Source organism: Hyla sarda, chromosome 7 (genome assembly GCF_029499605.1).
Source record: "Hyla sarda isolate aHylSar1 chromosome 7, aHylSar1.hap1, whole genome shotgun sequence".
Taxonomy (NCBI): domain Eukaryota; kingdom Metazoa; phylum Chordata; class Amphibia; order Anura; family Hylidae; genus Hyla; species Hyla sarda.
In genome coordinates this window covers 110,235,370-110,307,458 of record NC_079195.1, presented here as the reverse complement: position 1 = coordinate 110,307,458, position 72,089 = coordinate 110,235,370, and the positions used below count along the sequence as shown (strand labels likewise).

General features: G+C 43.5%; 2 protein-coding genes across 2 annotated transcripts in view; both read right to left on the bottom strand.

The window, feature by feature from the left end:
* LOC130283162 (beta-microseminoprotein-like) overlaps positions 1-13,866 on the bottom strand; it is a 16,998-nt gene extending 3,132 nt beyond the window's left edge. The window contains exons 1-3 of the mRNA XM_056532355.1: positions 13,813-13,866; positions 13,218-13,279; positions 8,881-8,963 (exon numbers count right to left, since the gene is read on the bottom strand). Of these exons, the coding sequence (XP_056388330.1) occupies positions 8,881-8,963; positions 13,218-13,279; positions 13,813-13,866 (199 nt within the window). The remainder of the gene's footprint in view (positions 1-8,880; positions 8,964-13,217; positions 13,280-13,812) is intronic.
* Positions 13,867-50,064: 36,198 nt separating this feature from the next.
* LOC130283161 (beta-microseminoprotein-like) lies at positions 50,065-56,358 on the bottom strand. The gene is made up of 5 exons (XM_056532354.1): positions 56,239-56,358; positions 54,375-54,480; positions 53,969-54,068; positions 52,934-53,051; positions 50,065-50,181 (listed from the first exon to the last, which is right to left on the bottom strand). The coding sequence occupies exons 1-5, from the start codon at positions 56,239-56,241 to the stop codon at positions 50,065-50,067; spliced, it is 444 nt and encodes a 147-aa protein (XP_056388329.1). The 5' UTR covers positions 56,242-56,358.
* Positions 56,359-72,089: the final 15,731 nt, after the last annotated feature.

Genomic DNA, 72,089 nt, shown 5'->3' with positions numbered 1-72,089 from the left:
CCCCCCCCCACAATCTCCAGTCTGGCAGTCTGAACATTTATTTTCAGAACACTGGCTTTAGGCTTCCATGTTTGACGTCATGCGTCTCCCCCCCCCCCCCCCCCCCAATTCATATCTATTCATTGTACATGAATGAAGGGGACATGGCGTGACGTCAAACATGAAAGTCTGATTCTTGTGTTCTGAACAAATAAGAATGACTGGGTGGTGGCCTAGAGATGGCAGGGGGGGGGGGGGGGGTCCCGGCAGCAGACATCTTTTCCTCTATCCTTTGGATAGGGAATAAAATGTCTCGGGCAGAGTACCCCCTCTAAAGCCTCTGTGTCACAGCCAATGAATATAGTATTGTATGGCTGTATTACGGATTATGGTTGTTGACTTCAGTGACAGAATCCCACCCACCATGTGACCCATGGTAGTGGCCAAACTTCTTGTGTAACCCTAGCCTCAGATGTGCTGTATATGGAAGAGATTCTTAGGCCAAGTTCACATTGTGTAAACTTTTCCCCAATGTATTTTATGCAAGAAAAACAAAACAAAACACCCCCATCTGAAAATTCCACTTGCAGTAGTGGTTCATGGATTTCAGTAGGATTATGCTGCTTCGTGAACACATCTTAGGTTCCATACTGGAACATCCAACAGGGAATTGGATTCCAGCAGAAGATTGAACAGGTTGAATTTTTGGGTAAAATCTTAAAGTGCTGCAGACATCAGGGCTGATCCCAGCTCATTTGGAACAATGCAGATCCATTGTGGAAATTCCTTAGTGAATTTAAGTAGTGTCAGAGTCTTAGCCCATGTTCACACATCAGAATTTGTGCCAGATTCTGCATTGGAATCCGGCACGGAGATTCCACTGCAGCAGAGTCCTGTTGAAGTCAACAGGATTATGCTGCGCTGTGCACATGGTGGAGTTTTTGTGTCAGATGTTTCCGGTACAGATATTCCATTTTCAGTGCTTGCACAGAGAATAAACACGTTCATTCTTTGTCCACACGGAATGCATAGCGGTCTATAAGGCGGCATATTCCTGTTCGGTCCTAGCGCCAGCATATTATGCCGGCACATGCACTCTATTCCATGTGGACATTCCAGAGTGTAAACGTAGCTTTAGAGTGCTTTCTCACCACATGTGAAGCGATCCATGGCACAGCTACATCAGCAAATAGCCAAAATAAGGTGCAGAGAGGCACAGGCGCCATTGATTAAGTGCCCAAACAGTCAGCTAGTGACCAAGGGTTGATCACTTTCCGAATGTATCGGGCATTAGTCTCTGACTCAAAACCATGGTCTCCAAGACATCTTGACTACATTAGATCATTTTTCCAATTGTATACACTAGCTGGCTTTGTCAAAGCCAATGAGATACATGGCATTGACACCGCTCCATAAGGCAGTGTTTTTCAAATAGTGTGCCTTCAGCTGTTGCAAGTCTACAACTCCCAGCATGCACAGACAGCCAAAGGCTTTCCAGGCATGCTGGGAGTAGTTTTGCTACAGCTGGTGGCACACTATTTGAAAAACTGCCATGAAGGAATACATTGGCATCCCATTTTGAGATATATATATATATATATATATATTTTTTTTTTTTATGTATCCATTTTTATTTTATATATATTTGTAATTTTTTTTCTAGTGCACAAATCTTGTCTACCATTGGGTTTTGTGTCCTGTTTTATTGTCTAGTGTGTTGTCCTTTTATGAAAGTGTATGCAACTTTTATATTCTTGTCAATGTAAACTGTATTGGGCACACTACTGCATGCATTTATTCTGTTTTTTTTAAAGTATGTGTCTTAAAAAAAAAAAAAAAAAAAGACAATGATTTGACAAAGTTGTGATGTGAATGCACCCTTGGTGTATGATATATATATATATATATATATATATATATATATATATATATATATCATACACCAAGGGTGCATTCACATCACAACTTTGTCAAATCATTGTCTTTTTTTTTTTTTTTTTAAGACACATACTTTAAAAAAAACAGAATAAATGCATGCAGTAGTGTGCCCAATACAGTTTACATTGACAAGAATATAAAAGTTGCATACACTTTCATAAAAGGACAACACACTAGACAATAAAACAGGACACAAAACCCAATGGTAGACAAGATTTGTGCACTAGAAAAAAAAATTACAAATATATATAAAATAAAAATGGATACATAAAAAAAAAAATAAAAAAAAAAAAAAAAAAAAAAATATATATATATATATATATATATATATATACATATACACACACTCCAAGTAGAGCAGCACTCCAAAAATCAGAAAATAGAGATAAGGTGCAAGCTGTATGGGAGCCCGGGTTAGAGGATCCACTTCACATAAATTTCCAAGAAGCAGCAGCACACAAGCGAAAATAGTGTCAAAAGGTGAAGGTTTATTCCATCAAACCAGTGAACAGAGTTGCGAGCAACGTTTCTGTGACCTCACGTCACCGTTATCAAGCTCAAATGCAGAATCACATGTGGTGGTTTAAATACACTCCAGTGTTACATCATTAGCCAATTAAATACAAGGTAAACAAAGACAAGGTAAACAAAGACATGTGCTGGTGATATATAAAAGTGTTTGTACGGCATTATATCTAGATGCAATATACATTCACAATACTCGTGTAAGTGTTATACAAAGTGCCCGTGTGGACAGTGCGGCAATATGCCCGAAAACAATAATTATGTACAAATATCAAGGCGCTTACCCGGCAGAGCTTCCTGGGATAGCACATGTGTATAGTGAAGCATGGAGACCCGGAACTGCGCGACCGACCAATCGGAAGCGCCGTACAACGGGGAATCCAGCCAATCAGGCATACGATGCTATGTGTACTGTGCGCAAGCGCACTAGTGTTTGTTAATGAACAGGGCCATCTTAAGGAAGGGCAAAGCTGCCAAACTTATACTAAGTGAAGGTAACGTAAAGCTGGCGAGTGTTTTTTGTGTTCTTAAGCATGGGTATGTGCAGTGTGAGCTGGCATGGCTCCCCTAATATTATTAAGCGGTATGTGGGTCACGGGTGACACCGGCCAACTGTCCATGAATGAACATGGAGAGTGTCCGGTGCGGCAAATGTCCGGTGCACGGATCCCAACCTCGGGTCGGTTTCCTCACCAGGTACCTACCACCTCTCACAGCAGCTGTATAGGGTATACTGCAACCCGGAGAACATTATAATACACTATCGCCGCTACCAAAAGTAAAAGACCAAATAAAACAAAATAAATGAAATAAAATTAAATGAAGGCCCATATAAGATATGATGCTTGTGAGGATGCTTCAAAAGACGTGCTAAATCTTCCAGTAGCTCTGCTGGAGGCCATACAAATCTTTCAGTCCATCTGAAACAGAGGGAAAGAAAAAATTTTTTAAAATCTTTTCCACATAGGATTCATCAGTTTGAATATACATACTCATGAGGTTAAGACAAATCGAGTGGCTACATCGGGGGAGGCTATCTGATCATTTTAGACGTAGTTTTGAATTCTATGTTGAGGCCATCGGGTTTCATTGTATTCAGATTGAATATCTATCTGAGTTCAAACCTTTTTAGGGATGTGATCCTATCGCCCCCTCTCTTGGGTGGCGGAATGTGATCTAGAATCATGAACTTTAGATCTTTTTCTTTGTGTTTGGCCTCAGTAAAATGTCTAGAAACTGGTAAATCTATCCTTTGTTTCCGAATCGAATAACGATGTTGGTTGAGACGAGTCTTCACATCCAGACTCGTCTCCCCAACATACAATTTGTTGCATGGACACCATAAGATGTAAATTACGTGATCTGAATTGCAATTTAAATAGTACCTAATTTCATATTCTCGTTTCGTGTCCGGGTGGATGAACTTTGAACCTTTTTTCATATAGCTACAATTGACACAGTTAAGGCAAGGAAAACAACCTATACTTTTTACCCCTATATATTTCTGTGATTTTATAGATGTGGTCACATCAGTCTTTTTCAATCTATCCCTGAGGTTTGGTGCCCGACGAAATGACATTAATGGGAACTCAACAAACTCAGGGATCTGAGGAAAACTCCCTTGCACCAAATGCCAGTGTTTCCTCACTATGGATGAAATGTTATGTGAATGTTCGCTGTATGTGGTAATGAAAGATATACGGTTGTGGGTATCCTTTTTAGGAGTAACTGTCTGACTATTGGAGTGTTTTTGTTGTCTAAATTCCCTAACTCGTGCGGTCTGTTGGTCTACAAGTTTCCTAGGATATCGTCTCTCTAGAAAGTCAGATCTCATCTTTGATAATGCTCTTTCCAATTTAGTATCATCATCTACAATGCGCTCAGCTCTCAGCATTTGGCTGTAAGGCAGTGATCGAACCATAGCTCTCGGATTTGCACTGTCAAATCTCAATAGTGTATTTATATCTGTCGGTTTGTAGTAAAGGTGTGTGGTGATATTGCCTCCGCTGATGCCTACCCTTACATCTAAGGAACTCACTGATGTGGTGGAATGAGTGAGTGTGAATTTAATGTCAACCTCAATGTCATTGAGAAATTCATGAAAACTTAGTAATTCATGTTCAGTCCCCGTTCACAGAAGGAAGATATCATCTATGAACCGTACCCACAATCGCACATTGCGAAAGTGGGGCGATCCATAGATGTACTCCTCCTCCATGTGGGCCACAAAAATGTTGGCGTATGTTGGCGCCACGTTGCTACCCATAGCGGTCCCCTTCATTTGCATAAAGAACGTATCATTAAATGCAAAGTAGTTACATTCTAAGACTATCCTTAACAGAGAAACCACAAAGTCAATTTTTTCTGTATCATAATCAGACAGTATTAAGGCAGTCTCTACTGCATGTATGCCTTTCTCATGGTTAACTGAAGTGTAAAGGCTTGTGACATCAAGTGTCACAAGGATTGTATGGTCTGGTACAGTAATGTTACTGATTTTTTGCAAAAAGTCTGATGTGTCTTTGATATACGATCTGGTGTTGATGGCATGGCTGCGTAATAATTTGTCTAAAAAGATGGAAATATGGGACGTGATTGTCTCTCTGCCTGAGACAATCGGTCTCCCTGGTGGATTTAGACAATTCTTATGTATTTTGGGCAGAAGATATAACATAGGTGTTACTGGAAAATCAACAATCAAGTACTTCACAAGGTTGTCATCAATCAATCCATCATCAAACACTCTTGTGACAATTCGATGTATATGAGTAGCAATCTCTTTCCTAGGATCCCTGTTGAGTCGTTTGTATACATTATTATCACTGAGTTGCTTATCAGCTTCCTGGAGGTATTTGAGCCTGTCCATGACAACCAGGGCACCACCTTTGTCCGCTGGTCTAATCACCAGACGGTGGTCATGGACAAGCTCATTAATAGCCTCCATTTCTTGGTGTGTCATGTTTGGATGACTCAACCGATTGTCTTTTGCCATCAGTGCCCTGAGGTCACGTATCACGCAATCCCCAAAGGCACTGATGGCATGTGGCTCAATAGGCGGCTGAAACTCACTGGTTAGTCTCAATTCAAAGTCCTTCAGTGTCATTGCTGGTGCGGTCCCACTCGAGGATGCACCAGGAATGTCACTTGTTGTCTTATTTGCCTGTGTAGAAAACCAAACTTTTAACTTAAGTTTCCGTAAGAACTGTAATACATCAACCTCCAAATCAAACCAGTTTGTGTAGGCACCAGGACAAAAACTAAGACCTTTAGATAAGACCTGTAATTGGGCATCAGTAAGGGTAACAGAGGAGACCAAATTATGTGTAGTCTTGATTATTTCCTCTGATTGCGACTGGTCGGCTGTGTCTTGGGGATGGATTTCATTTTGTTTTGATATCTTGTTTTTACGCCCTCTGTGGCGATTCCTGCCTCCCCGCCGGGATCGCTTGTAGACAGTCCTGGGACCCCTAAAAAAGGTCCCTGAGTATTATTCTCTGAGTTCTGTTTGGAAGAAAAGTCATTATTATTAGGTGAGTCCTTTTGTTTCCTATTTGTATTGTGCCGCCTGGAGGAGGAAAAATTGTTGTTAGTCCATTGATAAACTCTCATGGTAGCATAGTCTTGGGTGTCCCTAAACCACTTGTGTCGCTTAGTTTCTTCTAATGTGGATCTGATTTTGTCAAGAAAAACCTGCTATTTTTCCAGAAAAGAGTTACACTCATCATTGGTTAGGTTCTGTTTAACCGCTGCTTCCAATTCAGCAACCTTTATCCGGGTGCTATCGAGATCCTTCTGTAAAAATTCTAATTGCAACAAAATTAATTCAAGTGAATATTGGTTAGTTATCTTATATATATATATATATATATATACATACACAACCCAGCCATATAGATCTTTTTGTATACATTTTTATATGGGTGGTCAATGTATACAGCAAGCAATACTGTTGTGTACAATTTCCAAATACAAAACCAAATAGCAAAAAAAAAAAAAAAAAAAAAACATGATCTAAATGCACCCATGCTGTTCAATACTAATGCTATGTGAAAGCCCCCAGACAGCCAACTTACCATTGTAGCTGAGTAGCTGCTGCAGGTATGAATCCCAGGGCTCAGAGTAACATATTTATACCATGTGACTAATGGTAATTAATTACCGTATATACTCGAGTATAAGCCGACCCGAGTATAAGCCGAGACCCCTAATTTCAACCCAAAATCCCAGGAAAAGTTATTGACTCGAGTATAAGCCTAGGGTGGGAAATACCTCATCCCCCCCCTGTCATCATCCAGACCCGTCATTAACATCCTCATCATCATCCCCTTGTCATCATCCCACACATCCCCCCTTCATCATCCCCTTATCATCCCACACATCCCCCCTTCATCATCCCCTTGTCATCATCCCACACATCCCCCCTTCATCATCCCCTTATCATCCCGCACATCCCCCCTTCATCATCCCCTTATCATCCCACACATCCCCCCTTCATCATCCCCTTGTAATCATCCCACACCCCCCCCCTTCATCATCCCCACCCCCCTTCATCATCCCCACACCCCCCCTTCATCATCCTCTTCTCATCATTCGCCCTCAGTGCTCTTCAACCTGCGGACCTCCAGAGGTTTAAAAACTACAACTCCCAGCAAGCCCGGGCAGCCATCGGCTGTCCGGGCTTGCTGGGAGTTGTAGTTTTGAAACCTCCGGAGGTCCGCAGGTTGAAGACCACTGCGGCCTTCAACATCATCCAGCCCCCTCTCACCCCCTTTAGTTCTGTACAGTACTCACCTCCGCTCGGCGCTGGTCCGGTCCTGCAGGGCTGTCCGGTGAGGAGGTGGTCCGGGCTGCTATCTTCACCGGGGGCGCCTCTTCTCCACGCTTCCGGCCCGGAATAGAGGCGTTGCCTTGACAATGACGCAGAAGTACGTTGGCAATGAACGCACCTCTGCGTCGTTGTCACGGCAACGTGACTATTCTGAGGCCGGGCCCGAAGCGCTTAGAAGAGGCCTCCCCGGTGAAGATAGCAGCCCGGAACCAGTATCCCACCGGACCACCTCCTCTCCGGAAAGTCCTGCAGCACCGGACCAGCGCCGAGCGGAGGTGAGTACTCAGAACTAAAGGGGGTGAGAGGGGGCTGGATGATGTTGAAGGCCGCAGTGGTCTTCAACCTGCGGACCTCCGGAGGTTTCAAAACTACAACTCCCAGCAAGCCCGGACAGCCGATGGCTGCCCGGGCTTGCTGGGAGATGTAGTTTTGAAACCTCTGGAAGTCCGCAGGTTGAAGACCACTGCGGGTGGGGGAGTTCACTCGAGTATAAGCCGAGGGGGGTGTTTTCAGCACGAAAAATCGTGCTGAAAAACTCGGCTTATACTCGAGTATATACGGTAGATTAAGAAATTTGGAAAAGTGATATTTCCTTTAGCAATTCATACAGGTGTGTACGCAGTAGACGTGTACCTGCAGATCATCATATATCGTATGTCTGGAAAATTTTGCTGAAGATGGGAAATGTCATGAAACTATGTTGAAGCTGAGAAATGGTAAATAAAAAGGCTTCACTATCTCAAATAGGTGTGTCTCTTGCTCCCACCACTACCACTGTTCAATTCAGAACTTAATTCCAGTTTCTTGTCTCACTGACCAGCAAGGTTGCCAATGTTTTTTTTTTTCATACTGACTCATAATCCACACTGACCCACAATCTCTAAATATTTGGATGAAACATTGCTTTGATTCTCTTAATCCATAAAAGGACTTTTTTTTTGTTGTCAGAGATGCTGTGTAGAGATGAGCGAACTTACAGTAAATTCGATTCATCACGAACTTCTCGGCCCGGCAGTTGATGACTTTTCCTGCATAAATTAGTTCAGCTTTCAGGTGCTCCGTTGGGCTGGAAAAGGTCGATACAGTCCTAGGAGACTCTTTCCTAGGAATGTATCCACCTTTTCCAGCCCACCGGAGCACCTGAAGGCTGAACTAATTTACGCAGGATAAGTCATCAACTGCCGAGCCGAGAAGTTCGTGACGAATCAAATTTACTGTAAGTTCGCTCACCTCTAATGCTGTGAGTAATTTGTTATTGTATTAGAGTTGATACATTTTGAAGAACATTTTTTTAATCTCTGAAGGACAATAGTTGTTAATGTACTTTGTGCCGCACGTTTATGACGCAGGATTCTGGGATCACAGGGTCACCTGACATGATGATCATCAGAAGATCGCTGCTGTTATCTAATGACACCTATGGGGGTCCTAAACCCCCTTGCTGGCGGCGATCACGGCACTTCTGGGTCAGTCTTGCCTCTGGCAACTTGGTGGCTTTGAGGATAAGGGTGATTGGTGCGGTCCAATTACTCTGGATCTTTAGCAGTGTTGCCACCTTACGATCGCTGTGATTATTTGAGAAATGTCATTCCCCCGCTCTGCCCACTCACTCCAGTTAGGGTTGGTGATCAGAGCAGAGCTTCTGCCTGGGACCTGTAGTGCATCGGTATTGTTGGTGAGTGGTGAGGGACAGCTTACAGTTGGCAAGGAGATGTTAGTAGTAAAAAAAAAAAAAAAAAAAAAAACTACAACAATAACTGTACTTTTTTATCTAACAAAATGTATCTCTTTTATAACAAAATTTGTATACATTTTTAAAACAGGGATCAATTTATGTGTGCAGGAAGGGCACTAAAAATGTAGCTGACATTAATAAAAATGTGTGTGTGTGTGTTTTTCACTTTTTTTTATTTATTCTTTTAGGTAGTACTACTACTCCCAGCATGGAACACACTGTACCTGTACACTGTACCTGTACTAATTGACAGATCACCCAGGTCTGTTGCAATCCTTCTGTATAATTTATAGTGTTGGGCGCAAATATTGCAAATTTGCGAATATTGCGAATATATTCACTATATATTCGAAATTATGAATATTCACTTTTTTCCACATATGCTCATATTCGCATATGTGAATATTCGCATATTCCTTCTTTTCACTTGTGGGCCAATTAGAATGATGCAAATACACTTGTCAGAGGTTATCAACAACATCCCTAGCAACCAATAGTAAAGTTGCCCACCCCCTTACTGTTTGCTTCCTTGAATACGCAAATATGCGAATATAACGTATATGCGAAATTCGCAAATATAAGACGAACATTCATCTATTTATCCGTGAAATATCGCGAATTGGAATATGGGCAATGCCGCTTATCACTAATAATTTATAGATGCGTCAGCCCCGCTCTTCTATGGTCCCCTGCACTGAATAAAAGAATAAAAACCGCCTGCAAAAACAAGTGCCTGCACGTCACTGATGTCCTTCTCAGGTTCCTCAACAGTGTCTGCTTCAGGACCCTGGACCCTGGCAACACAGCCTCCCACATCACTCTCCTCATCACTACTTGTCTGCCTAGCGGAGGAAGCGGCGGATGTCTCCTCCACTTCTTGGCTGGGCAGTAGCTGTTGAACCCTGCTGCACCCTGTCCTTTCACAGTATGTAGGCCCCTAACAGATTAACAGGAATAAAATAGTACACTACTTATATGTGGTATGCACTGATGAGGCCAGAAAAATGCTCTACAGTACACTTTAAAAAGTATCTGAGTACAACACCAGCCGATGAGTACTTTTTCCTGGACTTTCACAGTATGTGGGCCCTTGACAGATTAACAGGTACAAAATAGTACACTACTTAGATGTACGTATGCGGTATGCCCTTCTGAGGGTAGAAAAATGCGCTGCAGTACCCTTAAAAATATATATATTTTTGTAAAACACCAGCAGTACACAACAGTGCTGCAGCCCAAAAAAAAAGCTAACACAAAATTGCACTCTTTCACAGACTATTAGTAATGGACTGCTGGTTGTTATACCATCTACAGACTAGTATAACCAGTAGATGATTTTTTGTTGAACAAAGACACTGAATTGCACTGAAAAATTATTCCTGCCTCATCTGCTAAGGTTTATGAAGTTGAGGCAGCTTGTTGAAATGTATGAGGCAACACACATCTATCTGCCCCTCTCTGTAATACAAAGCTGAAGAAAGTGACTGGGAGGTTAATGGCTGCAGCAAAAATCCTTTTCAGTGAAAAAAACAATACTCTCCATCCACGAGAACGCTGATGTGACTAGGAGGATGTTAAACGTTGCTGTAATGCGCTTTTCTCTGCTGACACACACACACAACAAACACACACACAACACACACACAAACCCCCCCCCCCTATCTCTCTGCAGTGTAATGAATGAAGTGGCTGGCCGCAATATGGCTGACGATTATATAGGGCTGTGACATCACAGGGGTGACTGGCTGCTAATAGGCTGCATCCTGCATGTGATTCAGGGTCATCCCACCTACTTCCCTTCCCGCCTTCCCAGCGTTCCTTACCCCATGTACTGACATGTGAATCCGTCATTTTAGATGCCCTGTAGCCTGGAACGCTGTAAAATGGAGTTTAATAAAGCGATTCGCACGGTAGAATCGTGGCGATATTCGCATTCATTGCGAATGGAATATTTCATGAAATTCGTAGTTTTGCAACAGCTGGAGGCACATGGGTTGGGAAATAACGAGTTAGGAAACAGACAATGTTCCCCAACCAGTGTACCTCCAGTTGTTGCAAAACAACAGCTCCCACCATGCCCAGACAGCCGAAGGGCATGTTGGGAGTTGTAGATATGCAGCAACTGGAGGAGAACAGTTTGGAGACCACTGTATAGTGGTTTCCAAACTTTAGCACTCCAGATGTTGCAAAACTACAACTCCAAGCATGCTCAGACTGCCCAGGTATGATGGAAGTTGTAGTTCAGAAACATCTGAAGAGCCACATGTTGCCGAACTACAACTCCCAACATGCCTGGACAGTCTGAGCATGCTTGGAGTTGTAGTTTTGCAAAATCTTGAGGGCTACAGCTTGGGCACCACTGTTTAGTGGTCTCCAAACTGTGGCCCTCCAGATGTTGCAAAACTACAACTCCCAGCATGCCCAGACAGCCTTTGGCTGCCTGGGCATGCTGGGAGTTGTAGCTTGGGAACTCTTAGAAGGCAGCAGTAAAGGTCACTTACCATACCACGGATCTTTATTGCTGCCTTCACCGCTGCTCCGCCTCCTCACTGCCCCAGATCCCACCGCTGCCTGCTGCGATCGCCGGTCCCGCCTCCTCCATGATGACTCCGGAACCCGCCGCCATCTTCCCCCCGCGCTCTGCCCGATGTCCAGGGGCGGGCAGAGTGGGGATTTCAATTGTAACCCCCCCCCCCACCCCCAACTGCCATTGGTTGGTTAGTCCTAACCAATCAATGGCAGGGGATAGGAGGAGGCGGCATCACTGCCACCTTGCTCCTATCCTTCAGGATGATCGGGGATGTCTCTGACATCTACGATCATCCCTATTTTCCGGGCGATGGGGTCATCAGAGACCTGATCAGCCCGGAATTGCCGCAAATTGCCAATATGGGGGCGATATGCCGGGATGCCTGCTGAACGATATCAGCAGACATCCCGGTCCATACCTGTACGCCCTCAAGGACTCGGAAACGGGGGCGTATGGGTACGCCCTGCATCCTTAAGGGGTTAAGGACACAGAGAGTATAGGTACGCCCTGACATCTTGGTACTTAAAGGGGTACTACCGTGGAAAACTTTTTTTTTTAAATCAACTGGTGCCAGAAAGTTTAAGATTTTTTAATGTAAGTGATTTACAAATCTGTTTATCTTCCAATACTTTTTAGGGGCTGTGATAGGTCCGAGCCAGAGGAGAATAAATTTTTATTCTTTATAGACTTCATCTCCATTCTATATAAGACTTTAATTTTGACTTGTGTCCTTCTTCTGAACTTTGACTAAAGAGACACTCAGTGATTTATATATTCAAGATCCTGGAGAGAATGCTGAGCAAGAGACTTCTTATCTTTTCCTTCACATCTGTAGCAGAAGACAATTTAGGGGAACCTTCAACCAACAAACGTATTTTGTTTTTTTACTAAGTCTAATGATTAGTCTAATGTAGAGATTTATTGCTTCCTTCTTCCTTTCATTGTTAAAATCTACTACGCAAGTCCAATTGAATATCATGTATATAAGCAATACACTGAGAAAGAGAAGTCAGTCCAGCTTCTGCTTTCATTTCAGTTACAACCTGTGTGTGTTGTATCTTTATTGGGAAGCACTATTGGGTATTCACCGGCAGAAGACGACTCAACCATTGGGGTTGAACCTAACATTATTTGGCGCCCGAACAGGGACCCACTGCCGAATCACAAGGAGCATCTTAGATATAGTGCGGGACCACTATGGCTCGGGCCTCCGGAGACCACAGACTACACAAAACCTGGCCAGGTAAGAAAAATATTTATTTTTCTTATATCTGTGCCCTCCTGAGATCTGTGGCTGTGGGTCCTGCACTTAGACTGGGTTTTAGAATAGCTAAACTCCTGTGATAGTGGGTCTATTTGAATAGACAATGAACCCATATACCTTCTGTCGGTTGGATAAGTACAGTGTTACTCCGCAGGGAGACATGGAATGAATGTATGAGCCAAGAGAGGATGGTATGTGATTTTATGAGGGTATTGCCGAACTGATCTGTGAAAGCGCCTAACGGGGTCACAGATTATGCTTAAATCCCGTATTATCACATAAACCATTATCTGGTTGCTAGCATGAGCCTGGAATACATCATAAGTCCAGGACAGGTGTTGTGTGATAGGCCCGTGTATTCTGGGGGAATAAGGTGCGGAAAAAAAACAAAAAAAAACACACCTAGACGGACACTGACCCTATAAGAGTGATGTGGATGATGGTGAAAAGGCCAGGTGAGCCTTTTAGCATATTAGTCGCCTAGGAGGACAGCAACGAGGGAAAGACACCTTACGAGGGTTTCCCCAATAAGCTACCTAGGAACGGACGGCTAGTATGAGTTAGCTAATATCTAATACAGACTTGTCATGCATCACAGGTAAAGGCCAGGAGAGCCTTTTAATCAGGTAAAAAGGCCAAAAGAGCCTTTTTAACCTACTAGCCGCCTAAGGAGAAGGCAATAAGGGGGACATACTTTCCGAAGTTCCCCCCAATAAGCTACTTAGGACCGGTCGGCTAGAGATGGGTCAGCAAAAGTCCAAGAATGCAGACGGAGAACCCCAGATACAAGCTCTTAAAACAATCCTTGAAGAATTACACGGCAAGGACAGGTTGTCAACCTAGCCCCTGTACACCTACTGAGGGATGAGGTTAGAGAGATGATAGGAGATAACCAGTATCAGACAGTACCTTTAAATAGGCACCTGTATAAACCATGGAGCCCTGCGGAATGTATGGCTCTTGTGCAAAATGCCCCTGACCCACTTACTAAGCCTTTGGGTTTTTGTAGGTACCTGACTCAGGTCATGGAATCTCATAATGCCATATGGCAGGATGGGGAAGACCATTGCAGGTTAAAAATGCCACCCACCATGTTCTCTCAATTTATAACTGTCACTCATGCAGCTAGACCCAATGAACCCAGGGGAGAGGCCTCCAGACAGACGTTTACTAACTCTCTTAGAACCTTTTGCACGCAAAGACAGAGAGAGAGAGGGGGACGGTAGCAGTGGGCACTCAAACCCCGACCCAGACTGTATCTGACTATTACCTTGGTCTAGAGCAACATTACTTAGACGAAGGATTAGACATGGACAGTGACGTAATACAGAGACTGTTTGTACGTGCTTTTGTGGAAGGTTTAAGACCCCAGAGAAGGGAACAACTGAAAGCCCAGGGGATAGGACCTGACCTACGGGGAGCCCCTAAAAAGACTACAATAGCATATGTCTCTGAAAAATCCCAAGGTGGGGGTCAGAATAACAAAGGAGACAGACCCCGGAAACCCCCAATTTGTTATTATTGTGACAAGTCAGGACACATAAAAAAAACTGCAGAAAACGTATTGCTGACGAGGGGAGTGACAAGCAGGACTAAAGGGATGTACAGAGTTAAGAATGAAATCAGAATGTGACAGTGATGGAATACTGAGTAATCAGCGTTTGGAAAGGTAGCAGGTTATGGGAATGTTAACAAGTTGAGTTGACTAAAGCTAAGTGAAGGAAATAGAAGCTTTCTGTGAAATCTATGTGTATGTTTGTTATTGCCATACAAATTGTTTTGTCAAGTTGTGTTGTCCATGTGTATGCAGGACATGGTGTGTTTAACATGCTACATTTTTACGTGAGTCTTGTGATGGTAGAGAACGTGAAATTAAACTCTTTTTTTCTCTTATGTGAGGTATGATACCTTTATGGTCTAAATATGGCGTCTAGGGACTAGCCAGCGCCAAAAATTCCAAGAGGAGGAGCTTGTACATCACATACTGTAGACAAAGAAATAAGTGTTTACCTTATGGGATAGTTTGTGAATACTTTTTAGTAAATGTGGAAGTTGCCAGATTAGTGGAAATTCTGGAGTATGCAATGTTTTAGTTGAATGAAGTGGAAATAATCTCTCAGTGAGACTGTTTTAGAAGGCTACTGATAAGCTTTTTGCGTATATATATATATATATATATATATATATATATATATATATTTCTTTGTGTCACTATTAGGTTTGTTTGGTTGTGATTTCTGATCTCCAAAGATAATATTCAATGTTTGTGTTTGAACACTGGGTCTTTGTGACTTTTTTGTTTACTAATCCTGATCCTGTGTCACAATATCAGTTTAATATTTTAGTGTTCCCTATCTGTATCTAATTGTAATTGTATGTCACAGATCATTCTTGGATTAGTTCTTTAACCCTTGCCTCTTCTTGCTTATGCTGTTCTGTTTATCACCCTTGTATTGTAGTTCAGGAATAGGCTGGTGGCTAGTTGTCATGCAATCTGTGATTTATTGCTATGTGAATTCCTTTTTGTGTTTGTATTTTTTTGAGTCTTTATGGTCCGTCCGTGTAAAAGCTGACACAGCATTCTAACCTGTGTGTGAACAGCTCCACGCTGCAGAGGGGGGCAGCCCACCTTCCTGTCTTTATCTCTCAAGACTTTCTGTGTGAGAGCGGCATTCCTAGTTTGTTTTCATTTGTTTTTCTTGTGATTATTTAAATGTAGTTTATCTCTTATGATAAAAATATTAAGTCACCTTTTATTTTGCGTAATTTTGCCATAGTGCTGAAACCTTGTTGTCTTATTGGGTTAAAATTCTGTTCTTGTGAAAGATTGAGATAATTTCAGAATTACATTTTGGTTTGGGAGAGGGAGTCAACCTGTTGATTCCATTCACTGACTTGTAGCAGCTTTGTAGTCTGGTCTTCTTTCCAATCCATTACACTCCTCTCTACGCTAGATAACTGTGCCCTTGAATCCAGCTTCATTGCTCTCTGGTGGAGAATGACTGGATTCAGAGGGGGGAAGAGATGATGGGAGAGGGGCATCATTTATTACAAACTCTGTGTATAATAATGATGAATGCCTGTATAGAGGTAATATTACAGGAGACAGCAGGGTTCTCACATGATGGGGTATGTATTCTGCATGACACCAAGTAGTCAAAAGAACAAACTCTCTACCTGCTTGCCCAGGGCAATAAGGTAATGAGTTGGCTGCACTAACTGGAATTTACAGACTTGTCTGGGGTAAAACCGCTAACAGACTTATCTGGAAGACTTTTCTCACCTCTTCAGGCAGACCAATAAAAGATGCAGAGAATTGGAGCACTCATGGAGGGGCTGCTAATGTCAGAGGAGGTGGGAATTGTCAGAATTAGGGTCCATACTAAGACTGGTACCTTAGAAGCCAAAAATAATTAGTTGGCTGACACCACTACAGAGGCAGTCGCCGCACTGCCAGTAATATCTGTCAGAGACGTGAAGGTGAGCGTGGGAAAAAAAAAACCTCACACCAGGCAGATGTTGCTGTAAAAAGAATCTTGGAGGATGTTAAGGGACAGAGGAGGAAAGACGGCATATGGGGGACTTCTGCAAAAGTCTGCCTGCCTAGAACTCTGCTTCCCAATGATAGTCCAAGTTACACATGGTAAAACACATTTGTCTAAAGTTGCCATGCTGCAAGTCATGGACAAATCCTGGATAGCCCCTGGTATGTCCACTACCGTAGTAGCTTTTCTTCAAGCCTGTATGACCTGTGCTTCATAAAATCCAGGGAGGGCTATACCAGCCCCCTGAAAGTATACCCAAAGCCACTCAGTCTGCTCTAGAGAGTCCAGGTAGATTACATAAGCTTGACCCCTTGTTCAGGTTATGTGTTTGTCTTGGTGTATGTTGATCCCTTTAGGCTGACCTGAGGCCTACCCCATGGGAGGATGTATGACATTAGTATGAGAATCTGTCCTCATATGTGCAGTTCTTGTGAAAGTATCTGAAACTAACATGTGGGCAAGTGTTGTCTTTCCTTCCCAGATCCGGACAGCATTGAAGGAACCCACACACTACTGCCTGGAGACTACGTGTATGTAAAGAAATATACCAGGAAGTCCCTCGAGCCCCGATTTGAAGGACCATATCAAGTTCTCTTGACTACAGCAACATCAGTCAAGCTGCAAGGAAAAGCCAGCTGGATTCATGCATCACACTGCAAAAGGACAGTATCTGACCATGACAACATGACAACTGTCTAATATGTTACATCACAACCTTACATGATGAGCTAGAAAAGCATCTAGATAACAAATTCTTGAAACACCACTTAATGTTGGCAAAAAATCTCACAGTGAAAGATTGCTGGATATGCACACATGCTCCTACATCTGCCCAGAGTATGCCTTATTTGGCTATCCCTGTGCCACCACATGAGATGTTCCAGGGGAATTGCTTCGACACATTAGCAAGCAACAAGCCATGGTACACAAAAAATTGGAACACTTCAGTGGGGATTCCAATAGTGGGGTGGATTGGGCAACCCTGGTGGCAGGGAAACCTGAGCAGTTATGGACAAGGACCACAGCAGATACTGACCTTTAAGGGGGGCTCCTGGGTAGCACGTGAAGTCACACAAATACTAGACCTAGGACGAATACCCACACAGGGGATAAAGGTCAGTTTTAGCAGAACATCTGTAAGTACTGATACATTTAAGCCTAGTCAAATAGAGAGGTGCTTACATGACAAAAACTGGCTGAATAATACACTTTTTCCTCAAGGTACCGGAGAAGAGTGTCATAACATGATAGGACATCAAAGATGTAATGAATCCTCATATTACCAGCCCTATGACCCGACATGTAATAACCCAGATATTGGTTACTGTGGTACATTGGGACAGAAACCTGGATGGTGCTACATGACTAACGCCTCAATACTGGTTGACATAGTTAACAAACTGATAAATCAACATTCCTCATATTGGGAACTCCCAAGAGACACATATTGGGTATGCGGAAGAGGGGCCTACAAGTGGTTGCCAGTAGGGGTAAATGGCACATGTACCCTAGCAAGACTCACTCCCTCGACTTTTGTGATACCCAACAAAGATGTTGACATGAGAGCAGTCCCAAGACACATGCTATACCAGAGAGCAGCTGACAACAAGGAAAGAGAAAATGGAAGACCACACATAGTTCAGATGGGAACAGCCAATAAACTCTTCAGCACTCTCTTTGTATACCCCATGATGATGCAAATGTGGGACAAATTAGTTGAGGCCACTGACTACCTTGACGACCAAATATATGACATTCTGGAAATCACTAACACCATGTGTCTGTACAACTAACCAGCACACAATAGTTCTTGATTACCTTACAGCTGCTATAGGGGGAATGTGCCAGATTATAGGCCCCACTTGCTGTCATTACATAGACACCACAAGTACCATCCAGATGCACCACCAACTTGAGAACGTACAAAAACTAAGGGAACAGTACGCTAAAGACAATGACCAAAATAAAGATAAATGGTGGGGGGATACTTTCTCCATAATGAACCCAGCTACCTGGTTGAAAGGTATTGGGGGATGGGTAGGAGGTGCCATACATTTTATATTACAAGTTGCAGTAGTTATTCTTTTATCTTATTTAGTTATTAAGCTTTTGATGATATGCATAAGTCGCTGCAAATATAGAATCGGTAAATACTGAGTATTGTTTACTTCAAATGAATGGGTTAACATAAACATTTTATGTTGTTTTCCCAGGATGTAGAAGGAATAATGATCGGCATTTGTTTCCAGGTTCTCATGTCTCCTCTCTTTTTCGTTTGTTTTTAGATTGACATCACACCTGAAACACTCTTCCTGGTGAGGATGCCGGTCCATTACTCAGGGGACGGAGCCAATTTAAGAAGACTTGGTTCCCTCAGACAACTCGCGGTCTGGGATAGTACCTGAGGAAAGACCTGCTATACACCTGACCTGGAGGATCCAGTTCTTTCAGATGATGATGTCAAAGGGGGAAATGATAGGTCCGAGCCAGAGGAGAATAAATTTTTATTCTTTATAGACTTCATCTCCATTCTATATAAGACTTTAATTTTGACTTGTGTCCTTCTTCTGAACTTTGACTAAAGAGACACTCAGTGATTTATATATTCAAGATCCTGGAGAGAATGCTGAGCAAGAGACTTCTTATCTTTTCCTTCACATCTGTAGCAGAAGACAATTTAGGGGAACCTTCAACCAACAAACGTATTTTGTTTTTTTACTAAGTCTAATGATTAGTCTAATGTAGAGATTTATTGCTTCCTTCTTCCTTTCATTGTTAAAATCTACTACGCAAGTCCAATTGAATATCATGTATATAAGCAATACACTGAGAAAGAGAAGTCAGTCCAGCTTCTGCTTTCATTTCAGTTACAACCTGTGTGTGTTGTATCTTTATTGGGAAGCACTATTGGGTATTCACCGGCAGAAGACGACTCAACCATTGGGGTTGAACCTAACAGGCTGTATACTAAAGAGAAATCCAAAAAAGAAATGCATTTCCTGTGATGTCCTGACCACAGTGCTCTCTGCTGACCTCTGCTGTCCATTTTAGGAACTGGAGAAAATCCCCATAGCAAACATATGCTTCTCTGAACAGTTCCTAAAATCGACAGCAGAGGTCAGCAGAGAACACTGTGGTCAGGACATCACAGGAAATGCATTTCTTTTTGGATTTCTCTTTAGTATACAGCCCCTAAAAAGTACTGGAAGGATTAAGATTTTTTTAATAGAAGTAATTTACACATCTGGCACCAGTTGATTTAAAAAAAAAAAGTGGAGGGGACCGGACCGAGATGCCTGCTGAAATCATTCAGCAGGCACCCCATGCAAACCCCATGTTGGCGATCGCCACAAATCACCGATCAATTCAGATCGATGATTTGCGGCAATTCTGGGTCAAAAAAGGGTTAAAGGTGCCGTTCGAGATGGCACCTATCACCCTTAAGCAGCAGGAGTGAGGTGACACTAATGCCACCTCACGATCGTCCCGACTCCTGCTGTGGGGGTGTCCCTAACAGCACCCGCTCCGCCCCTATTCCAGAGGGCGAGAGCGGGTGCCGGGAGTCTTTACCTGGCGTGGGGGCCCCCGATCCCTGCCATCGGCGGTGGGATTGGGGCCCTAGGAGCGAGGTGGCAGCAGCAGGCAGGCAGGCGGACAGAGTGCAGCAGCAGGAGGTAAGGCTGGCCTCCTGCTGTTTCTTAGTATGCACAAAAGGACATATTGGGGGCTGTTATGCAACAGCAGAAGACGCAACTATAAATTTAGTAGTTTGTGCATGCTGAGGGTTGCATAACTACAACTCCCAGCATGCCCGAACAGCCAAAGGGCATGCTTGGAGTTGTAGCAGTGTGCCTTAAGCTTATGCATAACTACAGCTCCCAGCATGCCCTTTGGCTGTCAATGCATGCTGAGAATTGTAGTTTTCCAACCGCTGACGGCACACTGGTTGCAAAACACAGAGTTTGTTACCTAACTCATTGTTTCGCAACTAGTGTGCCTCCATCTGTTGCAAACTACAACTTCCAGCATGCACTGACCGTACATGCTGGGAGTTGTAGTATTGAAACAGCTGGAGGCACACTGGTTGCGAAACACTGGGTTAAGTAACAAACCCTGTGTTTTTCAACCACTGTGCCTCCAGCTGTTGCATAACTACAACCCTCAGCATGCCCAGACAGCCAAAGGGCATGCTGAGAGTTGTAGCTTTTGCAAGAGCTGAAGGTTTGCCCCCCATGTGAATGTACAGGGTACATTCACTCGGCGGGGTTTACAGTGAGTTTCTCGCTGCAAGTTTGAGATGCAGCAAATTTTCCGCTGCAGCTCAAACTCCCAGCGGAAACTCGCTGTAAACCCCCGTCCTTTGAATGCACCCTAAAAACACTACACTACACAAAATAAAAGGGTAAAACATTACATATTCACATTCCACCCCCCCCAAATAAAAAATGAAAAATGTCTGGTACAGCGCTGTTTCCAAAACAGAGCCTCCAGCTGTTGCAAAACAACAACTCCCAGTATTGCCGGACAGCCATTGACGGTCCAGGGGCATGCTGGGAGTTTTGCAAAAGCTGGAGACACCCTGCTTGGGAAACACTGCCATAGGGTAATTTTGGTATAGCAGGAAAGTGTAATTCTTGCATCCGGGTCCATCCCTATGCAAATCCCTAATTTAGGCCTCAAATGCGCATGTCGCTCTCTCCCTTCGGAGCCATGTCGTATTTTAAGGCAACAGTTTAGGGCCACATTTGGGGTATTTCCGTGGTCAGGAAAAAATGCCTAACACATTTTGGGGGGCTTTTTCTCCTTTTAACCCTTATGAAAAAGGTAAAGTTGGGGTCTACACCAGCATGTTATTGTAAAAAAATATGACCCCATTTTGGAAACTACACCCCTCACGGAAAGTAGCAAGGGGTATAGTGAGCCTTAAGACCCCACAGGTGTTTAACGAATGTTCGTTAAAGTTGGATGTGAAAATGAAAAGAAAAAAGAAAAAACAGTTTTTTTCACTAAAATGCTGGTGTTACCCTACATTTTTCATTTCCAAAAGGGAAATAAAAAAAAAACAAAAAAAAAATAAAACTTTGTAACCCCGTTTCTTCTTTGTATGGAAATACCCCATATGTGGATGTAAAGTGCTCTGCGGGCACACTACAATGCTCAGAAGAGAAGGAGCGCCATTGGGCTTTTGGAGAGAGAATGTGTCCGGAATTGAAGGCCATGTGTGTTTACAAAGCCCTCATGGTGCCAGAACAGTGGACCCCTCCACATGTGACCCTATTTTGGAAACTACAACCCTCACGGTATGTAATAAGGGGTGCAGTGAGCATTCACACCCCACAGGGGTCTGACAAATTTTTTGGAACGGTGGTCCGTGAAAATGAAAAATTTGATATTTCATTTGCACAGCCCACTGTTCCAAAGACCTGTCAAACGCCAGTGGGGTTTAAGTGCTCGATGCACTCCTTATTAAATTCTGTGAGGGGTTTAATTTCCAAAATGGGGTCATATGTGGGAGGGGTCCCCTGTTCTGGCACCATGGGGGCTTTGTAAACGCACATGGCCCCCGACTTCCATTCTAAACAAATTCTCTCTCCAAAAGCTCAATGGCGCTCCTTCTCTTCTGAGCATTGTAGCAAGCCTGCAGAGCACTTAACATCCACATATGGGGTATCTCCATACTCAGAAGAAAAGGCCTCACAAAATTTGTAATACCATTTCTTCTATTACCCCTTGTGAAAATGAAAAATTTGTGGTAACACCAGCATTTTGAAATTTGTCAAACACCTGTGGGGTGTAAAGGCTCACTGTACCACTTGTTGCATTCCTTGAGGGGTGTAGTTTCCAAAATAGTATGTTTCTAGCATATAGGGAGTGAGTGAATAGCATGGGGAATGTGCCTTGTCCTCGTGGCCCTAGACTTCCTGAACTGTTTCGCGGGCTCTCTTTGTTCATGGTGGGGGCAAGATAAGAGAGCAGATGGGGGAGGGGGGATCCTAAATGAACATTTTTACATGGAAGAAAAACATAGATACATCTATTACAACAGAGTGGTGTGGTGGGTGGTAACCCCAGTACCCGGTGACAAAGGTAGGTGAAAAAAGGTCAGATGCAGAGGAATGTTTTTAACTGGGGAGCTAGCAGCAAACTCTGCTAGTTGCGGCCACAAATCAAGTTTGGCTGCCCAGAAGTCCAGCGGATCTTAAAGGTGTGTTGGCATGGGCATGTCAAGGTATGCCACCACCTGCTGGTTCAGGTCCTGCTCCAGGTGTACCTGCTGCTGATGAGTTGCTCCACTATGCGGCTGAAGAAAGCTACTCATCAGTGACTGTAGACTCAGGCTGCTGCTGATGGAGCTGGTACTGCTCCTTCCACCCCACCCCTGACCAGCAGCCATGGCAGTGGCCCCCCGATTCAGACCTGCGAGAGGATGAACGATGGCACCGATAGGCATCGGCAACTGACTACATAGGATGCCTCTGTGGTAGGTCACTTTGTCCTTCCTCTCAGTGGGTGTAAAAAAGGCCCCCCATTTTGTGGCGGTAGCGAGGGTCCAATAAGGTGGAGATCAAGAAGTAATCCCGCTGCCGAATGTTGGCAATTCGTCTGTCACTACGCAAGCAAGCGAGCACGCATCGTGCCATGTGTGCAAGTGAATCGGAGGGACTCCCTGTTTCCATCTCCACTGCATACTGCCACTGTGTGTCTGGGTCCTCTGTCTCGCCTTCCTCATAACCCTCTAGCTCCTCTGACTGCTCCTCCTCTCCTGTCAGATTACTAGAAAAACCACCCATTTTGCAAAACTCAAACTGTGCTCCACTGTGCTCCTCCCCCTCCTCCTCCAGTTCAGCCCCCACAGGGCTCATGTGGTCTGGAGAGGCGCCATGTCTCCAGTGCCCTGCCCAACACATGTTGTAAGAAATGAAGCAGTGGAATGACGTCGTTCATCCCATAATCCTGGCAACTTACTAATAATGTGGCTTCCTCAAAGGGCCTGAGCAAACGGCAGGTGTCACGTATGAGCTTCCACTGGTTCACATTGAAGTTACACAGGGGAGTACCCCCTATCCACTTGGATCATCAAGAAATCGGTGATGGCTTTTCTCTGTTGGTACAGTCAGTCCAACACATGAAGGGTGGGATTCCAACGTGTAGCAATGTCACATATCAGACTGTGTTGGAGGATACCATTCTGACGCTGCAGCTCAAGGAGGGTGTGCGTTGTGGTGTACGAGTGGCTGAAGTGCATGCAAACTTTCCTTACCATTTTTAGGATGTCTTGCAAATGGGGGGGGGGGGGGGGACTTCAGTAACTGCTTCACAACCATATTGAACACATGTGCCATGAAGGGCGCATGGCTAAGCTTTGCAAGATTTTCTTCCCGTTGTCAATCACCATGATTCCCATTTCCAGTTTTCGTGGAGTAAGCCATGCTCCAATTTCTTTACAAATGACTTAGCAGTTCCTCCCCTGTGTGACTCCGTTAGGCAAACCATGTGAAGAACAGCATTACAGCGCAGTGCCCTGCACACATGGTATGCTGAAGGACCACTGAGACTTGTCTGGAGGCTGAGGACACGGTTGAGGATGAGGAGGCGTAGTCACACACTGTCACAGGACCAATGGCCTGAGAGTGTAGAGGAGAAAACAACGAGAACTGTCCAAGTTGGTGTTGTGGCTGTGCAGGAACCACATTCACCCAGTGAGCCGTAAAGGACATGTATTGTCCCTGACCATAGTTACAGCTCCAGATGTCGGCGCTGCCATGCACTTCGGTACACACCGATAGGCTCAAGGACTGGACCACCTTCTCTTCCACAAAAATGTGCAGGGCTGGTACTGCCTTCTTCGCAAAGAAGTGACGGCTTGGCACTCTCCACCTCTGCTCGGCACAAGCCATCAGTTGTCTGAAAGGTGCAGATTCCACTTGAAAAAGGAGGGACTGCAGCACCAGCAACATGGACAGGAGCACATTCAGCTTCTGCGCCATTGGAGGAGTGGGCTCATACTGTTGTCTCTTGGACATTTTTTCAGCCTGCTAGCCCCTGCATTCACTTCCAGGCTGTGAAGAGAGAGGTCTTGTTTGGTAACTATAAAACCAAGTATATCTAGCGATTGTCTGAGCTAGTAATTGTGTGTTTGTATGCTAGAGTGTGAAGTATACAAGTGAGTAAGTTTAAAATGAAAGGGACTTAAAATGAAAGGGAGGAGTGTAGGGCAGGCCAGACAGGTACTGGTAGTGGGGGGACTTTTATTAGGGGGACAGACAGGGCGATCTGTCACAATGACCGGGATCGCCGAACAGTGTGCTGTCTTCCTGGCACTCGAGTTCAGCACATCGCGGATCGGGTTGACAGGTTGCTGGATGGGGCTGGAGAGGACATATTGGCACCAATGACAGCCTGGAATTGAATGCAGGGGCTAGCAGGCTGAAAAAAATTTAAGAGGTAGGTGGAGTGTCCTTAAAAATGATTTCAGGGACTTAGGCTGCAAGCTTAAAGCAAGGACCTGTACCATGAGCCACACAAGAGAGGCATCAGGAGATCAGAGAGGTAAACAAATGGCTCAGAAGCTTGTGTAGGAAGGAGGGGTTTGGGTTCATGTAGAACTAGGCCGACTTCTCTGTCGGATACTGGCTCTACCGTAGGGACAGGCTGCACCTCAATGGGGAGGGTGCAGCTGTGCTTGGGGAGAAGATGGCTAGAAGGGTGGAGGAGTGTTTAAACTACAGACTGGGGGGGGGAACCTACAACATAGAGGGGGAATATAGTGTAGATAGAGAGGGGGTGGGGGGGACTTAGTAGTATAGAGTAGGAAAGAAAAGAAAAAGAAAGACAGACGTGTATATGATGAACAAGCTAGTTAGATATGTGAGGTATCCCGATACCGTATCCTATCTGGTACCTTTTTATTGTGGGTCCCCATAGCCAGAGTCCCTAGGACGTCGGGGTCCCAATTGCCTAGTTCACCCCTAGTCACCTCTCATCCAGTTGGTAATTGTCCAGTAACCACTTAGGATTTGGATGTATAAGATTGTATAAATGTAAATAAATAGTTAATTACCTGCCCATAGTGTAGCAGGACCTGCGGGTCACGTGGTCAGGTGAACTCTATGGTATTTCTGCTTGAGGACCTTTGGAGGTCCCTGTGACGTAGTCAATCCCATCACACTGTGTAACAGTGAGTGGCAGATGTTCGGACCAATCAGATTAGCCCCTGCCCATATAAGGGAGCGGCGGCCATGTTCTCACTCTCTTGTTCCTGTGCAAGCAAGCAAGAAGCATCTGCGCTGCTGAGATCAGTGAGTCTAGGCCTGAACCTTGCGGCGACGGCCGATAACTTCTAATTTCTGAGTATCAATCCCCACGCACTCTGCAGGAGCACCGAACCTTATCTATCCCCTAAATCCGGACGGATCTGCAATAACTACCCTAAATTCAGAGACTTAACCCGTACAGGACCTAGGGCGTTTGGATACACCTTCTGTACCTGGGTATTAACCCCTTAAGGACGCAGGACGTACTCAAACGGACCCTTTTCCGAGTCCTTAAGGACTCAGGAAGTTTGAGTACGTCCTGTCAAATCCCGGCCCCCCGCCGCTAGCTGGAGGGGAGCCGGTGCCCGATGCCTGCTGAAATCGTTCAGCAGGCATCGGGGCATATCGCCCAGGGGAGTCATTATGCCCCCCAATGTCGGCGATGGCCGCAGATCGCTGGACAATTCAGTCCAGCGATCTGCGGCAGATTCCGGGTCAATCGGGTCTCCAGTGACCCGGTGACCCGGAATTACAGACTGTTCAGCCAGAGCCTGCAGGGGTGAGGTGGCACTGGTGCCACCTCACGATCGCCCTGATTCGTCGGCCGGATTCCCGGCCGACCAATCAGGGCGCCTGCTGCGGGTGTCACTCCCGCAACCCGCTCCGCCCCTCTTTCAGAGGACGTGAGCGGGACGTGCACCCCAGGTGCTGGGGACCCCGATCCCCGGTGTCAATGTTGGGATCGGGGCCCCAGGAGCGACGGCGACGACGACGAGGGACTGACCTGTGCGGCGAGGATCGTTGGAGGTGAGTGACAGCCTCCTGCTGTTGCTTAGCAACAGCTCCCAGCATGCAAAAAGGGCATGCTGGGAGCTGTAGTTATGCAACAGCAGGAGGCAGACCACCACAACTCCCAGCATGCAACACCTGGAGGCGCATTTTTTCTATGGAAAAGTGTACCTTCAGCTGTTGTGTAAATACAACTCCCAGCTTGCACCAACAGCTAAAGTGCATGCTGGGAGTTGTAGTAGTGCATCTGCTGGTTGCATAACTACAACTCCCAGCATGCCCATTGGCTGTCGGTGACTGCTGGGAGTTGTAGTTTTGCAACAGCTTAAGGCACACTGAGTTATGTAGCAAACCAGTGTGTCTCCAGCTGTTGCATAACTACAGTCCCCAGCATCCCCAGCCAAAGTAGTATGCCTCCAGCTGTTGCATAACTACAAGACCCAGCATGCCCTTCCGCTGTCCGTACATGCTGGGGGTTGTAGCTTTTGCAACAGCTGAAGGCACACTAGTTGCAAAACACTGAAATTGTTACCAAACTCTGTGTTTCACAACCAGTGTGCCTCCAGCTGTTGCAAAACTACAACTCCCAGCATGCACTGATAGACCGTACATGCTGGGAGTTGTAGTTTTGCAACAGCTAGATGTCCCCCCCCCCCCAATGTGAATGTACAGGGTACACTCACATGGGCGGAGGATTACAGTAAGTATCCGGCTGCAATGTTGAGCTGCGGCTCAAACTGCCAGCGTGAAACTACTGTGAACCCCCGCCCGTGTGACTGTACCCTAAAAACACTACACTACACTAACACACAATAAAATAAAAAGTTAAAATCACTACATATACACATACCCCTACACAGCCCCCCTCCCCAATAAAAATGAAAAACGTCTGGTACGCCACTGTTTCCAAAACGAAGCCTCCAGCTGTTGCAAAACAACTACTCCCAGTATTGCCAGATAGCCACTGACTGTCCAGGCATGCTGGGAGTTTTACAACAGCTGGAGGCACCCTGTTTGGGAATCACTGGCGTAGAATACCCCTATATCCACCCCTATGCAAGTCCCTAATTTAGGCCTCAAATGCGCATGGCGCTCTCACTTTGGAGCCCTGTCGTATTTCAAGGCAACAGTTTAGGGCCACATATGGGGTATCGCCGTACTCGGGAGAAATTGTGTTACAAATTTTGGGGGGTATTTTCTGCTTTTACCCTTTTTAAAAATGTAAAATATTTGGGAAAAGAGGCATTTTAGGTAAAAAAATAATAATTTTTTTTACATATGCAAAAGTCGTGAAACACCTGTGGGGTATTAAGGTTCACTTAACCCCTTGTTACATTCCCCGAGGGGTCTAGTTTCCAAAATGGTATGCCATGTGTTTTTTTTTGCTGTTCTGGCACCATAGGGGCTTCCTAAATGCGGCATGCCCCCAGAGCAAAATTTGCTTTCAAAAAGCCAAATGTGACTCCTTCTCTTCTGAGACCTGTAGTGCGCCAGCAGAGCACTTTTCATCCCCATATGGGGCGTTTTCTGAATCGGGAGAAATTGGGCTTCAAATTTTGGGGGGGTATTTTCTGCTATTACCCTTTTTAAAAATGTAAATTTTTTGGGAAACCAAGCATTTTAGGTAATTTTTTTTTTTTTACATATGCAAAAGTTGTGAAACCCCTATAGGGTATTAAGGTTCACTTTACCCCTTGTTACGTTCCCCAAGGGGTCTAGTTTCCAAAATGGTATGCCATGTGTTTTTTTTTGCTGTCCTGGCACCATAGGGGCTTCCTAAATGCGGCATGCCCCCAGAGCAAAATTTCCTTCAAAAAAGCCAAATGTGACTCCTTCTCTTCTGAGACCTGTAGTGCGCCAGCAGAGCAATTTTCACCCCCATATGGGGTGTTTTCTGAATCGGGAGAAATTGGGCTTCAAATTTTGGGGGGTATTTTCTGCTATTACCCTTTTTAAAAATGTAAAACTTTTGGGAAACCAAGCATTTTAGGGAATTTTTTTTTTTTTTTTTTTTTTTTACGTATGCAAAAGTCGTGAATCACCTGTGGGGTATTAAGGTTTACTTTACCCCTTGTTATGTTCCCCGAGGGGTCTAGTTTCCAAAATGGTATGCCATGTGTTTTTTTTGCTGTTCTGGCACCATAGGGGCTTCCTAAATGTGACATGCCCCCCAAAAACCATTTGTCGCTCCTTCCCTTCTGAGCCCTCTACTGCGCCCGCCGAACAATTAACATAGACATATGAGGTATGTGCTTACTCGAGAGAAATTGGGTTTCAAATACAAGTAAAAATTTTCTCCTTTTTACCCCTTGCAAAAATTCAAAAATTGGGTCTACAAAAACATGCGAGTGTAAAAAATGAAGATTGTGAATTTTCTCCTTCACTTTGCTGCTATTCCTGTGAAACACCTAAAAGGTTAAAACGCTGACTGAATGTCATTTTGAATACTTTGGGGGGTGCAGTTTTTATAATGGGGTCTTTTATGGGGTATTTCTAATATGAAGACCCTTCAAATCCACTTCAAACCTGAACTGGTCCCTGAAAAAAAGCGAGTTTCAAAATTTTGTGAAAAATTGGAAAATTGCTGCTGAACTTTGAAGCCCTCTGGTGTCTTCCAAAAGTAAAAACACGTCAATTTTATGATGCAAACATAAAGTAGACATATTGTATATGTGAATAAAAAAAAATGTTTATTTGGAATATCCATTTTCCTTACAAGCAGAGAGCTTCAAAGTTAGAAAAATGCAAAATTTTCAAATTTTTCATCAAATTTTCAAATTTTTCACCAAGAAAGGATGCAAGTTACTACAAATTGTTACCACTATGTTAAAGTAGAATATGTCACGAAAAAACAATCTCAGAATCAGAATGATAACTAAAAGCATTCCAGAGTTATTAATGTTTAAAGTGACAGTGGTCAGATGTGCAAAAAATGGTTGAGTCCTTAAGGTGAAAAAGGGCTCAGTCCTTAAGGGGTTAAGGACCCAGGGCGTACCTGTACGGCCGTGGGAATTTTGGTCCCCGCCGGGTGGGGACCGGACGGGGGTGACTGCTGATAACGATCACCAGGCACCCCCGTGCAAATGCCCCCCCCCCTAAAAACTTTACACTACCACATAATAAAGGGTAAAACCAGGGGCGGACACAGACAGCAGAGGGCCCCTGTGCAAAGAATGTGCCTGGCCCCCCCCAGCACTGTGCCCCCTCATGTACCTAGACCCCACCGGAGTGCCTCCACTTACCCCGCCCGTGTAGTGTCGCCACTTGCCTTGTCCACCACATGTGGATGGAACAGCTCCTGAGGTGGGCTCCGGGTGGCCCCTGTCCCTCTCAGTGTGCGGACCAGGCCCCATGAGTACTCCCCTGGGTCAGCCTGACCCGTATCTAGCTGGGAGGCAGAGGGCAGTGCTCCCCTTTACACTCGCCCCCCTTGACTTAGCACGACACCCCTTGGCACCCCCTGGTTCCTTGGCTCCTTAGTAATAGAAGTGACTTACAGGCAGGGCCAGACTGGGACGAAAAATAGGCCCAGGCATTTTAAAATAAACAGCCCATTTTTATAGTGGGGGTCTGACTCATGGGACCCCCACCAATCACCTTGGTTCAAGTGGCTCCCCAGATGTTGGAAAGCTGCAACTCCCATCATGTCTGAAGTGACTACAGCTGATGGGACAGTCAGGAGACTACACAATGATATCAGTGACTACAGCTCTGATGGGACAGTTAGGAGAATACACAATGATATCACTGACCTGAGTGACGTCTTCTCTGTTGTCTTTACTTTTCTTCTTCATCTGGTCCAGACACCAGGATTTCTTCCATCTTCTCTGCAGAGTCTGACACCTGGACATCATTGGTTCCTTAATTTGTCAGTAGATCCTCATCCTCTGTATGATGACAATAATCATTATAACCTTGCCAAATACTGTACCCCTGAATATAATACTGCCAACCACTGTACCCCCTGAATACTGCCAACCACTGTACCCCTGAATATAATACTGCCAACCACTGTACTCCATTAATATAATACTGCCAACCACTGTACTCCATTAATATTGCCAACCACTGTACCAACCACTGAATCATCCCATACACCCCATGCACTCCATCCTCATCACCTCATATACCCCATCCTCAGTCTCCTCATTACCCCATGCACTCCATCCTCAGTCTCCTCATCACCCCATGCACTCCATCCTCAGTCTCCTCAACACCCCCATACACCCCACGCACTCCATCTTCAGTCTCCTCATCACCCCATATACCTTAAGCACCTCATCATTATTACACAGCTGACACCCCCCCTGGTCCTTCTCATTAGGGTTGCCGTCAGAAATTTTGGGGCCCCTTACACAGGTCAAGGCCCCCTTCAACCCCTCCCCGCCCCCAGGTAATTTTTAGATTGCATATACTTACCAATGCTGTGCCATAGCACAGAATTGATCAGTGTTATTGGCGCTACCTTACTACAGGCTGTTGAAGCTTTCTGCACTAATGGAGCACAGATCAGACGAGCCGGAGGCAGATAGGTACCCTCCGCTGAGTTGATCGGGACACCACAATTTTGCTGTGGTCCTGATCAGCTTCTCTGGGCTATCTGGCAACCTATTTTCATACTTTTAGATGCTGCAATGAACTTTGATTGTGGCATCTAATGTGGTTAATGCTGGACATCACCCTGATTGGTGAACTCTGGCATTAGCCACATGTCCCAGCTCTAACCAACCGATTATGAAGCATAGAACTGGAAGGGGGCAGGACGTACATTTACACCCTGCAACCTTAAGGAAATACACATATACAGCCTCATATGCGTACACAGCCTTTATATACTCATACACAGCGCCAATACACATATAGTCATGGCCGTAAATGTTGGCACCCCTGAAATTTTTCTATAAAATTCTCACAGAAAAGGATTGCAGTAACACATGTTTTACTATACACGTTTATTCCCTTTGTGTGTATTGGAACTAACCCCCCAAAAAGGGAGGAAAAAAGCAAATTGGACATAATGTCACACCAAACTCCAAAAATGGTCTGGACAAAATTATTGGCACCCTTTCAAAATTGTGGATAAATAAGATTGTTTCAAGCATGTGATGTTCCTTTAAACTCACCTGGGGCAAGTAACAGGTGTGGGCAATATCAAAATCACACCTGAAAGCAGATAAAGGAGAGAAGTTCACTCAGTCTTGGCATTGTGTGTCTGTGTGTGCCACACTAAGCATGGACAACAGAAACAGGAGAAGAGAACTGTCTGAGGACTTGAGAACCAAAATTGTGGAAAAATATCAACAATTTCAAGGTTACAAGTCCATATCCAGAGTTCTAGATTTGCCTTTGTCCACAGTGCGCAACATTATCAAGAAGTTTACAACCCATGGCACTGGAGATAATCTCCCTGGGCATGGATGGAAGAGAAAAATTTATTAAAGGTGTAAACGCAGGATAGTCCTGATGGTGGATAAGCAGCCCCAAACAAGTTCCAAAGATATTCAAGCTGTCCTGCAGGCTCAGGGAGCATCAGAGTCAGCACGAACTATCAGTCGACATTTAAATGAAATGAAACGCTATGGAGGAGACCCAGGAGGACCCCACTATGGAGGAGACCCAGGAGGACCCCACTATGGAGGAGACCCAGGAGGACCCCACTATGGAGGAGACCCAGGAGGACCCCACTATGGAGGAGACCCAGGAGGACCCCACTATGGAGGAGACCCAGGAGGACCCCACTATGGAGGAGACCCAGGAGGACCCCACTATGGAGGAGACCCAGGAGGACCACACTGCTGACACTGAGACATAAAAAAGCAAGACTACATTTTGCCAAAATGAACTTAAGTAACCAAAATCCTTCTGGGAAAACGTCTTGTGGACAGATGAGACCAAGATAGAGCTTTTTGGTAAAGCCCATCATTCTACTGTTTACCGAAAACGGAATGAGGCCTACAAAGAAAAGAACACAGTACCTACAGTGAAATATGGTGGAGGGTCAATGATGTTTTGGGGTTGTTTTGCTGCCTCTGGCACTGGGGGCCTTGAATGTGTACAAGACATCATGAAATCTGAGGATTACCAACGTATTTTGGGTCGCACTGTACAGCCCAGTGTCAGAAAGCTGGGTTTGCGTTCGAAATCTTGGGTCTTTCAGCAGGACAATGACCCCAAACATACGTCAAAAAGCCCCCAGAAATGGATGGCAACAAAGCGCTGGAGAGTTCTGAAGTGGCAGCAATGAGTCCAGATCTAAATCCCATTGATCACCTGTGGAGAGATCCTTAAATTACTGTTGGGAAAAGGCGCCTTCCAATAAGAGACCTGGAGCAGTTTGTAAAGGAAGAGTGGTCCAACACTCCGGCTGTGAGGTGTAAGAAGCTTATTGATGGTTATAGGAAGCGACTGATTTCAGTTATTTTTTCCAAAGGGAGAGCAACCAAATATTAAGTTAAGGGGGCCAATAATTTTGTCCAGACCATTTTTAGAGTTTGGTGACATTATGTCCAATTTGCTTTTTTCCTCCCTTTTTTGGTTTAGTTCTAATACACACAAAGGGAATAAACATGTGTATAGCAAAACCTGTGTTAATGCAATCCTTTCCTTTGAGAAATACCTCTTTTTCTTGAAAAATTTCAGGGGGGCAACATTTACCATTATGACTGTATATGGCACTGAATACATAATCTGAGACTTTAAAACCTCACTTTTAATACTTCTTCTAAAAACCATATATCAAAAAAGAAAGTGAATAGAACTGTATTTATACATATCTGCATCTATTTCCGGCCACCATCTTAGTAGCCATATTAATACTAGCCGCCTGTTCACACTGACCATATATGCACACTTGCTTGAGTGAACATCCAATTTTCAACATCAATGTGTTAGTCTTATATACATTCTTATACAATCATGTGTTCCATGTCCATCGCAAGAATCCTTGTCAGTTATTTTATATATTTGCATGTATTCAGAATTAGTAGTGCTAGTTTTGTAGTCACACTCATTATTAGTATATTATTGAGAGTTTTAGCGCACTCCAAAACATCAATGCATAAATCCTCTCTCTGGCAGACTACATTCTCAGTCACTTACTGCGTGCTATCAAATGAATGGCATTAATCCATACAGCGCATACAACATAGCTGTTCTTAGGACATCTTCATATCTGCAGGTACTATTAGTTACCCAATGCCCACATTCTAAGATTAGTCACATGAAGTAATCAAACAATCCTCCACATTAGTGTGAAACAAAACCTGTTATCCTGATTTTGCTTCCCAATTGGCTTTTCCTTTTTCTTTTAGACTCTATACGTTTCCGGCTGTCCTGTCATCAGGAATTGATGTGACAGTATTTACAGTCATAAATATGTGGCTTAGCGTGCATATGACACGATGATGATGGCGGCCAAAACACATACACACACTACCCCTATATACACACACACACACATGGCCATCATACACAGCTTCTATATGCACATACACTGCCTCTATATACACACATGCATCATAAATATATACACTGCCTCTATATACACACACAGCCATCATACACACATACACAGCTGCTATATGCTCACACTGCCCCTTTATACACACACTGTCATCATACACAGCTTCTATATGCATATACACTACCGCTATATACACACATCCATCATAAATATATACACTGCCTCTATATACACACACAGCCATCATACACACATACACAGCTGCTATATGCTCACACTGCCCCTTTATACACACACTGCCATCATACACAGCTTCTATATGCACATACACTGCCTCTATATACACACATGCATCATAAATATATACACTGCCTCTATATACACACACAGCCATCATACACACATACACAGCTGCTATATGCTCACACTGCCCCTTTATACACACACTGCCATCATACACAGCTTCTATATGCATATACACTGCCGCTATATACACACATCCATCATAAATATATACACTGCCTCTATATACACACACAGCCATCATACACACATACACAGCTGCTATATGCACACACTGCCCCTTTATACACACATTGCCATCATACACATACAGCTTCTATATGCATATACACTGCCACTATATAGACACACACTGCCATCATACACACATATACAGCCACTATACACAAACACTGCCACTATATAGACACACACTGCCATCATACACACATATCAGCCACTATACACAAACACTGCCACTATATAGACACACACTGCCATCATACACACATATCAGCCACTATCTACACATACACTGCCACTATATACACACACACTGCCATCATATACACATATACAGCCACTATACACAAACACTGCCACTATATACACACACACACTGCCATCATACACACATATACAGCCACTATACACAAACACTGACACTATATAGACACACACTGCCATCATACACACATATACAGCCACTATACACAAACACTGACACTATATAGACACACACTGCCATCATACACACATATATAGCCACTATATACACATACACTGCCACTATATAGACACACACTGCCATCATACACACATATCAGCCACTATACACAAACACTGCCACTATATAGACACACACTGCCAACATACACACATATATAGCCACTATATACACATACACTGCCACTATATAGACACACACTGCCATCATACACACATATACAGCCACTATATACACATACACTGCCACTATATAGACACACACTGCCATCATGCACACATATACAGCCACTATATACACATACACTGCCACTATATACACACACTGCCCCTGTATACACACATGGCCATCATACACAAACACAGCTTCTATATGCATATACACTGCCACTATATAGACACACACTGCCATCATACACACATATACAGCCACTATACACAAACACTGACACTATATAGACACACACTGCCATCATACACACATGGCCATAAATAAATACACTGCCTCTATATACACACATGGCCATCATACACATACACAGCTTCTATATACACATACACAGCTTCTATATACACATACACAGCTGCTTTATACACACACTGCCCCTTTATACACACACAGCCATCATACACACACACACTGCCCCCATACACACATGCACTGCCCCCATACACACACACACACACAGCCATCATACACACACACACACACACTCTGCCCCCATACACACACACACACAGCCATCATACACTGTCCCCATACACACACACACACACACACACACACACACACACACACACACACACACACACACAGCCATCATACACTGCCCCCATACAAGTAAGTACCTGTGTGCAGTGTAGTCTGCTGCTCCGCTCCTCTATTGCAGGCAGTGGGCAGGCAGAGGAGGGACACGTGAGCTGACGTCACTGGCCAGCTGCTACTATCAGGCCCTGCTGGTAACTGAGAGCCGCGCACAGGCATGTCTCATACCAACTGCAGCCCCTGACATTATAAAGTGACAGAGTGCTGCCCTCCGGACGGCGCTCCCTCTTGCTCCAGCCCCCGCTAGCCAGTCTGGGCAACAGACAGGGCAGGGCTGGAACATAAAAAAAAAAGAATGTCATGTAGTCAGTCAGTGTACAGTAAGGCCCCCCCCCCCCCCAGCCGTCAGTGAGTGACAGTCACTCACTGACTCGCAAGAAAGAGTGTTGGGGCCAGTCGGGCCTCCCTGAGGGTCCGGGCCCCTTACTGGGGTACCGTTTGTACCCCCCCGATGGCGGCCCTGCCTGTCCGTCTCGCCCGGCCGGTTTAAAGGTAAATGACTGCTGTCAGCGGCAGGTCCGGGACCTGTTGCTGCAGCATTTAGTATGAAGTACTGGCAGGGGGCCCTGCAGGGGCCCAGACTGTGAGGCCCAGGCTGTGACCTGGGCCACTAGGGTGGGCCCCCTAACACACTGGGCCCCTGTGCAGCCGAACCGGCTGAACAAGTGATATGTCCGCCCCTGGTAAAACACTACATAAATACCCCCTTACACTGTCTCCCCCAATAAAAATGTAAAACGTATTGTACAGCAGTGTTTGCACATTTCCTCTGTACTCGGGAGAAATTGCGTTAAATATTTTGGGGGGCTTTTTCACCTTTTACCCCTTATGAAAAGGAAAAGTTGGGGGCTACACCAGCCTGTCAGTGTAAAAAAAATTTAAATTTTACACTAACATGCTGGTGTTGTCCTTTACTTTTTATTTTCACAAGTGTTAAAAGGAAAAAAAGACCCCCAAAATTTGTAACGCAATTTCTCCTGAGTACGGAAATACCCCATATGTGGGCGTAAAATGCTCTGCGGGCACACAACAAGGCTCAGGAGTGAGAGCGCACCATGTACCTTTGAAGCCTAAATTGGTGATTTGCACAGGGGTGGCTGATTTTTACAGCGGTTCTGCCATAAATGCAAAACAAGAAATACCCACACGTGACTCCATTTTGGAAACTACACTCCTCACGGAAAGTAAAAAGGGGTATAGTGAGCCTTAACACCCCACAGGTGTTTGACGAATTTTCATTAAAGTTGGATGGAAAAATGAAAAAAAATTAAAATAATAATTCACTAAAATGCTGATGTTACCCCAAAGTTTTCATTTTCACAAGGAAAAATAGCCCCCCAAAATTTGTAACCCCATTTATATTGAGTAAGATCACACCCCATATGTGGATGTAAAGGGCTCTGCTGGCGCACTATAATGCTCAGAAGAGAAAGAGCACCATTGGGATTTTGAAGAGGAAATTTGTCCGGAATTGAAGGCTACGTGTGTTTACAAAGCCCCCATAGAGCCAGAACAATGGAACCCCACATATGACCCCATTTTGGAAACTACACCCCTCACGTAAAGTAATAAGGGGTACAGTGAGCATTTAGACCCCACAGGTGTCTGACAGATTTTTGGAACAGTGGTCCGTGAAAATGAAAAATGTAATTTTTCATTTGCACAGCCCACTGTTCCAAAGATCTGTCAAACGCCAGTGGGGTGTAAATGCTCACTGCACCCCTTATTAAATTCTGTGAGGGGTGTAGTTTCCAAAATGGGGTCACGTGGGGGGGGGGTCCACTGTTCTGGCACCACGGGGGGGGGGGGGGGGGGGGCTTTGTAAACGCACATGGCCCCCGACTTCTATTCCAACCAAATTCTGTCTTCAAAAGCTCAATGGTGCTCCTCCTCTTCTGAGCATTGTAGTGCGCCAGCAGAGCACTTGACATCCACACATTGGGTATTTCCATACTCAGAAGAAATGGGGTTAAAAATTTTGGGGCTCATTTTCTCCTATTACCCCTTGTAGAAATAGATAATGTGGGGGAAAACCAGCATTTTAGTGAAATTTTTTTTTCTCATTTACACATCCGAGTTTAGCAAAATCGTCAAACACCTGTGAGGTTTTAAGGCTCACTGTACCCCTTGTTGTGTTCCTTGAGGGGTGTAGTTTCTAAAATAGCATGCCATGTGTTCTTTTTTTTTTTGCTGTTCTGGCACCATAGGGGCTTCCTAAATGCGACATGCCCTCCAAAAACCATTTCAGCAAAATTTGCTTTTCAAAAGCCAAATGTGACTCCTTCTCTTCTGAGCATTGTAGTGTGCCAGCAGAGCACTTGCGGTCCACACTTGGGGTATTTCCATACTCAGAAGAGATGGGGTTACAAATTTTGTGGGGCATTTTGTCCTATTATCCCTTGTAAAAATAAAAAATTTTGGGGAAAACCAGCATTTTAGTGGAAAAAAATAAAAATAAATCATTAACACATCCAACTTTAACAAAAAGTCGTGAAGCACCTGTGGGGTGTTAAGGCTCACTGGACCCCTTGTTACGTGCCTTGAGGGGTGTAGTTTCCAAAATAGTATGCCATGTGTTTTTTTTTGCTGTTCTGGCACCATAGGGGCTTACTAATTGCGACATGCCCCCCAAAAACCATTTCAGAAAAACTCACTCTCCAAAATCCCATTGGCGCTCCTTCCCTTCTGAGCCATCTACTGCGCCCGTCGTACACTTGACATACACATAAGGTATTTCCTTACTCGAGAGAAATTGGGTTACACATTTTATGAAGATTTCTCTCCTTTTACCCCTTGTAAAAATTCAAAAACTGGGTCTACAAGAACATGCCAGTGTAAAAAATGAAGATTTAGAATTTTCTCCTTCAATTTGCTGCTATTCCTGTGAAACACCTAAAGGGTTAAACCTTTTGAATTTAATTTTGAATACTTTGAGGGGTGCAGTTTTTATAATGGGGTAATTTGTGGGGCATTTCTAATATGAAGGCCCTTCAAATCCACTTCAAAGCAGAACTGGTCCCTGAAAAATTTAGATTTTTAAAATTGTGAAAAATTGGAAAATTGCTGCTGAACTTTGAAGCCCTCTGATCTCTTCCAAAAGTAAAAACATGTCAACGTTATGATGCAATCATAAAGTAGACATGTTGTATATGTGAATCAATATATAATTTATTTGGAATATTAATTTTCCTTATAAGCAGAGCGCTTCAAAGTGAAAAAAAAAATGCTAAATTTTAAATTTTTTCATCAAATTTTGAATTTTTCACCAAGAAACGATGCAAGTATCGACAAAATTTTACCACTAACAAAAAGTAGAATATGTCACGAAAAAACAATCTCGGAATCAGAATGAAAGGTAAAAGCATCCGAGAGTTATTAATGCTTTAAGTGACAGTGGTCAGATGTGCAAAAAATGGCCTGGTCCTACAGTGAAAATTGGCTGGGTCCTTAAGGGGTTAATATCATTCAAGGTCCGCAACAATTGTCAGTCATTGAGATATATAGAAGGGTCCCGGCACTCGGAAGTTTTTGAAATCTCAAAGGTTTTTATTTATGCAACATGCATAGCATACAAGGTAGGTACGCGTTACGGCTCAATAGCCTTTGTCAACCAGTACAGGTAACTGTTAGAATGCACCTTATATAATTACATCCGGTTCACAGGTACCACGTCACTAATTACTATCATTCAAAGCACATGATGCACTATGACGATGTATACATATGAAAAACAATATAAAGTGAAAACAAATCATTGATAGGAAATTTTTCATAGCGGAGATTTCCGTAGAGTGCAGATTCATTTTCCGCTCTGTAAAAAAATTAGCAAATAAACACATTAACTAATGCCATTCAGGTCAGCATGTCTCTATAATAATCGTGAAAGTTCATAATCGCGGTTCATACCGCGCGGTTCCAGAGTCCCTAAACGGTGTATCCAGAATGCTTCCTTCTGGGTAAGTAATTTTTTAATGTCACCACCTCTCCGTGGTTGCACGACCTCATCAATCACCTGATACTGTAATTGTGATATAGAATGATTTTTATTGCTAAAATGTGCAGGGATGGGGAGAAGAAGATTTTGGCATCTGATGCTCGATTTATGGCGATTAATGCGGTCCCCCACCCGCTGGGTGGTCTCCCCCACGTATAGGAGACCGCACGGGCATTTTATTATGTATATGACATTACGAGATTGGCATGTGAAAAATTTGGTAATGGGGAATTTTTTTCCGGAATATGGATGTGTAATTTGATTGCCTTTGATCACATTGCTACATGATCAATGTGATCAAAGGCAATCAAATTACACATCCATATTCCGGAAAAAAATTCCCCATTACCAAATTTTTCACATGCCAATCTCGTAATGTCATATACATAATAAAATGCCCGTGCGGTCTCCTATACGTGGGGGAGACCACCCAGCGGGTGGGGGACCGCATTAATCGCCATAAATCGAGCATCAGATGCCAAAATCTTCTTCTCCCCATCCCTGCACATTTTAGCAATAAAAATCATTCTATATCACAATTACAGTATCAGGTGATTGATGAGGTCGTGCAACCACGGAGAGGTGGTGACATTAAAAAATTACTTACCCAGAAGGAAGCATTCTGGATACACCGTTTAGGGACTCTGGAACCGCGCGGTATGAACCGCGATTATGAACTTTCACGATTATTATAGAGACATGCTGACCTGAATGGCATTAGTTAATGTGTTTATTTGCTAATTTTTTTACAGAGCGGAAAATGAATCTGCACTCTACGGAAATCTCCGCTATGAAAAATTTCCTATCAATGATTTGTCTTCTTACTTTTTTCACTTTATATTGTTTTTCATATGTATACATCGTCATAGTGCATCATGTGCTTTGAATGATAGTAATTAGTGACGTGGTACCTGTGAACCGGATGTAATTATATAAGGTGCATTCTAACAGTTACCTGTACTGGTTGACAAAGGCTATTGAGCCGTAACGCGTACCTACCTTGTATGCTATGCATGTTGCATAAATAAAAACCTTTGAGATTTCAAAAACTTCCGAGTGCCGGGACCCTTCTTTCTATTGGATTCTTGCTACATTGGTCCTCGGGCACCAACTATCGGTTGCAGTGCCGACCTCCTTGGGATTTGGCTTTCGTTTACTTGGTACGAGCACGCACCTGAGGAATGTCTATGTTATCTTACAATGAGGATGAAGCCTCTAGGATAATCGCACAGACAACCACTTCAGCGGATTTCCTGCAGACACCTTCTCATGAATTGAGGAGACGAGCCTGGGAAAAAGAGACACGCCGTCTACTCTCCTATGAATTACATAATACAACTCTTACAGAATATTTTCGCACGGAACGGATTCCGCGCGGTTTAAGAGTAAATCTACGACCTACTTTATTTGCTGACGATGAGCTTTATTGCAAAGATTTTGAGAGAATTCTGAATAAATGTTCAATGGACATAATTGTACTAACAGTTGATCGCCTGCAAAAAGCGATTACGGAGATTAAAAAAGAAGTCGAGGCGACTGAACAACAATTACGGGACACCTTGAACAGTGAGGAATTTCTGAAACTTAAAGAAAATCTTGATGGACAACTGACTACCCTGAGGAAAGATATAGAGGAAAGAAAAAGAAAGAAATTCTTACGGGATACAGAAGATTACTTAGCCAAGCGAGTCTACCGATGGCGGGATACCTCCGGATATGCACAACGGGGACCCTCCTCTCAAGGCAGGGGAGGATACTCTTCCTCCAGCTCGGGAAGCGAGTTCCAGGCACGCCGAGACCGACGCCCCCCTTTTTTTCAGCGAAGGCGAGGACGCCAGGGAGGCGGGGAGGCCGCCATCATCGGCGCACCAACCGGACCGGTGATAACGAGGTCACAGGTAATACCGAGACTTTAACCTCTGAGAATATTGTTATTAACATTTCATCTAAATGCCTGTCATCTGTGGAGATAGGGGTGTTACAAAAGGGACTTTCATTTTGTCCTACGGACAGATTAGATACTTTTCAACTGGACATTGACTTGGAGCGATTTTTTCGCATGATCCGTTTAAAAGCCCATTTCTCCACAGATAGACCCCAACAGGACTCCTCGACTAGACTTGAGGAGTCGGTGCCATCACTAGGAATCCTCAAATTGGAGGATTTCAATCTTAAACAAAAAAGTCACTACATGCCTCCTAAATTTTATCATCCTGTAGAAACTTATTGTAAGCTGGTGAAAACTGACATTGATAATTTGGTAAAAGAAATAAAAAGAGGGGACTACAGAGTCCATGGTAACATATCTGTGTTAGAAAGACGAGCCTTATCAGATCTGGCAGCTGACCGCAGCATTACTATAAAACCCGGTGACAAGGGAGGTTCCATTGTCATTATGGATACCACTTCATACAAAAAAGAGGTGATGCGGCAGCTGTCAGACACGGATACTTATTTACCACTTGAAAATAACCCTCTGGGTAAAACTCAGAAAAAGATTAGGTCCATGGTAGAGAGACATAGGGACCTTGGGGTGATCGATGAAAAGATGTGCACTTATTTACAAATACAGAATCCAATAACACCTGTATTTTATATCTTGCCCAAGGTTCATAAAAGTTTGGTTGATCCCCCGGGACGCCCTATTGTCTCCTCCATGGACTCTGTACTCTCCCCACTTTCTGTTTTATTGGAGAAGATGTTAACTCCTTTGATCCAGAAAACCCCTGCATTTTTATTGGATACCGGTGATTTCTTGAAGGTGTTATCAGGGGTAACAAACATTACAAGTGAAACATGGCTAGTTACCATTGATGTAGTTGGTTTGTATACTGCAATTGAACATGATAGGGGTTGTGAGGCCACTAAGTGGATTCTTGACCAAAGTGATTATAATGAGTTACAAAAAAACTTTTTCCTTGACCTGCTGAATATTGTTTTGAGAGAAAATTACTTTTTGTTTGAAGATACATACTATTTGCAATGTAGGGGTTCGGCGATGGGAGCGAACGTGGCCCCTCCATATGCAAATGCATACATGTCGCATTTTGAATATCAATATGTGTACTCACATGATCTTTTTAAAAAACATGCCATTATTTGGCGACGATTTATTGACGACATTGTATGCATTTGGGAGGGGCCACGTGCGACACTGGATGAGTTTTTTTCTTTTATTAATAACATAAGAGCAGAATTAAAATTTACCATGATGGCTGACCAACGACAAGTCAGCTTCTTAGACACACTCATTCAGAAAGATGGAAAAGGAGGCCTCTGTACAGATTTATACCGCAAGCCCACTGATAAAAATAGCTTACTTCATTACACCAGTGCCCACCCCCCTTCCATGAAAAAATCTATTCCGATCTCTCAGAGAAAAAGAATAGAAAGGATAGTGACGGACCCCGAATTACGTGCTGTGAGATGTAAAGAATTGGAGGACAAATTCAGCAGAAGGGGTTACCCCAATAAAGTCCTCCAACCCACCGTTACCTCCCACCCTCATAATGTAGAAAAACGAAACAAGCAAACCAAAATTATTCCATTCATTCGAACATACCATCCCCTTACATTTAAAATAGATAAGATTGTAAAAAACTATTGGAATATACTTCAGAAATCTTACCCCCAAATAGAAGAATTTAAAACCTCATCATTGATCTGCAATAAACGATCTAAAAATATCAAAGACACTTTAATAAGAGCAGATATTGGGGGTAAACAAAAAAGTCGCCAAAGCTTTTTAGGAACACAACGCACCGGTACTTATCCATGTTTGAACTGCGCTCAATGTAGCAATGTGATCAAAGGCAATCAAATTACACATCCATATTCCGGAAAAAAATTCCCCATTACCAAATTTTTCACATGCCAATCTCGTAATGTCATATACATAATAAAATGCCCGTGCGGTCTCCTATACGTGGGGGAGACCACCCAGCGGGTGGGGGACCGCATTAATCGCCATAAATCGAGCATCAGATGCCAAAATCTTCTTCTCCCCATCCCTGCACATTTTAGCAATAAAAATCATTCTATATCACAATTACAGTATCAGGTGATTGATGAGGTCGTGCAACCACGGAGAGGTGGTGACATTAAAAAATTACTTACCCAGAAGGAAGCATTCTGGATACACCGTTTAGGGACTCTGGAATCGCGCGGTATGAACCGCGATTATGAACTTTCACGATTATTATAGAGACATGCTGACCTGAATGGCATTAGTTAATGTGTTTATTTGCTAATTTTTTTACAGAGCGGAAAATGAATCTGCACTCTACGGAAATCTCCGCTATGAAAAATTTCCTATCAATGATTTGTCTTCTTACTTTTTTCACTTTATATTGTTTTTCATATGTATACATCGTCATAGTGCATCATGTGCTTTGAATGATAGTAATTAGTGACGTGGTACCTGTGAACCGGATGTAATTATATAAGGTGCATTCTAACAGTTACCTGTACTGGTTGACAAAGGCTATTGAGCCGTAACGCGTACCTACCTTGTATGCTATGCATGTTGCATAAATAAAAACCTTTGAGATTTCAAAAACTTCCGAGTGCCGGGACCCTTCTTTCTATTGGATTCTTGCTACATTGGTCCTCGGGCACCAACTATCGGTTGCAGTGCCGACCTCCTTGGGATTTGGATTGAGATATATAGAGACTGTTTGCCTGAGACTGTCATTGTTCATTGGATGTACTGCAAGCACCTTAAAGCGGTATTCCAGGCCAAACCATGTAATCCATATTATATATATATATATATATATATATATATATATAGCAAGGAAGTTGTCCCACAGCACTCCAAAATGGTGGATAACAAAGTGTTTATTGCCTCATGGTAGGATACAACGTTTCGTCCGTCACCACGGTCTTTTTCAAGCATCAAGCATCCTGCTTGAAAAAGACCGTGGTGACGGTCGAAACGTTGTATCCTACCATGAGGCAATAAACACTTTGTTATCCACCATTTTGGAGTGCTGTGGGACAACTTCCTTGCTTTGCATCTACTCTGCTGCCAGTGACCCGGGCTGCGATTGGGCCCGCTTGCACCCGCCTCATCCACACACTCGGTGTGCTGCTCCTCTCCTTTACCTGTATATATATATATATATATATATATATATATATATATATATATCTCAACTGGCTCCGGAAAGTTAAACAGATTTGTAAATTAAGCCACTAGAGGAGGAGAGAGCACACCGTATAGCTTAAGCATGCAAATATACGATACCACTGGTAAACACTGGCAGCCTCCGGAGGTCCGGGATCACCGCGGCATAGACGAGGACGGTAAGGGGCGCTCAGAGGCCTCTGAGTGCCTCTTACCATCCTCGTCTATGCCGCGATGATCCCGAACCTCGGGCCTGCAGCTGTTTACCCGCGGTGAGTGCACGCTACCCTTTTCCATTGTAAGATTTGTAAATTACTTCTATTAAAAAATCTTAATCCTTCCAATAGTTATTAGCTTCTGAAGTTTTCTGTCTAACTGCTCAATGATGATGTCATGTCCCGGGAGCTGTGCATGATGGGAGAATATCCCCATAGGAGCTGGACAGCTCCCGGGACGCGAGTCATCAGAAAGCAGTTAGACAGAAAACAGCAACTCAACTTCAGAAGCTAATAACTATTGAAAGGATTAAGATTTTTTTAATAGAAGTAATTTACAAATCTGTTTAACTTTCCGGAGCCAGTTGATTATATATATATATATATATATATATATATATATATATATATATATATAAAAAAGGTTTGGCCTGGAATACCGCTTTAAGTAAAGTTTGTTCAAGTTCAAGTATCTTGTGGACCTTCAGTCATTTTATTACATGCACCTATCGTTTCTGGGAAGGGCAGCGATAGGCCGGAGAGTTACCTCAGCATACTAGCCCTCAGCCTGGCGTCACAAACTATAGGGTTAACATTAACCCCTTATCTACTACAACATCCCAACTACCCTACACCCCCCAAGGTGTACCACATATGCATAAACAATTTATTAGTGAAATACAATTGAAAGTATATCCAGTGCACGAAAGAAAGCAAGCGGCACACCATGATCTCTTGAAAGTAAAATCCGGGACTTTAATGCAGATACAGGTAGGGGGAGGACATAAATGCAAATGGCAAGGGTATCGGGCAACAGTTGTTTCACACAGCTTATGTGCTTCTACTGGCCCCTTGTTGGTACTCAAAATTCATACATGAACAAAAATGAACTGTTAAAATTATCTAAAATCATTTAAAATTACTTGTAAGTCATTGGAGGTATATATATATTTCGTAAAAACAAAGTTGTAAAAAAATCCACAATACAGCCACCCGCAAGTAGTTCAATATATTGATATTGTATCCGTGGTATTTAGTAGCAAAGGGATAGTTTGTAATAAGAGGCTGGTGCTATGCACCACTCACCGTACCGCTTCTAATGATCTCCGAGATGAGAACCTGACAAGTGAGGTTTGCATCCCGGAGATCATTAGAAGCGGTGCGGTGAGCACCAGCCTCTTATTACAAACTATCACTTTGCTACTAAATACCATGGATGCAATATCAATATATTGAACTACTTGCGGGTGGCTGTATTGAGGATTTTTTACAACTTTTTTTTACAACATATATACCTCCAATGACTTTCAAGTAATTTTAAATGATTTTAGATCATTTTAACAGTTCAGTTTTGTTCATGTATGAATTTTGAGTACCAATAAGTATACAGTCCACAGGTGAGGTCTGTCTTCTCTTTTCTACTCTATACTATTTTTTTGGCACATAGGGTACGTGCAATACATGTACCTTGGTATATATACATATAGTGTGAGCCCTCCAATCTCTTTTTTCTAGACTTAGTAATATACCTGGGAGTGAAGCGGAGGGAGGGGTTAGAATAGTCAATAGGGATAGGCTTCATAGGAAGAAATAAAAATCATACACCATTGTATTGCATGATGACTAATGCCAGAAGTCTGTCCAATAAAACAGAGAAACTGGAGTGGTTATTGTCTGGTTGGACGATAGCTGTGACTGGGCGGTCAACATACAGGGCTGTAGCCTATTCAGGAAGGATCAGACAAAACGGAAGGGGGAGGAGTTTGTCTTTATGTGAAATCGAGTCTGAAGGCCACACTGCGGGAGTATATATGGGAGGGAAACGATAATGTGAAATCATTATGGGTAGAAATATATGAGATACAAATAAAAAAATTCTGGTAGGGGTTTGTTCTAAGCCACCAAACATAATGGAAGAGGCAGAAGATCAATTACTGAGACAAATAAACAAGGCAGCAAATCAAAATGATGTGATAATAATGGGGGACTTTAACTATCCTGATATAAACTGGGAGACTGAGACCTGTGAATCTCAAAAAGGAAACCGGTTTCTGACTATAGCTAAAGACAATTATCTGTCCCAAATGGTACAGGGCCCGACCAGAGGGGGTACCCTACTAGACTTAATGTTAACCAACAAATCTGATAGAGTAACTGATGTGCAAGTAGAAGGACACCTAGGAAATAGTGGTCATAATATAATACAATATAACTTGTCCTTCAATAAGGGAATCTCTCGAGGGGCCACAAAAACTATGAACTTTATGAAGGCAAAGTTCGATCAACTCAGAGAAGCCCTTAATATAAAATGGGATAAGGTCCTCAAAAATATCAATAGTGACACTAAAGAAGAGACTTAAGAAGATCTTAAATTCTCACTGTAAGATGTATATACCCTATGGGAATAAAAGGGTCAGAAATAAAAGAAAACCAATATGGATGAATAAAAATGTTAAGGTGGCAATAAATTACAAAAATAAAGCATTTAAACTACTAAAACAGGACGGCAGTGAAGAAGCATTAAAAAGCTATAGAGAAAAAGTTAAAATATGTAAAATACAGATAAAAGCCGCAAAAATAGACAGAAAGACTCATTGCCAAAGAGTAAAACTAACCCCAAAATGTTCTTTGACTATATAAATAGCAAAAAGGCCAAAAATGAAAGTGTAGGCCCTTTAAAAATGATGAGGAAGAAATTATAGACGGGGATCAGGAAAAAGCAATTATACTAAACAAATTCTTCTTCACTGTATTCACTGAGGAAAATGAAATGTCAGGTTAAATACAACAAGATAAGGTAAACGCCCCAGTCACCTGTCTAACCCAGGAAGAAGTACAGTGCCGCCTACAAAAAAAATCTTAATTAGACAAATCACCAGGTCCAGATTGCATTCTCTCCCGAGTTCTAAAGGAATTAAGTATTGTAATAGACAGACCTATTTTTAATATTCAGGGACTCTATAGTAACAGGGACTGTTCCCAGGACTGGCGCATGGCAAATGTTGGGCCAATATTTAAAAAGGGGACAAAAGGTGACCTCGGGAATTACAGACCTGTTAGTTTAACCTCCGTTGTATGTAAAAATTGAGGGTTTTCTAAGATATGCTATTTTGGAATATCTTGATAAAAATAAATGTATGACTCCATATCAGCATGGCTTTATGAGGGATCGGTCCTGTCAAACTAACCTGATCAGCTTTTATGAAGAGTGGAGCTCCAGGGGCAATTGCTGGATGTCGTATATATGGATTTTTCCAAAGCATTTGATACGGCGCCACATAAAAGGTTGCATAAAATGAGAAGGATCGGGCTGGGGGAAAATGTGTGTAAGTGGTTAAGTAACTGGCTCAGTGATAAGAAACAGAAGGTGGTTATTAATGGTACTTATTCTGACTGTTACTAGTGGGGTACCACAGGGGTCAGTCTTGGGTCCTGTTCTATTTAATATATTTATTAATGACCTTGTAGATGGGTTGAATAGTAAAGTAGCAATCTTTGCAGATACTAAACTCTGTAAAGCGGTAAACACTATAGAGGACAGTGCACTTTTACAAATGGATCTGGATAGGTTGGAGGTTTAGGCTGAGAAGTGGCAGATGAGGTTTAACACTGATAAATGTAAGGTAATTCACATGGGAAGGAAAAATCCGGGACGGGGTTATATATTAAATGGGAGAAAACTTTGGACGAATGACATGGAAAAGGACTTAGGGGTCTTAGTTAATAGTAAATTTAGCTGTAGTTACCAGTGTCAGGCAGCTGCTGCCAAGACAAATAAAATCTTGGGGTGCATCAATAGGGGCATAGATGTCCACGACAAGGAAATAATTCTACCGCTGTACAAAATCACTAGTCAGACCACACATAGAATACTGTGTACAGTCCTGGGCACCAGGGTACAAGAAAGATATAGTGGAGCTGGAGAGGGTTCAAAGACAGGCAACCAGAGCAATACGAGGAATGGGAAAACTAGAGTTCCTAGAAAGATTATCAGAATTGGAGTTAGTTTAGAAAAAAGAAGGCTTAGGGGAGACCTAATAACTATGTATAAATATATTAGGGGGCAATACAGATATCTCCCACGATCTACTTATACCCAGGACTATATAACAAGGGGGCATCCTCTACGTTTAGAGGAAAGAAGGTTTCTACACCACCACAGACGGGGATTCTTTACTGTAAGAGCAGTGAGATTGTGGAATTCTCTCCCAGAGGAGGTGGTCATGGTGAACTCTGTAAAAGAGTTCAAAAGGGGTCTGGATGCATTTTTTGGAGAACAACATTGATGGTTATGTATACTAGATATTTAGGGACAGCATGTTGATCCAGGGATTTATTCTGACTGCCTAATTGGAGTCGGGAAGGAATTATTACCTCTAAATTGCATAAAAATGCGGTACAGTACGCTTAAAAAAAATAGCTGTGCACTAAACACAAAATTGCACTCTCTAAGACCATTAGGAATGGACTGCTGGGTATTATACCGTCTACAGACTAGTATAAGCAGCAGAACCACCATCAGGGGGTACAGCCAGAGCCCGGCCCACTGAACCCCCTGCAGGCAACCACCCCTGTCAGGAAAGGCGTACACATTGATGAGCAGTATGGGCTCCCTCACAGACTAGCTCCTGTACCGAGTTTAATGCAAAACTACCTCCCCTAAGGAGGATGGCCACCCCTGCAGCCCCCACCAGACCAGTAGGAGTGGCCGTGGGACCACTGCATGGCCAGATGGTTGTAGGACCTAGAAGAGGGCAAAGCACATTCCTGCAACATATACACATCTGAGAATCTAAAAAAAGGTAAGCACAGTCTAACCTCTCTCTAATACTCACATTAATACTGAAGAGGTTGAGATTAGCCATGGGGAATAAAAAGAAGGTTAGTGCAGATGATACTAGTTACCACTCCGGTCGGGCAGATCCTTCTCGCCGCTGTCTGTCAGCTTCCATGGGTTCTCCAGAGATCTTTCCAAAAACTCATCATAGACAGGTTTCTGTGGCACTTTGTACAGCTGGTGGACCTCTGGGTCAGTGAACAGCTGCTACACTGTCTGCTCCATCTCCTCTTCATCTGAATGCTGGGAGTCTCGCAGGCATCGATGATCTTTTTTATAGAACTCAACTTCTGCGATGTCCTTTCCTTTTCCTGTGCTTGGTCCCTAGGGGAGGAATCAAAGGATATTCCTCCAAAGACTAGGCACCAGCAGCTGGAGGTGGGTTAGGTGCTACTGGGCCAGGAGAGAAAGGAGGCAGGGGGCAGGAGACAGTGGCCCTGAATTCAGGGAAGGGGATAGTGGAAAGCCATCTCCTCGGTGTGAGGGTCTGGGGACAGGAAGTGCTTGGGGGGGGGGGGGGGGCAGGGGCTAGAAGGGTCTGGGCAGGGGTGGTGACTACTTTCACCTTCTTGCCCAGTCCATCTCTCTGGTGGTGCTGTCGTGACAGGGTGGAAAGAGTGGTGCAATCACCCATGGTAACCAGATTGCCTCTCAGTTTTTGCATCTTGGTGATGAAGGGCATACAGGTACGCCCTTGCTCCCTGGTACTTAAAGGACCAAGGGTGTACCCGTGCGCCTGTGGGAATTTCAGCAGGCACCCTGCGCAAATGCCCAGGGGGGGGTCCTTAAAATAAGGGGGAATTGGGTTGTCCAAGACACCCACAATTACCTGAAGGGATAGGAGTGAGGTTGCAGGGGGTGCCATTCCTCCTATTGGTCTGGAAGCGACCACCAATAGCCGATGGGGGGGGGGGTTAACTTTCGGTTTCCCTGTTCTACCAACCCACAATAGGCCGAGTAGAAAGGGGGAAACCGATGAGGACCGGCGCCGAAGTCCACTTAATCGGTGGCGATTATTGACAGAAGAGGACGGCGATGCAGCTCCCTGGATCCTATGGAAGCCGGTGAATTGCCTAGCAACATCTGGAGGGCTACAGTTTGAGACCACTATACAGTGGTCTTTAAACTGTAGCCATCCAGCTGTTGCATAACTACATCTCCCAGCATGCCCTTCGGTGATCAGTACATGCTGAGAATTGTAGTTTTGCAACAGCTGGAGGCACACTGGTTGGAAAATACTGATTTAGTTAACAGAACCTAACTGAAGGTTTTCCAGCCAGTGTGCATCCAGCTGTTGCAAAACTACAACTCCCACCATACAGTGCATGCTGGGAGTTGTAGTTTTGAAACAGCTGGAGGTTTGCCCCCCCCATGTGAATGTACAGGGTACAAGTTTGAGCTGCGGCAAATTTTTCAATGCAGTGCAAACTCCTAGTGGGAAACTCATCGTAACCCGCCAGTGCGAATGTACCTTAAAACCACATAAGGGTAAAGCACTACATTTACACCCCCTTACACCTCCCCCCCCCCAATAAAAATGAATTGTACGGCAGTTATTCCCCAAAACTGAGCCTCCAGCTGTTGCAAAAAAAACACAACTCCTAGCATTTCTGGACAGCCAATGACTGTCCAGGCATGCTATAGTTTAGCAACAGCTGGAGGCACCCTGTTTGGGAATCACTGGCATAGAATACCCCTATGCAATCCATAATGTAGTCCTCAAATGTGCATGGTGCTCTCACTTTGGAGCCCTGTCGTATTTCAAGGAAACAGTTTAGGGCCACATGGGGTATTTCTGTACTCTGGAGAAATTGCACTACAAGTTTTGGGGAGCTTTTTCTCCTTTTACCCCTTATGAAAAGGAAAAGTTGGGGACTACACCAGCCTGTTCGTGTATAAAAAATTTTACCCTAACATGCTGTTGTTGCCCCACACTTTTTCCCAAGTGGTTAAAGGAAAAAAAATTATATGGAAAAACACCCCATATGTGGGTGTTAAATGCTCTGCAGGCGCACAACAAGGCTCAGGAGTGAGCGCACTATGTACATTTGAGGCGTAAATTTGGGATTTGCAAAGGGGGTGGCTGATTTTACAGTGGTTCTGACAAATGAATATTCACATGTGACCCCCATTTTGTAAACTATACCCCTCACAGAATGTAAGGGGTATAGTGAGCCTTAACACCCCACAAAAAAATATTTCACTAAAATGCAGGTGTTTTCCAATTTTTTTCCCCCCTTGTGAAAAAAAATTTACTCGAAGCCCCCCCCCAAATTTGTAACTCCATTTCTTCTGAGTAAGAACATATCCCATATGTGGATGTAAAGTGCTCTGCGGGTGCACTACAATGCTCAGAAGAAATGCACCAATAGGCATGGAGAGAAAATTTGTCTGGAATTGGAGGCCATGAGTGTTTACAAAGCCTTCATATTGCCAGAAGAATGGACCCCCACTTTGGAAACTAAACCCCTCACGTAATGTAATAAGGGGTAATTTTCTCCTATAGCCCCTTGTAAAAAAATAAAAAAGTTAAGATTTGGGGAAAAACAGCAATTCAGTGAAAAATTTATACATTTAAAAAAAAGTCGTCAAACACCAGCGAGGCATTAAGGCTCACTGTACCCGTTATGCTCTTTGAGGGGTGTAGTTTCCAAACTAGTATGCCATGTGGGTTTTCTGCTGAACTTTGAAGCCCTCTGTCTTCCAGGAGTAAAAACATGTCAACTTTATGATGCAAACAAAGTAGACATATTGTATATGTGAATCAAGTGATAAATTTGGAATGTCAAATTTAGAAAGAAAAAGCAAATCTCACTCTTACATTCTTTATGAGAAATTTTTTGTCTCCTACAAACTAAAGTCTGGAGCTCAGTCACTAGAAAACATTTGCCAACAAAGCGGGGTTATGTAATACCAGACAGTAATTAACAAGTATGCTTCATAGAGATTTATTGCAAAACTCAACACATTAAAGACTTTACATATGATAAAGAGTGGAACCGTGTAAGGTAAGGATCTTAGGTTTTTCTTCAGTGTTAAATACACCCTTGTTTTGGGTTGAGACGCCTTAGCCAACCATGGCTTTGATCTCACATGGTTCCGATGGATTATTCTTTTTGGTCACTGTGTAACTACAGGATTCCTTATGAAATACAGCTACACATTCCTTCTTATCATAGATTGGTGTACGTGTCCTGTAACAAAGATAAAAAGGCAGAGTCACTCTAAAAACAAGTAGATAGTGTTATGCTGCACTAGGGAAAAAAAACCTTCCAGGGCTAGGTAATAAGGCTTTAAATTTACATAGGACAGCTCAAGTCTAGCAGAACAGCAGCTAATCTTACCTTTTTTGGCTCCTAGACATCCTTACACAAAAGCCCATGTGGCCTTTCTTCATGAGACAACCACTTTAAGTATAGAATCACAGTGTATATGCAGATTTCAGACTGCAAGAAATCCGTCAGGCAGTTGGAGATACGCTGCACATTTTTCCTTACGGAGCCCTGTGTGTAGTAAGATCTCGAGGGGCGCACGTGTAAGTCACTTTGGTGTGCTTGGCCTTCCTCCAAACCTTACTACACACGGCTGCGTCAGGGAAGCCTTGTGTCTGGTCATAGCAAAGTGTATTTCTGTTCACCAACAGATTACTGGCAGTGTGAAATATGCTCCTTATACACCATGTTTGACCCTACCCTAAAAAGGTGATCAGTTGACTTTGCTGCAGCTCCAGTAATGGTACAGTTCTCTTTTATACCCAGACAGCCATCTGCAGCTCTTAGTACAGCTGTATTTGCTACTATTTGCTATGAGTGAAAACCCAACCCCATAAAAAGCCTTGCAACCAAACTTAAGAGGGAAATATTTTTCACATATGCAGAAAAGAGACAACTCTGTTCATATACAGACATTTAGCAAGTCTTTAAAATGGAAGAGCTGCTTGTACTTTGGAGACAAATGACAAGCATCCATTTTGGAACGGACCAAATGTAGTCACTAGTAGGCTGCACTTGCTCCATTGAAACCAACAGACCCAAGACAGGTTAGCTGACATTAAAGCATGTACATAGCCTGAAATAAAATAAAGGGTTTTACAAAAAGCTTTCTAACTTACAATGAACAACAGCTCAGGCCATGTTTATTACAGGAGCACTCTTCACAGTCCAAAGTCCACACGCTCTCTATTTTGTGAAATTTTCCTTTATGCTCACAGCCTAACACAAGATACAAAAATTGAGAAAAAGAAAGTTTAACTAAAGAGCAATATGCATAGTTTGACCATTATACTGCAGAACGGTAGGCATAACACTACTGACTGAAAATAATTTTATACAAAAATCTGTTTTAGAAAGCAAGGACTTGAATGAATTGTATGGCCACATATACATATACACACCCTTTTACATTATGCTAACCCAATGGCGGTATGCATGTACAGAAGGCTCAGTACACACTCCCCACCCAGTTATACATGGCCCCTTCATAATTAAGTTCAAGTGGGGAGTTTTACAGTTTGTTACCTGTAGTTCTTGTTATCAAATTAAATTTCAATTTTGAAGTCATACACTGAGTACTAGACAGTGCAACAGAGCATGCGAGCACAACACCAAGAGCCAGAAGGACTTTCTACGAGGGAAAAAAAAAAACAAAACAGGGGGTTAATAGTCGGTCTGCACAATTTTGTGACAAAATATACACACACACACACACTCTAAATTTATATCATGATTCCACCCATAGTAAATATGGATAATTCGTTAACCTGATCGGGCTAAGTCTATGGAAAAAATGAAGGCATAACAATTCACGTAGCTCTGTGTTTTATCTCCCCACTGTACAGCTTTCTGATGAACATGGGGGAGGGGGTGTATGCCAACACCAGGCAGGTGAGCAATTACTTTTTCTCTTGAAGTGGAGTACATTTGGACCTGGCTGGGTTTATGTTAGTACACCGCCATTTATTCTAGTGTCATTTGAATGTGCTTTAGTGCTCAGTATAATCTGTAGTGCTGTGTCAGGTTTGGTAGCTGACTTGCCTACTGTTGTGCACAGAAATGTACACCTCTGCTTTTTCTGTCTAGCTTGTACCAGAAATGGCTTTACTATTTGTACACTTGTTGGGAAACAAATCTCTTAACCCACAACCTTTTCAGAAGCAAAAGCTGCAAGCATGTACATGTATAGAGAGATTCAGCTGAATGGTGTTGAATAGTAATTCAAGGACCCCCCCCCCACCCCATAGGATTATGCTGCACTGTGCACAGTGGAATTTCTGTGCCAGATGGGTCTGGCACAGAAATGCCATTTTCAGTGCCCGCACAAACAAACATGTTCATCCTTTGTCCGCATGGAATGCATAGCGGCCTATGAGGCAGCGTATTCCTGTGTGATCCTAGCGCCAGCATCCGCACTATTCTATGTGGACATTCCACAGTGTAAACATAGCTTTAGAGTGCTTTCTCACCACATGTGAAGTGATCCATGGCACAGATACATCAGCAAATAGCCAAAATAAGGTGCAGAGAGGCACAGGCGCCATTGATTTCAAGTGTCCAAACAGTCAGCTAGTGACCAAGCGTTGGTAATTTTCCGACTGTATCGGGCATTAGTCTGACTCAAAACCAGAGTCCAAGACATACTTTGACTACATTCAGATCATTTTTCCAATTGTATACAGTAGCGGGCTTTGTCAAAGCCAACAAAATCAATGGCAGTGAGACCACTCCATAAGGCAGTGTTTTTCATACAGTGTGCTTCAGCTGTTGCAAGTCTACAACTCCCAGCATGCCCAGACATCCAAAGGCTTTCCAGGCATGCTGGGAGTAGTTTTGGTACAGCTGATTGCACACTATTTGAAAAATTGCCATGAAGGAATACATTGGCATCCCATTTTGACAACATAATCATGTAAAAACACAATATATAAAATATAGTACACTAAGGGTGCATTCACATCACAATTTTGTCATACCATTTTAAGTCAGTTTTTTTTAATTGAAAACATACCTTAACAAAAAGTGTATGCAGTAGTGTGCCCAATACAGTTCACATTGACTACAAGAATATTACATTTGCATACACTTTCATTAAAAGTCAAGCACTTTGTAGACAATAAAACAGGACACAAAGCCAATGGTAGACAAGATTTGTGCACTAGAAAAATAAGAATGGATAAGTACAAAAAAAAAAAAAAAAAAAAAAAAAACACACTTAGCCATATAGATCTTGTATAAGTTTCTATATGGGTGATCAATGTATACAGCAAGCAATACTGTTGTGTACAATGTCAAAAAAACAAAACCATATAGCAGAAAACATGATCTAAAAAGCACCCATGCTGTTAAATACTAATGCTATGTGAAAGCCCCCAGACAGCCAACTTACCATTGTAGCTGAGTAGCTGCTGCAGGTAGGAATCCCAGGGCTCAGAGTAACATATTTATATCATGTGACTAATGGTAATTAATTACATTAATTAATTACATGGTAATTAATTAGATTAAGACATTTGGAAAAGTGATATTTCCTTTAGCAATTCATACAGGTGTGTACGCAGTAGACGTGTACCTGCAGATCATCATATATCGTATGTCTGGAAAATTTTGCTGAAGATGGGAAATGTCATGAAACTATGTTGAAGCTGAGAAATGGTAAATAAAAAGGCTTCACTATTTCAAATAGGTGTGTCTCTTGCTTCCACCACTACCACTGTTCAATTCAGAACTTAGGGGGAGATGTATCATTGCATTTAGACCATTTTTCACATCTACAAATTTTGCGCAATTGCGCTTTTTTTGCATAGAGCTGCGTTTTTTTTGTTGGATAGTTTTTTAAAGTTGTCACCAGTTTGGCCTACCGTACACCACCTAATCCAGTGGACTGGTATGTATCAATTGCGCAAAAAAAAGTAGATGGTTTTCTTTGTGCAATTGTGCTTTTTTTTGCAAGATAAGTAGTCTAACCTAAGAGTGCTAGCAAGGACTCCTAGAAAATGGCAGACAGTGGAAGATGCAGGTGGGGGATGCAGGAGCCATCTCTCAGCACTGCAGTACTACAACTACTCCCATCATGGGACAGAATCTGTCCCAAATTGGGAGTAGTTGTAGTACCGCAGCGCTGAGAGACGCACATCCCCCGTCTGCGGTACTCTATTGTGACTGTTAGGACTACTACTCCCATCATGGACAGACTATGTCCATGATGGGAGTTGTAGTCCTGGGGCTGAATGACAGATCGCAGCAGGTCATTCACCAGAGACCCGCTGCAATCTGCATTTATTAACTTAAAAAGCCGGTGGTACATGCGGCTCCACTGCGCTGCCGCCGGCTCCCGTGTGCAGATGTCACGATTCCTATTCCCCGCCGCCGGGAGACAGGAGCTCTGATTGGTGGAAAGCCATTCACCACTATTCACCAATCAGAGCTCCTGTCTTCTGGCGGGGATTATGAATTGTGAAAGGTCTATACAGGGGAGCGAGTGGAGCCGCTTCTACAGTATATAATTATGTGTACTGTACCCCCCCTAATACTGACCCCTTCTATAGTGAGCGCTGGGAACGCTGTGTGATTGACAGGTCCCCAGCGCAAGTATCCGGCCCCACTGACCTTTACATGTTGTAAATCTTCATAATACACACTGCCCGTCCTCCTCTTCTTTCTTCTGATGCCGGAGACGAGCGGCTTCTGTATCATAGTCTATAGACAGAGTGCTCCCTCCCTTCCTCCACACTGCACAGGGGTGGGGCCAGACAACGGCAGGGGGCGCTCTGACTATAGTGAAAGCAGAAGCCACGCGTCTCCGGTATCAGAAGAAAGAAGAGGAGGCCGGGCAGTGTGTATCATAAAGATTTATAACATATAAAGGTCAGTGGGGCCGGACACTTGCGCTGTGGACCTGTGTGTAAATCACACAGCGGTCCCAGCGCTCACTTTACAGGGGGTCACTATTAGTCTGTGGGGGGGAAATACACATAATAATTATATACTGTCGAAGCGGCTCCACTCACTCCCCTGTATAGACCTGTCACAAATCATAATCCTCGCCAGAAGACAGGAGCTCTGATTGGTGAATAGTGGTGAATAGCTTTCCACCAATCAGAGCTCCGGTCTCCCGGCGGCGGGGATTATGAATCGTGACATCTGTATACAGGAGGCGGTGGGTAGCGCAGTGTTGCCGCCGGCTTTTTAAGTTAATAAATGCAGATGGCAGCGGGTCTCTGGAGAATGACCTGCTGCGATCTGTCCTTCAGCCCAAGGATTAAAACTCCCATCATGGACAGAGTCTGTCCATGATGGGAGTAGTAGTCCTAACAGTCACAATACAGTTTCACAGCTGGGGGATGTGCAAGAGCCATCCCTCAGCACTGCGGTACTACAACTACTCCCATCATGGGACACAAAATGTCCCATGATGGGAGTAGTAGTCCAAGGGCAGACTGACAGATCTCAGGGGTCTCACTCTTGAGACTCCTTGCAACTTCTCTGCCCCTGACCCCTAGTGATGACATCATTAGGGGGCGGGGCTTCACAGTCCAGGCCTGAAGCCAGGGTGGTAAGTATGGCTCTGTTCTCATTATGCGTTTTGCATAATGGGAACAGAGCCTTTTTGGCAGTGTGTTCCCAAACAGGGAGACTCCAGCTTTTGTTTACCTACAGCCCCCATGATGGGAGTTGTAGTATAGCAACAATTGGAGGCTCCCTCTTTAGGAACACACTGCATTGTGTGCGCTCTCCCCAAGGGGAGAGCGCCAAAAATGTTCTAACCCATTTTTCGTGTTTTTATTTTCTTGCCATTTCAGATACATGAATGCGGAGGACTACCTGAGATTCGGTGGACTTTGAAGATGACCAGCGTTTTTTAATGTCAATAAAAGGGTTAACGAGGGCTGTGGGGAGTGTTTTTTTAAATACATTTTTTATTTAATGTGTTGTGTTTTTTATAATTGAAATTTCAGGCTTAGTAGTAGAAGCCGTCTTGTAGACGGAATCTATTACTAAGCTGGGCTTAGCGTTAGCCCAAAAAACAGCTAGCGCTAACCCCCAATTATTACCCCGGTACTCACCGCCACAGGGGTGCCAGGAAGAGCCGGTACCAACATGCCAGGAGTGTCAAAAAATAGCGCTCCTTTGCCTAGGCGATAACAGGCTGGGGAGGGCCAGTGACAATGGTCCTCGCCCATCCTGGTAAAGTCAGGCTGTTGCTGTTTGGTTGGTGTCTGACTGACACTGAAAATATGGGGAACCCTATGTGTTGTTGTTTTTTTTTGTAATAAAAAAAAGTGTGTGGTTCCCCATATTTCAGTCAGATACCAACCAATCAGCAACAGCCTGGTGTTACCAGGGTGGGCAAGGACCATTGTTACTGGCTCTCCCCAACCTAAATTACCCCAGCCTGTTACCGCCTAGGCCCAGGAGCGCTATTTTTGACACTCCAGGCCTGTTGGTACTGGCTCTTCCCGGCAACCCTGTGGCGGTGGGTAACGGGGTAATAATTGGGGGTTAGCGCTAGCGGTTTTTGTGGCTAACGCTAAGCCCGGCTTAGTAATAGATTCCGTCTACAAGACAGCTTCCACTACTAAGCCTGAAAAATTCTATAAAAAAAACACGACACATTGAAAAAAAATTATTAAAAAATAAATAAAACACTCCCCACACAGCCCTCATTAACCCCTTCATGACCCAGCCCTTTTTCACCTTCAGGACCTGGGCATTTTTTTGAAAATCTGACCACTGTCACTTTAAGCATTAAGAACTCTGGAATGCTTTTAGTTATCATTCTGATTCCGAGATTGTTTTTTCGTGACATATTCTACTTTATGTTATTGGTTAAATTTCACTGATATTTGCATCCTTTCTTGGTAAAAAATCTAAAAATTTCATGAAAATTTTGAAAATTTTGCATTTTTCTAACTTTGAAAGTCTCTGCTTGAAAGGAAAATGGATATTCCAAATAAATTACATATTGATTCACATATACAATATGTCTACTTTATGTTTGCATCAAAAAATTGACAAGTTTTAACTTTTGGAGGACACCAGAGGGCTTCAAAGTTCTGCAGCAATTTTCCAATTTTTCTCAAGATTTTCTAAATCGTACTTTTTCAGGGCCCAGTTCAGGTTGGAAGTGGATTTTAAGGGTCTTCATATTAGAAATACCCCATAAACGACCCCATTATAAAAACTGCACCCACCAAAGTATTCAAAATGACATTCAGTAAGTGTTTTAACCCTTTAGGTGTTTCACAGGAATAGCAGCAAAGTGAAGGAGAAAATTCTAAATCTTCATTTTTTACACTCGCATTTTCTTGTAGACCCAATTTTTGAATTTTTACAAGGGGTAAAAGGAGAGAAATCACCCTAAAATTTGTAACCCAATTTCTCTCGAGTAAGGAAATACCTCATATGTGTATGTCAAGTGTTCGGTGGGCGCAGTAGAGGGCTCAGAAGGGAAGGAGCGACAATGGGATTTTGGAGAGTGAATTTTTCTGAAAGGGTTTTTGGGGGGCATGTCCCATTTAGGAAGCCCCTATGGTGCCAGAACAGTGGACCCCCCCACATGTGACCCCATTTTGGAAACTACACCCCTCATGGAATTTAATAAGGGGTGCAGTGAGCATTTACACCCTACTGGCGTTTGACAGATATTTGAAACAGTGGACTGTGCAAATGAAAAATTTTATTTTTCATTTTCACAGACCACTGTTCCAAAAATCTGTCATACGCCAGTGGGGTGTAAATGCTCACTGCAGCCCTTATTACATTCCGTGAGGGGTGTAGTTTCCAAAATGGGGTCACATATGGATATTTATTGTTTTGCGTTTGTCAGAACTGCTGTAATAATCAGCCACCCCTGTGCAAATTACCTCAAAATTTGTAAGGCAATTTCTCCCGAGTACGGCGATACCCCATATGTGTCCCAAAACTGTTGCCCTGAAATACGACAGGGCTCCAAAGTGAGATAGCGCCATGCGCATTTGAGGCCTAAATTAGGGATTTGCATAGGGGTGGACATAGGGGTATTCTATGCCAATGATTCCAAAACAGGGTGCCTCCAGCTGTTGCAAAACTCCCAGCATGCCTGGACAGTCAATGGCTGTCCGGAAATACTGGGAGTTGTTATTTTGCAACAGCTGGAAGCTCCGTTTTGGAAACAGTAGCGTACCAGACGTTTTTCATTTTTTTGGGGGAGGGGGGCCTGTGTAGGGGTATGTGTATATGTAGTGTTTTTTACTTTTTATTTTAGGTTAGTGTCAGTGTAGTGTAGTGTTTTTAGGGTACAGTCACATGGGCAGAGGTTCACAGCAAGTTTGCCGCTGGAAGTTTGAGCTGCAGCGCAAAATTTGTGCCATCTCAAACTTGCAGCACTCACTGTAAACCTCCGCCCATGTGACTGTACCCTGTACATTCACATTGGGGGGAGGGGGCAAACATCCAGCTGTTGCAAACTCCGAGCATGCCCTTTGGCTGTCCGTGCATGCTGGGAGTTGTAGTTTTGCAACAGCTGGAGTCACACTGGTTTGGAAACACTAAGTTAAGTAATAAACTTTCAAGTGTTTTGCAACCAAACTTAGTGTTTCCAAACCAGTGTGCCTCCAGCTGTTGCAAAACTACAACTCCCAGCATGCATGGTCTGTCAGTGCATGCTGGGAGTTATAGTTTTGCAACAATTACAACAGCTCGAGGCACTGAGGTAGGAAACGGACAATGTTTCCCAACTAGTGTGCCTCCAGTTGTTGCAAAACTACAACTCCCAGCATGCCCAGACTGTCCAGGCATGCTGGAAGTTGTAGTTCGGCAATATCTGAAGGATCAGATGTTGCCGAACTACAACTTCCAGCATGCTTGGGCAGTCTGGGCATGCTGGGAGTTGTAGTTTTGCAACATCTGGAGGTCCACAGTTTGGAGACCACTGTATAATGGTCTACAATCTGTGCTCTTCCAGATGTTAGAGAACTACAACTCCCAGCATGCCTGGACAGACTGAGCATGCTGAGATTTGTAGTTTTGCAACATCTGGAAGAGCACAGATTGGAGACCATTATACAGTGGTCTCCAAACTGTGGACCTCCAGATGTTGCAAAACTACAACTCCCAGCATGCCCAGAAAGCCAAAGGCTGTCTGGGCATGCTGGGAGTTGCAGTTTTGAAACTCCCAGAGGCAGCAGTGAGATCGCTTTACGGCGATCTCACTGCTGCCAATGAAGATGCCGCACTGCTGCCGGAAACTCACCGCCGGGAAGCAGCGCCGCCGGGACCGCCTGGAGGACGTCGCTCGCGCCGGGACCGCTCGGGACACCGCATGGCCGGGTAAGTGACGCCGGGGGATGGGTCAGGGACACTTAGCAGAGCAGTGTGTGTCCCGATCCCCGTGATCGGGACTCACACACCGCGCTGCTAAGTATTTTCATAGCGAAACGCTGCTATCAGCTAGTCAGATTTGACCAGCAGATAGCAGCGATTGCTGGGGGGGGGGGGGGGGGATGAAACCCCCCGTGGTCGCATGGTAAGATGGCTGGCTATCAGTGATAGCCACCATCTTACCGGGCGCTGCGGGATGCCGCGAGTAGCGGCAAAAATGTTCATGACATACCTGTATGTCATGGGTCGGGAACACCTTGCCACCCATGACATACAGGTATGTCATAGGTCGGGAAGGGGTTAAACCTTTTATTGACATTCAAAAAAAAAGCTGGTCATCATCGCAATACACTGAATCTGACGTAGTCCTCCCCATTCACGTATCTGAAATGAGAAAAAAAAAAAGGTTAGGACATCATTTGCTATCTCACCTGGGGAGTGCGCCCATACTGCAGTGTAACAGGGAGCCTCCAATTGTTCTTGCCTACTGTATCCTGTATATACAGTCATCTATAGATGGCTGTATATACAGGAGAGCGCACAAAGATTTAACTCAGAACTGCTCAGCAGCAGTGTGGGTTAACTCTTTTCTTGCTGGGCTCCTGTATAGTATACATGGATACACTATGCCCCCTGTATACTATACAGCGGGCGGAGGTAAGTAGTGATGCTCTGCACCCTGTATATGTATATGCTATACATCACTCCTTACCTCCTTACACTCCGAGGGGCGGGTGCTCTGCATCTGACCCATGGAGTAGTACCTGAAGGCAGTGAAAAAAATGCACACAGGGTACAAAAATGTTTGTTTCCGCACACCAGCAAAAATGCAAGAAAAAACACAAGGGGAGAGATTAATCAAAACCTATGTAGAGGAAGAGCGGTGCAGTTGCCCATAGCAACCTATCAGATCGCTCCTTTCATTTTTTTAAAGAAGCAATCTGATTGGTTGCCATGGGCAACTGCACTACTCTTACTCTGTACAGTTTTTTTTATAAATCTCCCCCAAGAAAAATGACCAAAATGCAGGAAAAGCTGGGACCGTTTTTCAGGCGTTTTTGCTGTTGGACAAAAAAAACCTCAGTGGAATCCTGAAAAACAATAGAACAAAAGCCCAGCGTCCAGGATACACCACTTTTCCTGTGAGGTGTAGAACAGGTCTACAAATAGAACTGTGTGGAGATTTAGACCATTGCACGAAATTTATCACGGGGCTTGCACAAGCTTGATAAATTTGGAGAAATTGCACCAAATTTAGACCAACCAAAATGATCTACAAAAAACGTCTACCAGCAACAACATTGATGCATCTCCCCCATAATCCACACTGACCCACAATCTCTAAATATTTGAATGAAACATTTGCTTTGATTCTCTTAATTAGTGTTGAGCGACATAGGCCATATTGGAATTTGCGATATTTCGCTAATATATGGACGAATATTCGTCATATAGTCGCAAAATCTGCATATTCGAGGCCATTTTTTTTACTATGTACCATAAAATTTGCATGCACATTCACCATAAAATTCGCATGTGCAATATCACATTATAAAAGAGCTAAAAGAAGGGAGCGATCAATATACGCGAAAATTCGCATATGCGAATATTCGCATATGCAAATTTTCGGGCGCCTGCCAGTCTGACACAGTAACTGGTATTGGAACCTTGTTTACACCACAAGCTGGAAGCAGGGAAGGATGATCACTGTGAAAAAAAAAATTTGAATATTCGTAAATTGCGAATATTTAGCGCTATAGTCGCAATATTCGCAAATTCGCAAATAAGCAATATTCGCCATAAATATTCGCATTGCGAATATTCGCTCCCTACACTACTCTTAATCCATAAAAGGACTTTTTCTGTCAGAGATGCTGTGAGTAATTTGTTATTGTATTAGAACTGATACATTTTGAAGAACATTTTTTTAACCTCTGAAGGACAATAGTTGTTAATGTACTTTGTGCCACAAGTTTATGATGCCGGATCACAGGGTCACCTGACACATTGATCATCAGAAGATGGCTGCTGTTATCTAATGACACCTATGGGGGTCCTAAATAATGTTGCTCGCGAATATCCACAATTCAAATTTTATTCACGAATATCGCATATTCGTGAATTCGCGAATATTCGCGAATATAGCACTATATATTCAAAATTACGAATATTCACTTTTTTTTCACAGTACACATCACAGTGATCTCTGCTTCCAGCTTGTGTGGTCTAAAGAAGGCTCTAATACTACTATGTGAGACCGCCGGGCGAATATTCGCAAATGCGAATATTGATCCCTCCCTTCTGCTGCTTCTATCAAGTTACACTGGTATACTTGCTATAAGGTTCATAAATTTTCACATATGCAAATTTCCGCATATGCGAAAAAACGTGAATATTACGAATTTGTGAATTTAGCGAATATATGACGAATATTCGTCCATATATTCGCGAAATATCGTGAATTCGAATATGGCCTATGCCGCTCAACACTAGTCCTGAACCCCCTTGGTGATAGCGATCATGGCACTTCTGGGTCAGTCTTGCCTCTGGCAACTTGGTGGCTTTGAAGATAAGGGTGATTGGTGCTGTCCGGTTACTCTGGGGCTTTAGCAGTGTTGCCACCTTATGATCACTGTGATTATTTGAGAAATGTCATTCCCCCGCTCTGCCCACTCACTCCAGTAATGGTGCATTCACACAAGCGGATTTGCAGCGTATTTTATGCTGCGGATCCGCTGCTGAAGGTCCCTCTGTATTTTGCCTTTCCATGTGCCTGCTCGGAGCGGCAATACGCCGCTACGAGCAGACACAGTGCGATGTGCGAGTTGCCTTACGCATGCACAGTATACTCGAACTTTGTGGCAGCTCTCGACCTAGCTCATTGAGCAGGGGGAGCGGCCGCGATGTGTGCGAGTACACCGCGCATGCGCGGCGACTCGCACATCGCTTCAGTGTGTCTGCACATAGTGGCGTATTGCCGCTATGAGCAGGCACATGTGAAGGCAGAGTACAGAGGGTCCTTCAGAGGCGGATCCGCAGCAAAATACCGAAATACACTGTGAAAATCCGCTCGTGTGAACGTACCCTTAGGCTAAGTTTCTACTTGTTTTTTTGTCCTGCTTTCTTTGGGTTATAAAAAACGCCTGAAAACGCCAGTCGTTTTTTCTGGCGTTTTTTCATTTGTGTAGAAATTGCACCTTGGCAGGATGCAGTAGTGATGGAGAAAATATGTATTTAACAAAATTTATATTTTTTATAACTAAATTTAAATAAATTTTTAATAAAGTGTGTGCTTCACTTTTTTTCTCAATTTTTTAGGTAGTACTACTACTCCCAGCATGGAACAGACTGTTCCATGATGGGAGTAGTAGTACCTGTACTAATAGACATTTCGCCCCGGGTGTCAGTCGTGACACCCGATGTGATCGTCCATAATATAGTTGAGATGTGGAGCGGCTCTATACAGCGCTCGCATCTCTGCACTATACTCTGGCCAGGGATGTGAATAAAACATCACTCATTCATATTTTCCTCCCAGAGTGGGGATTGGCCGGATGGTTGCAGCCAATCACCGCTCTGAGGGAAATATGAAAATACGGGGAACCCTATGCATTTTTTTAAATATATAAATAAATAAATAAATAAAAACGCATAGCGTTACCCGTATTTTCATTCTCAGCACAATACCAACCAAACAGCAACAGCCTGACGTTACCAGGGTGGGCGAGGACCATTGTTACTGGCCCTCCCCAGCCTAAATAACATCAGCCTGTTACCGCCTAGGCCCAGGAACGCCATTTTTGATGCTCCGGGCCTGTTGGTACCGGCTCTTCCGGGGACCCCTGTGGCGGTGGGTACCGGGGTAATAATTAGGGGTTAGCGCTAGCTGTTTTTGGGGCTAACGCTAAGCCCTGGCTTAGTAATGGATTGCGTCAATAAGACCAGCTTCCACTACTAAGCCTGAAAATTCAATAAAAAAAACACAACACATTGGAAAAATAATTTTATTTTAAAAAACACTACCCCACAACCCTCGTTAACCATTTTATTAAAAGAAAAAAAAACTGTTCATCCGCCGTAATCCATTGAATCCGCCGTAATCCTCTGCATACACGGATCTGAAACGAGAAGAAAAAAAAAACACAAAATATTGTTTTGTACATTTTTGCCGCTGTTCCCTGGGGAGAGCGCCCATAATGCAATGTCTTCCAAAACAGGGAGCCTCCAATTTGTGCAAAACTTCAACTCCCAGCATGCCCAGACAGCCTTTGGCTGTCTGGACATGCTGGGAGTTGTAGTTTAGCAATAGCTGGAGTCTCCCTGTCTTGGTAGAGACTGCCAGAAGGGTCTGTTCTCATTATACAAAACGGACAATGTGAATAGATCTTCAGACTTACTAGCCTGACACCCATCTGTAGCTCTGCCCCTAATTACATCATCACTAGGGGGCTGAGCTTCACTGACCTGCCCGTGACTGGAGGGAAATAAGCGGACTTCGTCTTCTGTATACACTATATACAGCTATCCATAGATAGCGGTATATAGTGTATATCGCCCAAAGGGTTAACCTACACTGTCCAGCAGTGTAAGTTAACTCTTTCCTTGCTGGGCTTGCGCATAGCGCACAGCACAGCAAGGGGTTAAGTGAGCCAGCAATGTGTATACTGTATACATATTGCAGGCTCACTGTAAGTTCTTGCTGGGTAGAAGATATACGATGTACAGGGTGGGCCATTTATATGGATACACCTTAATAAAATGGGAATGGTTGGTGATATTAACTTCCTGTTTGTGGCACATTAGTATATGTGAGGGGGGAAACTTTTCAAGATGGGTGGTGACCAAGGCAGCCATTTTGAAGTCGGCCATTTTGAATCCAATTTTTGTTTTTTCAATAGGAAGAGGGTCATGTGACACATCAAACGTATTGGCAATTTCACAAGAAAAACAATGATCTGCTTGGTTTTAACGTAACTTTATTCTTTCATGAGTTATTTACAAGTTTCTGACCACTTATAAAATGTGTTCAATGTGCTTCAATGTGTTCAATGTGTTGGATTGTCAATGCAACCCTCTTCTCCCACTCTTCACACACTGATAGCAACACCGCAGGAGAAATGCTAACACAGGCTTCCAGTACATATAGTTTCAGGTGCTGCACATCTCGTATCTTCACAGCATAGACAATTGCCTTCAGATGACCCCAAAGATAAAAGTCTAAGGGGGCCTGTTCATCTAGGAATGCTCGGACCTGGCACGTTCCCTGAGTTTTTCCAGCAAGATGGTGCACTACCACATTATGGGTGTCCGGTCCGAGCATTCCTAGATGAACAGTTTCCTGGAAAGTGGATTGGTCGTCGTGGGCCAGTTGAATGGCCCTCAAGGTCTCCCGATCTGACCCCCTTAGACTTTTATCTTTGGGGTCATCTGAAGGGAATTGTCTATGCTGTGAAGATACGAGATGTGCAGCACCTGAAACTACGGATACTGAAAGCCTGTGCTAGCATTTCTCCTGCTGTGTTGCTATCAGTGTGTGAAGAGTGGGAGAAGAGGGTTGCATCGACAATCCAACAAAATGGGCAGCACATTGAACACATTTTATAAGTGGTCAGAAACTTGTAAATAACTCATGAAAGAATAAAGTTACGTTAAAACCAAGCACATCATTGTTTTTCTTGTGAAATGTGTCACATGACCCTCTTCCTATTGAAAAAACAAAAGTTGGATTCAAAATGGCCGACTTCAAAATACCCGCCATGGTCAACACCCATCTTGAAAAGTTTCCCCCCTCACATATACTAATGTGCCACAAACAGGAAGTTAATATCACCAACAATTCCCATTTTATTAAGGTGTATCCATATAAATGGCCCACCCTGTATACAATGCATTACTCCTTACGTTCTTACTCCCTGTGAGCGCTCCCACAGAGCGGTACCTGAAGGCAGTGAAAAAAATCGCCACAGGGTACAAAAATGATTGTTTCTACACACCAGCAAAAATGCAAGAAAAAACAAAGGAAAAAGCTGTGACAGTTTTTCTGGCGCTTTTGCTGGTGGACAAAAAACCTCAATGGAATCCTGACCTCAAAGCAATAGAGCAAAATCCTTGTGTCCACTTTTCCTGTGAGGTGTAGATCAGGTGCACAAATAGAACTGTGTGGAAATTTAGAACTTTTCACTAAATTTATCATGTGCCTTGCACAAGAATGTTACATTTGGTGCAGCTGCACCAAATTTAGACCAGCCAAAATGATCTACAAGAAACATCTACCTACACCAACATTGATACATGTCCCCCAATGAGTTTGTCCAAGTAAACTTCAGACCAGTCTCAGCTAAATCTTAGCCAAGAAGGACTAAAAGTCCATAGTGCCAAGCAGCAATTGTGATTCTCTGTTGCAGCCTTGAAAGAATATTGAAGAACTGCTCTATTTGTACAACATTGCAAGTTCCTGAAGTAAGGTTAAAGGGGTATTCCAGTCAAAAACATCGAAAGGATAGGGGATAAGATTTCTGATCACGGGGGGCCCGCATTCTATGCGTAGCTGGTCTGAAGTTTCAGAAACCTCCGGGCTTCCGAGACAGGGATGTGACGTCACACCACGCCCCCTCTATTCATGTCTATGGGAGGGGGCGTTGCGGCCGTTATGCCCCCTCCCATAGAAATGAATGGGGCATGGGGGTGATGTCACCTCCCCGTCTCGGAAGCCCGGAGGTTTCTGAAACTTCAGACGCAGCTACGCATAGAATGCGGGCTGCTGCAGGGAGATCGAGGAGGGTCCCAGTGGCGGGCCCTCCACAATCAGACATCGTATCCCCTATCCTTTCGATAGGGGACAAGATGTTTTTGCCTGGAATATACCTTTAAAACTGGTTTCCCAAACCTTGCATTTGTGGTGTCAGAACCTATAGGGTTAAAAGGTTCTGACAGGTTCTTTGTTTGCTTTTGTCTCCAGGTTACACCTAGCTGTCTAACTGGTTAGCTGACTGCTTGATGAGAGCACCTGTGAGTTGCCTATTTAACCTGGCAGTTGGCAAGGAGTCTTTTTGCTCCTGTAGCTAGCGTGTATTCCCTGTTTCTCCTGTATTACCCGGCATCTTTGACTTTTGGCTTTTATCTCGACTTCTCACTGGTATTATCGACTTGGTACTTTGACTTCTCCTGGCTTTGACACGGTTAGGTGACTCTAGACTATTGTGTCAGTGTGTAGTCATATTTTGTTAGTCTGTCAATGTCATTAATCCCACTGTCCTCGGACCTAGTCAGTATCATTGTAGTTTATTATTTTGACAATTACGCCCCTCACGTATACAGGAAAGGACTGTCTTTGTGGTTACGGACCTGTCGTTTAGGGCAGGTACGTAAGTAGGCAGGGATAGGGGAGCGGGCGAGATTAGTGTGCACTCCTTTCCTGCCCATACATGACGTGGTATTTCTTACCTGGCACTTTGCACTGGCAACCACTAATCTCCTGGCATCACAAACTCTATGTCACGGACACATTCCCCATAGTATATACAACACGCCACCGCTTAGACACCACAACTACACCAGAATGTTAGTGTAAAAAAAGAAATTACACTGCTGGTGTAGCACCATATTTTTCATTTTTACAAGATTTAAAGGAGAAAATCTCCCCAAAATGTGTAACACAATTTATCTGGAATATAGAAATACCCCATGTCAACGAAAAGTGCTCTGTGTGTGCACTATAGGTCTCAGGGCTGAGAGAGCACCATGTACATTTGGAGGGAATAGTTATCATAGCCTTCCTGACATTTTATTTGGCTGTAATTTGGCACAAATTTTTTGTGCAGTTCGTTCCTGAAAATTTCACGCAATTTCAAAATAGACACTTTCTGCAAAACTGACTGTGAAATGCAGCATTACTGACATGTCAGTGGAAGATATTTACCAGGTACGCCATTTTGAAAAAGGTGCAAAAAAAAGTGTGCAAATGTTTAAAAAAAAAAAAAAACAAAGTAGAAAACGCAAATGAATACCGCATCTGCCTACACAAGTTTTCGTCAGTGTGCCTTTTTGATAAATTTGGTGCAAGTAAGCAAAAAACAATGCAATAAAAAGGCAGGCGGAATGACTGCACACACTGATAAATCTCTCTATTGAGGCCTAAATTGGTGATTTGCATGGCAATTGCTGAACATCAGAACTTTACCAGGTTCGCTTTTGTGTGGGCCTGCTCACAGCACAATTATAGGAAAATAAATTAGGAACATGGAATTTTGGTGCCATTTCAGCATAGGATGAGGAAGTAGGAACATTGAGAGGATGTCAGGGTAGCCCAGAATACTTTGCAGCAACATCACAGGACTGGAGGTTAGCCAATCATTGCTTGCATACAGCTCCCAGGCCAATCAGGAGACAGCATAGGTGTGAGTCTATGAAAACTGATACTGCGGGTTGACCACCATCTTGGAGGGACAAGCTGAGCAGTAAGCACAAAACAACTCATTGCGGAACTAAATTGTTCAGCAACAGGGACGTGCACACATAGGAGTGAAAGGGGGCTGGAGCCCCTGCCCTTTTCCTCACCTGCCCCTCTAGTGCCCTCACAAAAGGTGCTACAGACTCAGGGTGACAGGTGAAGTAAAAAGCATCCATTGCTGGGAGATTTGTATGTGGTTTAATGCAGGGTGCTGTGCCCTCCCTGCAGGAAGGGGGCGCCACTCACCCTGTCATTATCTGCCATTTCTCTGCTTCTCTCCACACGGAGGAGACAGGAGCAGAGGAGGCAGAGAGAAGCCCCGCCCACAGAATGTCCGGCCACAAACTCCAGCCTGTGCAGGGGGGGATGGAGCCCTTACTTACTGTAAGTAACTGAAAATATAAGTGAGTGATTGTATGTGTGTGTGTATATGTATATATGTGAGTGATTGTATGTCAGTGTGTGTATGTCAGTGTGTGTATGTATACATATATGTGTGTGTCTATCTCTATGTATGTGCAGAGAGGGATGGCTGGGGCCTTAGTGTAAGTGACTGTGTATATATGTGAGTGATTGTATGTCTGTGTGTGTGTATATATATATATATATATATATGAGCAAGTGAATCTATGTATATATGAGCAAGTGAATCTATGTATGTGTATATATCTGTGAGTGATTGTATGTATGTGTGTACCTGTATGTATGATGTGCTTATTGGCTATATCTTTTAGTATATATTCCATGTTATATGTGTCTGTGTATTTATGTTTCTTAATGTATATTTGTACCTGTATGCGTCAAAGTGTCTTTTTGTATGTGTGTATATTACCTATGTACTGTATGTGTGTGTATTACCTATGTACTGTATGTGTGTATATTACCCATGTACTGTATGTGTGTATATGACCTATGTACTGTATGTGTGTATATGACCTATGTACTGTATGTGTGTATATGACCTATGTACTGTATGTGTGTATATGACCTATGTACTGTATGCGTGTATATGACCTATGTACTGTATGCGTGTATATTACCTATGTACTGTATGCGTGTATATTACCTATGTACTGTATGTGTGTATGACCTATGTACTGTATGTGTATATGACCTATGTACTGTATGTGTATATGACCTAGGTACTGTATGTGTGTATATTACCTAGGTACTGTATGTGTGTATATTACCTATGTACTGTATGTGTGTATATTTCCTATGTACTGTATGTGTGTATATTTCTTATGTACTGTATGTGCCTTTATGTTATGTGCTTGTATGTATAGTATGAAGCACATTATTAGGGAATTATTGGAGGAATGTAAGCACAGTATATAGGGAATTTATGGAAGCACAGTATATATTTCATTATATTGGAACAGTATATTTTTTATGTATGCTGGCACTGTGTATAGATCCTTAGGGTGCGT

What these genes read in the sequence shown, in the direction of transcription:
- LOC130283161 (XM_056532354.1), bottom strand. An exon ending in TTTGATAACAAGAACTACAG is followed by an intron (nt 54,069 to 54,374) that starts GTAACAAACTGT and finishes ATCTTGTGTTAG; the next exon opens with GCTGTGAGCATAAAGGAAAA. An exon ending in GGCCTGAGCTGTTGTTCATT is followed by an intron (nt 53,052 to 53,968) that starts GTAAGTTAGAAA and finishes TCTTTGTTACAG; the next exon opens with GACACGTACACCAATCTATG.